Source organism: Capricornis sumatraensis, chromosome 23 (genome assembly GCF_032405125.1).
Source record: "Capricornis sumatraensis isolate serow.1 chromosome 23, serow.2, whole genome shotgun sequence".
NCBI classification, from domain to species: Eukaryota; Metazoa; Chordata; class Mammalia; order Artiodactyla; family Bovidae; genus Capricornis; species Capricornis sumatraensis.
The window spans coordinates 32,789,293-32,861,381 of NC_091091.1; the positions used below are offsets into that span (position 1 = coordinate 32,789,293).

Genomic DNA, 72,089 nt, shown 5'->3' on the forward strand with positions numbered 1-72,089 from the left:
ATGAATACTGGAATGGCTGAATAAAAAGGTCCAGTGCCATAGGAGAGATGCAATCAGGGTTCAGAAGAAGGAACAATCAGCTCCAGGTGGCCCAAGGGGAAGAAAATAAGATTTAAATATGCAGAAGGGATGACAAAGAAACTCAGAAGCAAAGGCGTGGAGGAGGGAAAGCAGTGGTGGGGTTTGACTGCACGGAAGCGTGAGGGCAAAGGAGAGGTGGACCTGACGGGCTCTGAAGGTCTTCACAGAGGAGCAGAAAGGCGAACGGAAGATGCACCGCAAGGCAGAGGTGGGCAGGGGACCGGAGAGAGTGACAAAGTGCCCAGAGCCTGGCCTAGCACAGCGCAAGCTGCAGGAACGAGCCCACAGACAATCCAACCCGGGGCTGCAGGAACCACTCCCGCTGCAGCCCCCAATACCTTTCTTTCCCTTTCCTCCACTTAGGGGATTCAACCCGGAGCCTCATCTGTGACAATCGGTGAGACGCCCTATCGCTGAGGCGCACCCAAAGGCCCACCAGGAAGCACAAACTCCAGGCCCAGAGTCTGCGTGGCTGCGCCCTCCTTTCAGTCCCACATTAGATGCCCGAGATGAAGTTCCAGCGCCACCGCGTGGACCAAGCTGGAACCGCGGCCACATCCTGCATCCCGGTGGGGCCGGATTCAAGCAAAGTGCAAGTCGCTCAGTCGTGTCCGATTTTGCGACCCCACGGACGCATGGATTTCTCCAGGCAAGAACACTGGAGTGGGTAGCCTTTCCCTTCGCCAGGGGATCTTCCCAACCCAACCCAGGGACTGAACCCAGGTCTCCCGCATTGCAGGCAGATTCTTTACCAGATGAGCCACAAGGGAAGCAGATACAAGCAAAGTTGCCCCTGAAACTCCACAGCCTCAGGAAGGCTGAGGAGGTGGGGGAAGCACAAAGCTCTAGGGTTAGGACCAGGCGGTGACGTGCCCAGCGTCTTACCAGAATATTCTGGGAACTGCTGCCTGAGAGAGCGAGAGGGTAGGTGGAAGTAGAAAAAGCAGAGGGTCCCAAGGAAAATTTTCTGAGTCATCAAAAAAGGGAAGACCTTTAACAGAGCTAACAGTTATGAAGCATTTACTACGTATGTGCCAGGCTTGGTATTAAATGATTCGTGAACATTCAGTACTTCCGCGTACACTGGATTAAGCGGAGGCAATTTATCAGGAAACAGGCTCCAGCCACAATTACTAAGCCGGTGCTCTAGAGCCGGGGAGCTGGCAACTCCTGAAGCCCCTGCACTACAGAGCCGGAGCTCCGCAACAAGAAAAGCCGCTGCAAGTGAGAAGTCCGCGCACCACAGCTGGAGAGTAGCCTCCGCTCGCCACAGCTGGAGAAAATCCTGTGCAGCAGTGAGGACATAGCAGAGCCAAGAAATTAAGAAGAAAGGAGAGAGGCACCAGGATGGGGCTGGTGAGCGCATAACTGGGATTCGAACCCACCGAGCTTTAGCCAGATCCTGGACACAGAATCACAAAGCGATAAACGCTTTGGCTACAGTCACATCACAAAGATAACCCGGAAGCCCCCAGAGTACCACATGGGACGTTACCTGTTCAATACTAGTTTGGTGATAGATGGGGGCTCTGTACCCCCAAGAAAGCTGAAAGATGGACTCCCCTGTGACTTCTGTTCATCACCCAGATGGTCCACACCTGGGACTGCCCCATCACGCTCAATGCCAGCCCTCCCCGCCGCTCCTGGAACACCTGTGGCCTCTTTGTCCTTGATTGGGCGGGTTTAATGCTGGAGGAATATGAGGACGATGTGTTTGTCCTAGGAGGCAGGCTTTATACTATGGGGGGGAATCATAAAGCCCCACATCATCACTCTTTTCCTTCCCACCCTCATCCCTATCCCACCCCTACATGTGGTCACAAAGGGGACCTAACCACACCCAGATCTAGAAATCCAAACAGTAAGAAGTTCAAGATCAAGGAAACTCCAGGGTGCCATAGAAAGAACAGGGGTTTGTGCAGCAGGCTGGCCAATGTTCCCTTAAGAAACCTGAAGCGCTTCCCAAGACTTCTCAAGGCTCCACCTCCCAGTCAGTAAAATGGGGAGAAGCTAGTCATACCTGCAAAGCTGTTGGCGCAGAGACTGGCAGATGGTTTCATGCTCAATAGGTATTACTTTTTTCTCCTCAACTGCATGCTCAAAGGTCTTTCTCCACTTAAAATAAACATGTGTATTTAGAGACATTGTTGTTTGCTTTGGAAAAATAAAACTGTGTAAACCCATTGACTCAATGACCCTTGACCTCTGTCTAGCAGACAATCCTGCAGGCAGAAATGTAACAAACTGAAATGCGCATGCCTCTTGTAAATAACCTTGCCCCATTGTTAATCCATTGTTCCAAGTTGAGGGCAGACCCAGTGCTTCCAGATCCAAGTTTTAACCAAAGTTACAATTTAGCTACAATTCTAGACCAGAAAAATCAGCTGTCTTGAACTTTGACTCCATTCATTTATTTCTGAATTACCAAATGAGGTTAAGTCTGCAGGCTGAATTACACCCATGTACACCGGTCTTGCACATGAGCCTTAGTATTATTAGGTGAGATTTTGAAAGAATTCTTTTTCACACTGTCTGGGTCTTTCCCTTCCTTCCAGGCCCAATTAAAGACGGACTCTGCCAAGTGCCCCCTCAGTCACCACCCTCAGCAGGTTCTATATTTTCCTGGACCAACTACAATATTATTAAGTAACCTTTCTTGGGTAACATCCTGGTCCCCTAGGAGACAGGCACTGCTCCGAGGTGAGCACGTGCTTTACACTTGGCATCCTGTCCGCTGCCTACCTCTCATGCTGGTGCATGCTCATTTGCACAGTCTTGTCCGACTCTCTGCCACCCCATGAGCCGTGGCCCACCAGACTCCCTGTCCATGGGATTCCCCAGGCAAGAATACTGGAGTGGGTTGCCATTTCCTCCTCCAGGGGATCTTCCTGACCCAGGGATTGAACCTGCATCTCCTGCATTGGCAGGTGGATTCTTTACCACTGAGCCACCTGGGAAGCCCCCTGCCTACCTCTAGACTCTGTCATTCTTGGTTACTGATAACAGTCACACTCCCCGAATCTTTACCACCCTGAGTTCTAATCCCTCTAACCACCATGTGGATCTTTCTCACTGGCAATCAGCAAAGGGGGCAGGACGGTGTTTACAGATCCAGTCCTCATCACCATCTCCAAACATAGATGTCACCTTGGGAATCAGAGGTGTCATGTTCTCTCTGTCTCTACTTATTCTGTGTCGACAATGCATTGGTGAGTCCAGCTTAACAGTCTTTGAACAGTCTTTGGAAGCACTAGCTCTCGATATCTCTTTGTGCTCAGCATCCAGTGAAAAGTCATGAGGACTGTCTCAGTCTGAATTCCCCCCAAAAGAGCTCCTGAGACCACGTCCGCTCCAAATGCTTGATGTGTGAGCTGAGGTCAGGGAGCACAGGAAAGGGACAGGCAAGGTTAGACATGGGAGGGGAAGAAGGATTATTATACACCAAGAAAAGGAATAATGAATGGATCACCGCTGTGGCCAACTGGACTTTAACCCCACTGGGGACCCTCTGAATTGTTCCCGTGGGGGGCTTTTTATCTTGTAGTTACCAACCCTATCTGGTTGAGGGTCACTCCCGGGGTGTTGACCCCCACCGGCAACTACAGCAGGCTCTGTGTGCTCCCCATGCCCCCAAATCAGGGGCTGCCCTCAGCAGGGAGATCCAGGCAGACAAGGTGCAGGAATGTGCAGGTGACCTCTAGGTGGCCACAGGCACACGGGCAGTCTCCTACAGAAGCCTCTGCCAGAACTCCACCTCAGGAAAACCCAGCACCTCCCAGAAGCCTGTCTTTACATTTAGAGAATAAAGACACTTTCCAAGCACCATCCACTGGCTCAGATGGCTTTTCAACTCTCCTGTGATAGACGTGGTACAGTGGGATGCTAATCTTTGCCCTCATTTACAGCTGGGAGAAAGTCACATAACCAGTTATAACTCTAATTTGCAGACCTGATGAACTTCATATAACTAAAGATCTTTAAGTTGTATGTTCAGTTTACCGTTATGATTGGAAAAAGAATATTTTAAGCAGAATTTTTTTTTGCTTTCAGTGAGTGATGTTTTCTATAATATTTAGAGCAATAAATATTTGTGGGATGCAGTAAAGCTTAGACAGGGGTTAGAGAAACACTGAGCTTCCCTGGTAGCTCAACTGCTAAAGAATCCGCCTGAAAATCCACAAGCATGAGACTCGGGTTCCATTCCTGGGTCGGGAAGATCCCCTGGAGAAGGGCTAGGCTACCCACACTCCAGTATTCTTGGACTTCCCTGGTGGCTCAGATGGTAAAGAATCCGCCTGCAATGCAGAAGACCTAAGTTCAATCCCTGGGTTTGGATGATCCCCTGGAGGAGGGCATGGCAACCCACTCTAGTATTCTTGCCTGGAGAATCCCCATGGACCAAGGAGCCTGGTGAGCAAAGAGTCAGACACAACTGAATGACTAAGCATAGCACAGCACATTACTTTAAATAGCAAAGCATGTAATACTTCAAAATTATTTTGTAATTTTTAAAACTGATTTCCTAACAGCTTTTTGGAAATTCATCTGGTTCTTGGCATCGTCTGTCTTGGTGTGCTCGTGTGGTGGGCTTTGCTGCAGTGACACCCACGTAGAGGGTCTGCCACTTTCTGGCCCCTCACAGGATCCTAAGACCCAAATGCCATCTCTGACAATTACTTTTCCAACCTCTGTACTTTACCTTTATTTATGTAAAATTATTTTCTGGGCCCTGACAAGATTTTGTTGTTAATAAAATTGACTTAAAACAGGAACCAGGGATATACCATGCCAACCTACCCTCTTGGTTCAACAGATTAGAGAAACAATTTTCATCAAGAAGGACCTAAATGCAGGTTGCTGGCAATGAAAATTAAGTTTTATCCTGATCAGAGACAATGACTGCGTTTCATCACCCATTTTAGACACACTTCTCAAATTAATTTGATTGCTTTATGCCTGCATTGTGCCAACAAAAGAATGTTACCATCTGGCTTTATAAGGATTAGGTCACTAGCCACTGCCACTGCTGACCTTTAACACATTCTGAAAGGTGATCAGGCCAAAGATCAGAAATGAGGCACTCTGGGAAAACAGACAGAACAGGCCTACAGAGAGTTAGGTATTCCCAGGAGAAAATTTTATGAACGTAATTTCTTGCACCTTCTCATACTTAGACAAGCACTAAAATCATTAAGTGAGATGCCCATTTTCTTACAACTAGCAGCAACCTTCTACGGTGATTTGTGCCTGGTTGCACGCACCCCTTCTCCAAAATCACACTCAGGCCAACCTCCTCCCTGCTTCTTTGGGGCAGTTCCTCACAGTTACCCAAGAGACCGTCTCCCAAGATATCATCATTAGGAAGTCCCCAAATAAACTGAAATTCACCGCTCTCACACTGTGTGTTGTCATTTCAGTCGACTATTGGGAGGAAAGTTTTCCATGGGGGAGGGTGAATGAGGCTGCAAGGCTCCAACAAAAGAGATTTTGTAAAAATTCCCAGTTCAGAGATGGAAGCAAACTTTATATAAAACCTGACTTGCAGTTTAGAGCCTTACAACATTACAAACGTGTGGGCCTGCCACCACCATTACTGTCTCAGGATTGCAGATTTAGCAGTGATTCATGCAGTGTCCTGGAGGGAGGGGACACCTCCTGACTCCAGGTGGAGGGGCCAGGACTGAGTCTGCAATGAGCGAGGCCAGGCTGGAACTGCCTCTTCCTCTTTCTGCACAACAGGCAGAGATTTTCCAACTCAGCGAACATAGTTGAAGACTTCAGAGCAAGCCCAGCCAGTCTGTCCTTCGTTCGAAACCCCTGTCAAAGAAACGCCATCTCCAGATCCTGTTCCAATATTATTTATTCTCTCTTCTGGACAAGGACCCTCAGAGAAGCCTGAGTGCCTCTACACTTGTACAACACAGTTTTGAAGATCAAGTTTGGAAACCAGCCCCACAGCCTGCCAGCAACACGACCTCGAGAAACTGCTTACATTCACTTCCCTCTTAGGGTCTCTAGGATCCCTCCTACATGATCAGCATGGTACCCAGCCCACATGATCATAAAAATACTATCACACTGTTGGTTTGCAAACTGGCCCCCGTACACAGAGAGCAAGGAGAGAACAGGGGAAGGAGCAGACCGCCAATCCGGTAGGCGGCAGGCTCAGCAAGCAAGAGAACTTATCTATGAAGATTGTCACGGGCAGCACAAGATGAGTGGATCTCCACCCCCATGGGCCAGAATCTTAAGTTACATTAGAGGCTTTAACTGGGTTCAGTCACGTATTCACTCAGTTCAGTTGGTCTTGACAGCATCTTACTCTCTGGAGGTCACATCCTTGTCACAGCTGCCAGCATGGGAATAGTAAGCAGCATGGACATTCCAAGGAAAAGGAGGGGGTGAGGAATCTCCTATTGCTGAGATATAGCTCTGCAATCAACCAACGATCTCCTCTCCGTGATCCCCTCGGAACCATTGCTGAACTTTGGCTCTGCACCGTGACAAATTCACAGCAAATGGTCACAAATTCTAGCCATCTTTTCAACCTCAGAAACTCTCCTCCTGCTTAACTCTGGGCAAATGAGAGCTTCTGAGAAATCCTTTGAGCTGGACACATCACCCGAGTGATGTGGTTGCTCTCTGAACTGTACAGGGACACCCTCACGATGGACTTTTAAAGATGAAATTAGGTGGGATGAAGGAAGAGAATCCTTACATTCTTTCCCCCCAGCCCGGGTGAGACATACTGCTTTCTGCCTTATTCCTCTGAGCCTGTCATTTGTTCCAGGACAAGGGCAGAATTTACAAACCCAGGAAAACCTGTGTCACTATGATGGAGAGCAAATCTGAACTCTGCCTTGGCAGAAGCCTTCAGCAAATTGCCTTACCCTGAGCCTCAGTTTCATCTGTGGTAAGATGGAGCTAATTAATGGTACCAACCCTAGAGGATCGAGATGATACATAGAAAGTGCTGAGCACAGGCCCAACTCTGTACTCACAAGTAAGTCCCAGGTACCAGCATGCCCAACACATTGTTTTGCTGGAGCCAATTAACTTCCTTCCATTTTCACGTCCTTATGTAATTTGCCAAGTTCCACACCAAACACAAGGATTGTCCTGCTTCACTGGATGGGACTTGATCATTTTATTTTCTTGTGCTTTTTCATTTGGTTGGTGGTTATAGGACTGAAGTGTCAAACAATGTTGCTTCTGTTCTAAATTCTGTCGTCACTTACTACGTGAGCACCAGTGGTATTCTCTTCTGTAAAACATGAGTGGCGAATACTAGGTGACTTCCAAGTTCCCTTTCAGAGCTAAATTTTCTTTCCTAAATATGAAATGAAAATGAAGGTGAAAGTGTTAGTCACTTAGTCTTGGCTGACTGTTTGCGACCCCATGGACTGTAGCCTGCCAGGCTCCTCTGTCCGTGGGATTCTCCAGGCAGGAACACTGGAGTGGGTTGCCATGCCCTCCTCCAGGGGATGTTCCCCACCCAGGGATTGAATCCAGGTCTCCTGCTTTGCAGATCAATTCTTCACCATCTGACCCACCAGGGAAACCCTAAATACGAACAGGAGAAAACAAATACCACACAGTTGCAACACTTTTAAGTTTACAAAACACTTCTGCATTCATCCCACCTCACTTCATCAAAATCCAGGTGTCCCCATACAACACAGAGGACACCCAAATTCACTGGGGCGAGGTGACTAGCTCAGAGGCTTCCAGCATGTGCCAAGAGAGCTAGACTCAATCCTTTAAGTTCTGTTCCCCAGGCCCCATGCTTTTTCTGCTGTACTCCTTTTCTTTAAAAAGAATAAAAACTGATCTGAAAGGCCATCTAAAATCCACACACAGAACACAACTTTGACAAGTCTTCCTTTTCCTAGATTGAGGGCTGAGAACCATCCAGATGCCAAGCTTTCTGGTACAAGTCACAAAGTGCAGGAGCTATGCTGGCATCTACAGAGATGGCTAATAATGGCCATCCTGTGGACATCACAGGTGCTGTGGACAACATAATGCTTTGTAGTTGGAGGTTAGAATTTTACTAGCTGTGTGTGTACCAGACAGACTGTAAGGTGTTTAAAAAGGGAATAAACAGGACTAAAATCAGTGAATACAGGACTAAACATGAAAAGACCAGGCTTCAAAATTAATATCCAGTTAAAGACAACAAGTGGCTGTAAAAGGAGGCATTTTGCTTTGATCAAGTGAAGGCCATATTTGGCAGCAAAAAGAAAGGTGCTAATGCAAAGGAAAGAACAAGTACACCCAAGGGTGAGGGCAAAGTCATGGCAACAACACCCCAGAGGAGACCAAAGGGGCCAAAGTTCAGACGGAGGGGCTGGCACAGAACAGATGGGATGGCCCTGGGTGTTGCTCGGGTTCACAGCTCCATCATGTGCTGTCGTGCACCCCAAGGGCATGGATGGTGTCGCCAGGCACCCACTGAACACCCTTTCCAGGAGGCACACTGTCGACAGAAGGCTGCATCTGAGCAATCCAAAGCATCCACTGAAAACAGCGCTCCAATCAAGAACTTGTCCTATTTGTCAAAAAAGCAAACTATTTTGAGCAACTATTATGGACTAGTGGGAAAAACCCAAGACTTCCATTCATACTTTCATAAACTTAAACATATTAGAAGGACAGAAGCACCATGTTTAAAGGAATAGTCACAGAAACCCAAAGAATATTTCTGTGATGCGAATATTTACTGAGAAGGGCAGTAGCTATGCTGTAGATATCTACAAACCCAAATGCTTGATCAAATTTGAAGAGCTCTGGCTCAATAATAAACTCATGCACTGCAGGTTCACAAATTTACTTAAGATTGTCTCCTATAAGCATTTTAATCATGGTCTATGTGAAGTGAAACAAGAAGTGTTTGTATAGCGAATTATGTAGGGAACTTTTAAGGACAGATACAAAACATCAAGAATATATTCACTTTTCGGTTTATTAAAACAAAGCTACACCTCTGTGCTTCTTACAATATATTAACAGGCGTAAAATTCAATCCACATTTCCAAATCAGTTCATTCACAACATCACACCATGCTATTTTATGGTACTGTATAATCAACCTTTTTACAACAATCTAACATTTCTTTGTACAACAGGCAAACAGTCTAACACCTTCCATCAAGGCATCTCAGAACTTTAGATGTTTAGAAATAAAGTCAAAAGTTTCTTTCAAATGCCATCATTTTTGTATTAAACTGAAATGCCAGATGCCAAGTCTCAAGTTCCTAAAAAGAGTGGTTTAAAAAACATTTACATCCAAATTAAGTCTTATAAACCTCAGTGGTAGGTCCTATCATTTCTAAACACTAGAACTATTTGTGGATAAAAAGCTGCATTTGATTGTGCAAAATCTCCTGCTAGGTCTGACTTAAAATCTTAAATTTTTTTACCCCAATTAATCCTAGTGTTAATTTTGCTCCTTTCAGTTAAAAACCCAGACACATTGAGGGCTGATCTTTCATCGAAGAGCTCTGACCACCTATACGATAGTTTTCTGTGCTTATTGTCTCCAGGGAAGGAAGTATACATCCATTCAACACAATGTTTGAGCATACGAAATCCATGCAGACATGCCTCTGTGCCACCAGGCAATTACTGCCTTGTCCTCTTACAGAAATACGTAACATAGCGTTTCCCAAAATGTTCTCTGTGAACCTCAGGAGAGGTCCATAGGGGTGTTCCAAAGGGGAAAAAGGCTCTGGGGTCGCACAGATTGGGAAATGCTGGGTTAATACAGGCTTGGTACCGGCGGGCCCTGAGCCCTTACTGTGCTAAAGCGCACTGTGAGTTTCTAGGAATGAGGCTTCATGTGCAAATTAATTTTACCAGCAACACTTTTTCTACAAAACACCTAAGAACATCTCACAGAGCACTCATACACACGCAGAACTCTGGGAAATGGTTTGCTCCTCAGACTGGAAATTCCACAATCCGAGTTTACATTCACTGTGGTCCCTGATGCGTTTTCCCCACTCGCCCTGTGACTTCATGAGGCTGCGCAGACTCGTAGTCCTTTCTCTGTCACGAGTTCTACACACCTCACGCTACTTCCTTCCTTTTCTCTTAGGAGCGAAAGTGCCTTCTTCTCTTTTGAATTTCTTAGGACTTTCTCATTTTGAAAGAGTGTAGCTCCATATTGCTTATTATTGGGGCTTTTGGTTTGCTTTTAAACTCAACTCACAGTCTGTCTTCCCCTGGAGGGCATGCATTTCAGTATTACAGAAATGCAGTAAACGGTAATAAATTATTTACAAGCACCTAGTTCGTTTAATCTTACGTGAAAGCCATTCACTTTTGGAAAACAAGGAGAATAAATCTTTTAGCAAAACAGTGGTATCTGGAAGCCTTATCGGGATGATGGATATTTGTTCAGTAACGAGGCACGAAAGAATGAGCTGTGCTAAAATTAACGCGAGGGTGAGCTTGTCTGGATGAGCAGAACTTTGGTTGAGATTTGTCTTCCTTAAAAAAGGTTTTCAAAGCACCAGTTAATTACAGAAAGCATGCATATTTATTCTCACAGTGAGTTAAGTGGTGAGAGAGCTAGCAAATCATACATTGCATTCCCCAAAGCATCTGAGTAGATTTCTAGAAAACAAACCAACTGAAAGGGCAAATAGAGCCAGAGAAGCCATTGCTCCCTGCTCAGGCTGGCGAAGCAGCAGCTCTTAGCGCAAGTCACAGGCGGGGCAGCAGAGTCCACAGAGAGGTCAGTCCCAACCTTGACTTAGACAGTCTGAGTGACCCTTGGTCTATAATTTCATGGACGAGCAGAAAAGACTAGTGAAACATTTGCTTACCTAGACAAGGAACACACAAGGGGATAAATAAGCTTCCCTGGCTGTTCCCCAAAACACAGAGCTCAGTCCTACTTAGGACGTAAAATGGAATGTTAACACAGTGAAGACGCCACTCCACATCAGAGCCGCTGCAACACTGACAACGGCTTAATGGGATGTGAGCTCCTATAAAGAAAACGTGTTTTAAATGCGGAATTTGAGAAGAATGGATGAAAATCACAACAGCATGGCATTATTGCTCCGAGTTTCAAAAATTTCATACAATGTGAAATACCAATCAGTATTTTTCCCTCTCCCAACACACACAGAATACTCACAAGACATTATTAGTGTTTAAAATCCAAGCTGATAAAAGTACAGACTTTAATTCTCAGTACCTTACTATTAAATTCAAAGGTTACCTGCAGTATTTGTCAGGAAAAATTCCTAATTCCATAAAACAACAGAGAGAAGAAGAAACAGCTGTTAGAAAACGTTTTCTATCACATGATCTTTAAGAAATCACCATCATTACCACAATTAGCGAACAATTATGATCCCTGCTCACAAAAAAGGCACCTACCTGTTATCAACAATTTTTCATAATTATTTGCCACTATATGGCATCAGGGTTTAGGAAAATAACCCACGTTTATTTTTAAAGAACCATGGTTTTCTTTTTCTCAAAGCTAAAAAAAATCTACAAATGCCAGTCTGCAGGGCCATCACATATGTGATGTACAACCCACTCTGCCCAACTTGAGTGGGTACCAGCCACTCAAAAGTGTACAACCAGTCTACAGGATGTAAGAGGGCTGGGCCATGAGGCTGCAGCCAGGGCGCTTCACACTAACACAGACGATCAGGCCAAGCTAATAGGTTAGGACAGTTGCTACCTCCAAGACACAACCGTACCTGAGAGGCAGGTGCTGCCTGAGGCAGGAGGTCGGGGGAGGGGTGGCAGGGAAGGGACACAGACATAAAACAGGAGTTGCTCCTAAATACTTGCCCGTCATTTAAAACTCAATGGCACTTTTTCACACGAGCAAACATTTTCAAAGTCAATTTTCCGGCCTAGTTTATCTTGAATTTCACCAGCCAAATTTATTTCCTGGTATGAGCTGATTGGTCAGATTCTCTCTATTCCTGACCTAAATTAAGATTGTGTTTTCATTTAGCTCTTAAAACACTTTCTATACCTGACTACAACAGACAGCACAGTGACACCTGTGTGTGAACAGCCCATTCATTTGTAAAGCACTTGTGAGGAAAAAAATGTTCCCATTTAACAGTTAGCTACAATGGACATAGATAACACCAGAGGAAAAAATAAATGAAAAAAAAAAAAAAAAACAGTGAATGGATGACTCAGTTATTTTTCAAGGAAGCATTAATCTGAACATATACCAACAAATTACCTGACGGCATTAAGTGTACTACACAAGATTCAGTTTCAGAATTAACTACATTTGTGTGTCCATCACAGTAATAAGCCCCTAACTGTTATATTTAAAATGTAAATCTTTAATAAACTCCAAAATTTCATTTTGCAATCTACTGATCATGAACTGCAAATGGAGGCTGGGGCCCCCATGGTGTGATCTGTAAGCGGCTGTGTCACGCCAGTGTCCAGCGATCACAGATCACGGAGGAGAGAAGGCACTTGTCTTCCAGGAGGTCGCGTCAGGACGGGTCAGGCCCCACCACACGACGGCACCATCCACTCTCGTGCCACAGGCAGAGGCTACGAGGAACTGGTCCCACGCCTGTCACTTGCCAGAGGTGCCAGAAGTTCCCTACAGCACCACAAAATGCAGAATATATTCCTGGAGCTTTTGCCGGTTGCATTGAGGTAGAAAAGTGCTGCTGAGTTCTAGAACAGACACTCTCTTTTGTTTGGTCTCTTTGAAAACCTAGAGAGAAAGTTTAGATTAAACGAAAGACAAACGAAAAAGGGTAAGGGGGCGGGGAGACATTTCTGTCACCAACCCTTACTTGATGGGCAGTAAGGTACATAAAGCCATATCCAGGCTTTAAGAAAATGTATGTGTAGGGTGTGTGTGAGCACGGGGAAGGAAGGTTACGGGGGTGGGAGATTATGGGGGCAGGTGTGGGGTTTACTAGTGTACTAGATTTTAAATTTTATGTTAGAATAAAGTCACAGAAGAGTTCCTCACAAAAACCACTAGTACCTCCATGGAACTCATGTCCCAAGTAATTTGTGAAGATAAAGGATAGCTTAGGATACTTTTAGCAATACTGGTAAAAACACAAGAAAATAACTGAAAATCATATGGCATAATTAACATCCCCACCAAAACTGCAGTAGAATCTTGAAACACATGGACACCTTCATTTAGGATGAAGAGGAAAAAGAGGACAATTTTGGAACATGCAAATAAATCTGTACGGAGGGGCCTCACCTTCAACATGCCCCTCCTCCTCCCAATCCCCAGAAATGCCTGCATGATTAATCCTGCAGAAACTGCTTTCTCTCAGGGTCCAGCCCAACACAAAGGTGACTCAGACAGATTAGATCTAAACAAAAAGGACAGACATGAACACGTGCTCTTGTACCATAAGTGGTGGACACTCACCCCGATATCCTTAAACATTTTCACAGCATTCTTCACAAGACAGTAAGTGGCACTCTCAGCTGTGGAGAAAGAATCAGGCCCTGTCAAATGTTTAGGCCCAGGGACAATGAAAACCCCAGTATTCACGGGAAGAGAGGGTAGAAGGCTGGGAAGAGGTCAGAGCAAGTCCGGGGACCGCGCCAAGCTCCTTCTTCTACCAGTCACTTGTGAGGTCGCGAAGGGTCTGCTCTTTCTTCAAATTTACGGTCACCTTTTGGGGGTGCGTGGGGGAGATGATGGAGACAGGGGTAGGGAGAGAAAGAGAAAAAGGGAGGGAGGAAGGGGAGGAGGCAGGGAAGGACAGAGAGAAGAGGAAGGGAAAGAGAAATACCCAAAATATCCATCTTGAAGGGTTTTTGTGAGACTCAAATGAGCCAGAATGTAGTTCTTTTAAACTGTGCAGGAATGCATAGATGACTCCTACTGCAGTGGAACCAGAAAAAGCACAAGCCCAGAGGTCAGAAAAAAGGAATTCTAATCCCAGGTTGCCCTTTAGCTAGCTGCACGATCTGGAATAGTGTCTTCACCTCTAAAGTGAGGTGATTCTAGGTCTTGATCTCAATCTAGAGATACAGCTATAGACGCAGCTATACATCTCTCTACATGCCACTCTGTAGAGCTCTAGCTTTCTCCGGAGAAGGCAATGGCACCCCGCTCCAGGACTCTCGCCTGGAAAATCCCACGGACGGAGGAGCCTGGTGGGCTGCAGTCCATGGGGTCGCTATGAGTCGGAAGAGACTGAGTGACTTCACTTTCACTTTTCACTTTCACGCAATGGAGAAGGAAATGGCAACCCACTCCAGTGTTCTTGCCTGGAGAATCTCAGTGATGGCAGAGCCTGGTGGGCTGCCATCTATGGGGTCACACAGAGTCGGACACGACTGAAGCAACTTAGCAGCAGCAGCAGCAGCAGCTATCTCTAGATAAATATCTAGTGATCGATTATCTCGAGATCCGTCATGGCTTTAAAAATGATTGAGTCAAAGTAGCTGCAGTCCTAAAGCATAACTGTAGAGAATGCTACTCCCATCCCAATCACACCTTTTCCATAAGAGACAGAACCAGGTGCCGGGCGGGGGCGGGGGGCAACAGCGGTTCACACTGCTGCTGGGAGTTCCTGGGTTTAGCACTCGGGAACTGTTGGACCACACCTACTAACTCCAAACACACCACACCCTGCGAACAGGCAATTCTCCTATACAAGCCTACAAAAATAAGTCCATTTGTTTACCCAAGGACACACTCAAACATGTTCACGGCAGCACTATTCAGAGGAGTGCTGAACTGCAAAGCCCAAATATCCATCAGTGATGGACAGGAATCAATGAAATGTAAATATTTATACAGTGGAATACTATAACACAAGAATAAACTACATGCAACAGCATGTATGAATCTCGCTTACAATGTTAGGAGAAAACTGCCAGACATGAGTGTATCATCTGTGTAGTTCAATTTATACAACACACCCAAAGAAGTAGTAGGAGCAATCCATGGAGTGAGAGGTCAGGATGATTTTGCTTTCTTTTTTTCCAACTATCTGCAATGTGCAGATTCCTGTAATCAAAAACGACATAGCTTTCAAAAGAAGCCAAGAGAGGGGCACACATACCATACACGGCAACCCTCCTCTCCGTTCTCGTGATCAGGTATTTGTGCAGCTTCTGCAGGAATTCAGGCTCGGGAACGGGACCGCCGAAGTTGTGAATGAAGATAGCGGCAGAGCTGTAGGCCTCCAGCAGAGGCCCGAGGAGCCTCTGTAGGAAGGTGATGAACTGCTGGTGCTCCTTGGACTGGCTCACCTGGGAGGGCGAGAGTGGAGACCCAGTCGTGGCGGGGACAGAGGCACCGCCTCGGAGCACCAGCAGCTCAAGAAGGCGGCCCCTCGCTGCCCCACACAGAAGCAGCCTACCGCTCCGTGGGCTCAGAATCGCCCCTGGAGATGACTGCAGGTTTTGAAATGTGTTCTTTATTGTCATCAGTGACTTTCATGGTATTTGAGGTTTACATTCATTGAACAGCTAGCTGCCTAGAAAAAATGGTTGTACTTGAATGACATAATTATGACATACTGTCATCACTGAAAATGGCTGGTACCCAGGCTGGACCCTCCAGGCTTTGAAGCCTGGCTCAGCAGTCCCTCAAGTGCACAGAAGGCCACATGCCTCGACCCCTGACGTCATCTCAGTCCCTCCCGGCCCTCATGGCCAACACGCCCACGTGGTCTCTGGCCCAGCCCAGTACCACAGGAAAAGGTGGTGGTGGTGATGGGGTGCTCTGCGCAGTGGGGGCTCGCAGTGGCCCCCCAGAAACGTGCACGTTCAGATAAGCCTCCCTGGGGCAAGATTACTGCCCCATTTTGAAACTAGTAATACCTAAAAGGAAAAAACCCCAAAAGTCACTTGGACTCTGAGTCTATATGCCTGTGTATGTCTGTGTATGCCTGTGCACGCACACATGCGTGTGTGTGTGTGTGTGTGTGTGTGTGTGTGTGTTACCCCACTGCAAAGAAAGCAATCCACTTAGGGTATTCAGAAAAGTAGGGTCATTCTTACTGATTGCTAAAATTACAAATTAGACAAAATCGCTTTTTCTAAAGCAAGGACCATCAATCTTTCAAAAATCAAATCTTCTGACAGGATTTGTTCAAATGAAGGCAAAGAGCCTGATGCATGAAATTCTGGGAGCGATGGCAAGACGGAACACGACTCAAGCAGAGCAACTGGGCCAGCGGCAGCGGAGCGTGAACTCCTCCTCTCCCTCAGCTGGCACAGCGCCGCCTTCTTCAGTGATGCCTGAACAGAACCTCTGCCTCTTCAGCAGTGAGTGCAGGGAGGGCTACCGCTCTGCACCTGTGCATTCTGGAGAGAGGGTCACGAAAGGTATCATCTATGACGTTCATCTTCCTGAGAGCTGAGACTCTTGTCTCTTCTTCCATTTATCTATACCCCAGACTGAATCGTTTCAGGGATTAATTCAATTCAGTTTCAGTGTCTTAACTGGGCAGAAAGTGCCACGGCCAGTTTGTGAGTGCTTTGAGTACATCACCGGAGTCCCAGTTTTTAAGCACCCTGTCAATCTGTGGCAACATGAGCCTCAACTCCACACTGTGGTGTCCACCCAGATTCTTCACCCAAGTACCTTCAGGTAGCAATCTCGTTGCTCCTCACCAAAATCGCTGTCTTCATCTTCTTCATCACTTCTCCAAGACAAAGGTTCCGGAAGCTTCTTGTCCCACTGCTGCTCGGCAAGACCAGGACTGATATCTTCCTGATCATCTTGCTATGCCAGGGAGATGACCAACAGTTGATAAATGTGCTCAGGCACACAAACGCCCGCCCGGCTGGACCCCAAAGTCGCCCTCTCTCATGCCCTCCCCTCCTCTTTCTGTCCAGCCAGGCATGAGATCAGTCCACCACCCTCTCCAAACCCAAAATCACTCAGGAGACAGCAGGGGAGGAAAGAAGAAAAGAAAGAGTGAGGGTAAAAGCTACCAGCCACGTCAATTAAAGTACCATCAGCTCTGCTAAACTGGCATCTACTTTCCCACGCCACACCCTTTATACAGAAGCTGCCAAAATTAAAACAAAACCTCAAAAAAGAAAAATGTACACATGAAAGCTACAAGCACATGGATATACAGAAGATCTGGTCTTGGAACACAGGCTTCTGGATGCCATGGAACCAAGTCAAGACATGCTTTATGCAACACCAGTTACATAAAAGGAACCAAAATAATATTAAACCATTCCGAAAGACACTTACTCTCTCCATTCCTATTTTTCTCATCTCATCTTGGACATGACTCTCTCTCTACACATACACACACACACACACACACACACACACACACACACACACACACATCAAATGGAATCACTGGTAAAGCGGGTGGTAGAAAAGATAATAAAGAACAAGAAACTAAAGGCAAACAAAAGCAAGCTAGCCTTCTTACCTCCGCCACTATAAGAATGCCATACTGGATAAACCTGCCCACTGTTTCATGGCAAGTCTGGTAAAAGGTCTGGCAGGGCTGCAAAGAAAAGGCATTTCAGCGTAAATCACATGGTCTTCCACTTAGTTTTTTTAAAGACAGAAGACAGTGTACAAAGTGGCTGCCAAATACTTCCATGGTATCACCTGCCTCACTCCACTAGTCAAGCACTAAGCTTTCTGACGCCACCCTCTTGACAAGCTCACACTGTGGACAAAGTCCGAGAAGAGGCCTTGTCACCTGACTGGTAGAGCGCCCAGTGAGGCACCACCTGCAGACGGAGCTCCTGAGCCGAGTTCCCCCAGCCCCACCCCTCCAGTAGAGTGCGGCCTCAGAAGGGCTACGTGACCGGCCCCTACACCTATTTTTTTCCTTTATAAGACAATTTCCCTGCAAAATCTATCTTACAGTAAATGCTGTACACAAGGTGGTGGATGAGGAAATGCAATATGTATTCAAGTAATTAAAAAAAAAACCCAAGTGAAAGACAATGTCAACCTTGAGAGCCTTATCTACCCTTTTCTCTCCCATCCTGCCCCCCAGATTCATGCGAAACAGATTCCACAACAGGACACAAATATAACATACACAGACAATGCTGTGGAGGAGGGCTGTACTCCCAACACCTGTACTCAGAAATGTCCCAGGACACATTCCCATAAGTGGAAAACAACAGACTTTAAAATAAGAATTTTATTCATTGATGACTTTGAGGAGAAAAAAAAAACTCTCTACTGCTTAATATGTATGCCTCATTATAAATGTCTAGAAGTGTTCAAATATAACATAAATGCTCGTTAGTTCTGCTGGGCCTTAGTTCCCCCACTTGGAGGAGGGGCTGAGCAGATGAGTTTTAAGACTGTTTCTGACTCTCATCGTCTAGGTTTCTCTCATCCATGCGCGGGCATGTTAATCATTTACAAACCCCTGACCCAGTGGCTTATGCCTGATAAGAGGTTCTGTGCCTCTGGATCTGAGTGATGGAGAACGCTGAGCCCTTGCAGCCATCAGAGCACAGGACGGGTTCTCTGGAGCAGCGACCCTGAGAGCAAACCGAGACAGTAACAACGCAATGGTCTGGCGGTCACTGAGACCCAGGGGGAGGATGTAAAGCTTCAGTAATAGACCAAAAATTCTCTAAGAGCAAAGCATTTTATGTTTTCATTAAGATGCTCAAGAACAAGAGAAGAGGAGACACTAAAGAGTCTTCACTTACGAGAGAGATGGTGCCTTCATTGGAGAGCAGATAGCACAGGCTGGCGGCCTTGCGTACCAGCTGCTCCTGGCTGACCAAGCTGGGAGACACGGGCCCTCCTGGGCCCCTCTTCTTCAGAACTGCGTAAAGGCTGCAGGCTGAGAAAGTAAAAGCATCAGCGAAGCTGCAGCCTTAGATCTCCAAGAAAAACCTTGGAGAGGCTCAGACTGGCTGGACTACCACAAAAGATCGTTGATACATCCAAAATAATTATCTGCGTTCACGGAAATTCAAGTAAATCCCTTCAGAATTTACTTCTGATTCCATGTGCTCCCAACCCTGTCAGACCTTCTTCAGAGGCTTCCATCCCCTCTGCCCTCCGTCTCCTCTGTTCCCCCGACTCACTCCACTGCCACAAGTATGTCTCATCTCAACTAGACTTCCAGATCCTGGGCAGCAAGACATCTGACCTCTCCTCCTTGGTAAATCATGTGGTACTATGTATACAGCAGCTCAGTTACTCCTCATCGAATAGCAAATATAAAAATAAGCTATAATCAGTGAAACAGCAGATGACACTTTTATTTCAAAACTAAAACTATAGCAACACATTCCCTGAAACCAGGGACTGTCATCCAAACTGAAGTAGATACCATCACGTGCTTTTGGCCACTTGATTTGCCATGAAAATCCTTCAGGGCCTGACATACCTATGATGGCCTCCATGATAAAGACGTGGAGCACCCCATTGCTGTAGAAGTTGAGTTCAAAGACTGATGGGATAGTTGTGCTAGGAGTAATAAAAAACTCATCGTTCTTGCTGGTGTGGGTGATTGTGATACAATTTCCCAGCAGCTGTATGGCATGCATGACTAAATCTTCTGAATTTCCTGAGAAACCCAAGTCAAAATCACGAGCCAGGACTTCCTCCTTCATCACAAAGAAGTCTTCCACCAATGTGGAGAGGTCAATTCCCTATAAAAACAGACAGAAGTGGTCTCATGAGAACACAAAACCCACTTCTCAAAAGATGGAGAGACTGCTCCAAGGATTTTTTTTTTCCCCCTTGCCTTGGCTTTCCTGAAGTTTGCTGTCAGAAAAAAAAAGCCAGAACACCAGTGTAAAGAAAGTCAGAAAACTGGTTAAAAAGCTGTCCAGCAGGAATGTCAAGATATTTCATGTCCAGAGCATATTCTAGCCACAAAACATGATGTAGCATGTAAGGTCTCAAAAGGAAAAAGCCACCTTCTGGAAAGAAGCAGTGCTTATTTTTTAGCAAGAATTTCTCAAATTTCTGGGCTGGTATTTATATATTGGCACTACATTTGATGTTCAGAACATGACTGCGACAGAGACAGACAGACAGTCTTTCCCATTACAGGACTTAGACAAGTGTATTGTAGGAAAGCAGAGTGCAAGTCCTAAATACAAGTCAAACAGCTTGGAAACCATTACAATTAGAATACTTTCTATCTGTCAAAAGACATGCCTTATTTCCATTAACTGTATTCTTCAAAGAATGCCTTACTGTCAGATAAAACAGTCCCTGAGGCTTTTTTCATATAGATGTCTTCCTCCATTGGGTTGAAAGCCCCTGTGGGCAGAGTCCTCAGATTATTTTACTGTTCACCTCACAGGACTGTGCTTCCCTGGTGGCTCAGATGGTAAAGAAACTGCTTGCAATGCGGGGTTCGATCCCTGGGTTGGGAAGATTCCCCTGGAGAAAGGAACAGCTACCCACTCCAGTATTCTTGCCTAGAGAATTCCATGGACAGAGAAGCCTGGCAGTCCACGGGGTCGCAAAGAGTCGGACATGACTGAGTGACTTTCACTCACAGGACTAGCTGGAAGGGAGCCAAATCTATCAGTGGACAAGCATCTGAAAAGCTGACAAAGCATTTCCCTGCTTTCTGCTGAACTCCAGTGAGACTGCAGACGTACCTGCCTGTGTCTGTAGAGGAGCAGACAGGCCACGATGTGTGTCGACATAATAGCGCAGGACTTGCTAGCAGCTGGAAGGCAAACACACACCTTTTAGTTGTGCTTTTTTTAATATAGCTGAAACTTTTTACAAAGTACCTAAATCTTAAAAAAAAAAAAAGTATCTTAATTAGGAACATTGAAAACTATAAAAGTCTTCTACTGTATTTATTATACCTGATTCACCAAAGGGAAGTCACAATTTGCTCTGGACCAGTGGAAGCTCATTAGAGATCAATGCTCATATAATAGCATTCAGTCTAAGATAGGTCTACCCTCAACCCAGAAATCGATTTTAACTTCCTCTTTTCAACCTGGACCAGAGGCAGGTCAGAGGTAGGAAGAAAGGGGTCAGACAGACATCTGAGAATGGCTATAGTCCATAACTCAATATTCCAAATTTGTAGAAATTTATAATCACACAAATCAAATATGAAAACATCTATGGAATAATCTAAGATAACAACACCATTTGTGGGTTTTCTGAGATGATAATGAATTCACGAATACTTCATTCATAATTAATGTTACCCCAAGTGTTTAAGGAACAAAAAAGTTCCCAGTACCACATATATTTGGCCTTTAAAAAGTATACTTAAAAACCTTTCATAATACTTGTTTTATAAATGGAAAATAGCACAAAACTGCAAAAAAAAAATTTTTTTATAGACTAGACAGCAACCCATCTGGTCATCTGGGTAGTGGGTTTTATCTTTACTTTCCAGTTTTTCAACATTTAAGGATGTATTATTTTCAGCATCCAGGATTTAAGCAGAGACTCCATCAGACATCCTCAGAAAAGAGGATCTTGGTCCAGCGTAAAGCAATGGCAGCAGCGGCTAGGCAGAAAGGAGCAAGATGAGGTGAGGATGCCTCCACATGGACAGCAAGCGCGGAGGGCCTAACCTGATGGGGAGGAGGCATAGGGAAGGGCGAAGAAATCCCAAGCTATTGCTGCTTCCGACCTTAAAGCAGCCTCTACAGCGTCATACAATGCTGCCACTTGCAACTTAAGGATGGCTAATTCTGCACGTGACTCGCTCCACTCTGATCCACTCCCACAGCATTATTAGTGTACAACCATCCCACTGAGAAGAGCAGAACCTCTTTGGGTACAGAGTCAATGACTCAATGTGTAGTCCCCACAGCTAGAATAAAGCTTTACATGCAAAAGACACACAATATTTACCAAATAAAAAGGATCACGAGGTCACAGGGGAAAGGGACGTGCAACCATAAACCTAGAAGCTGTACCACAAATGGGTTCAAAGAGACTAATTCATGAGCACCTACTAATTATCTGGCACTGTGTGAGATGTTTCATCCAGTTATCTCAAATCCTCTCAGCATGATCTTCCTTCTAATAACTTACTTAGTACCCCCTGCATGTTAGTCCTAGAGCCAGAAGTAGAATCTAACGTTGGCAGATTCCAAAACCTGTATGGTTCACGCTGCATCACACTGAATCTGAATTATGGAATGAAAGAGTGGAATTCTACTTACTGAAGAGAACGTGCTCAGCCAGATGTGCAATTAGTCTTCTTCGGCGGGATTCATCTGTTGCATTTCTAGACTCATTAATGGACGTGTCTGTACCTTCATCAGCAGCATCACTGGGTCTAAAATGTTTTTTGGTTTTTTTTAGACCTCTATAACCCCAATCTTTCCCAAAGCAAATGACATGAGATACAAATGTATTAGATACTTCACTACATATTCTAAATTTAAACCACAAATAGATTATTTCTATGAGTTGTTTTCCTCCAAAATATACTTCATTATAGGCTTCCCTGGTGGCTCAGATGGTAAAGATTCTGCCTGCAACGCAGGAGATGTGGGTTCGATCCCTGGGTCAGGAAGATCCCCTGGAGAAGGGAATGGCTACCCACTCCAGTATTCTTGCCTGGAGAATTTCATGGACAGAGGAGCCTGGTGGGCTACAGCCCATGGGGTCGCAAAGAGTTGGACACAACTGAGTAACTAACACATACCTATTTCATTATATTTAAGACACTCTCCTGAACACAACATGTTATTTATTCATGACTAAGTAATCTGTTGGTACATCACTTTCAGAACTCACTGGCAGAAAAAATGCATAAAACAAGATGCTCCATTTTAAAACAGTTTCAAAAATTCTATATTTAAACATATTTTTAAAAAAGCTTAATATTTCTCTCAGTGACCATTTGATTTGAATTCTGGAAAATTCACATAAGAAACTCTTTTACATGTTACATGAATGTGCAATATGCATAAGCTACTACTACCACAAAGAACATTTCAAGTATTCAAAAAAAAATCAAATAAGAATTCATATATGATTCACAAAATCAAAAGGATTTTAAGATCCAAATAATCAAAAACCTTCAAACTAATACACAAAAACATTACTTCAAGACCCTTTACTAGACCAAATTACTAGAAAAATTACTCAAGTGAGGAAGTAAAAACGAGAATATAAACATCCTTAACAAAGGTAACCAATTTTTCCATGCAATGTAAGAAATCTGTGTGTGCTGAGTCACTCCAGTCATGTCCGACCTCTTTGCAACCCTATGGACTTTGTAGCCTGCCAGGCTCCTCTGTCCATGGGATTCTCCAGGCAAGAATACAGGAGTGGGTCACCGTGCCCTTTTCCAGGGGATTTTCCTGACCCAGGGATTGAACCAGTATCTCTTATGTCTCCTGCATTGGCAGGCAGTCCTTACTACTGGCACCACCTGGGAAGTCCAATATAAGACATAACAGATATTCAGTATAAAGAACTTCCATAAATCTTCAGTTCAGTTCAATTCAGTCGGTAAGTCACGTCTGATTCTTTGCGACCCCATGGACTGCAGTGTGCCAGGCCTCCCTGTCCATCACCAACTCAGGGAGTTTACTCAAACTCATGTCCATTGAGTCGGTGATGCCATCCAACCATCTCATCCTCTGTCGTCCCCTTCTCCTCCCACCTTCAATCTTTCCCAGCATCAGGGTCTTTTCAAATGAGTCAGTTCTTCACATCAGGTGGCCAAAGCAATGGAATTTCAGCTTCAACATCAGTCCTTCCAATGACTGATCTCCTTTAGGATGGACTGGTTGGATCTCTTTGCAGTCCAAGGGACTCTCAAGAGTCTTCTCCAACACCACAGTTCAAAAGCATCAATTCTTCAGCGTTCAGCTTTCTTTATAGTCCAACTCTCATATCCACTGGAAAAACCATAGTCTTGACTAGATGGACCTTTCCTGGCAAAGTAATGTCTCTGCTTTTGAATATGCTATCTAGGTTGGTCATAACTTTTCTTCCAAGGAATAAGCATCTTTTCATTTCATGGCTGCAATCACCATCTGCAGTGATTTTGGAGCCCAAAAAAATAAAATCTGCCACTGTTTCCACTGTTTACCCATCTATTTGCCATGAAGTGATGGAACCAAATGCGATGATCTTAGTTTTCTGAATGCTGAGTTTCAGCCAACTTTTTCACTCTCCTCTTTCACTTTCATCAAGAGGCTCTTTAGTTCTTCACTTTCTGCCATAAGGGTGGTGTCATCTGCATATTTGAGCTTATTGATATTTCTCACGGCAATCTTAATTCCAGCTTGTGTTTCTTCCAGTCCAGTGTTTCTCATGATGTACTCTGCATATAAGTTAAATAAGAAGGGGGACAATATACAGCCTTGACATACTCCTTTTCCTATTTGGAACCAGTCTGTTTTTCCATGTCCAGTTCTAACTGGTGCTTCCTCACCTGCATACAGATTGCTCAAGAGGCAGGTCAGGTGGCCTGGTATTCCCATCTCTTTCAGAATTTTCCACAGTTTGGGGTGATCTACAGAGTCAAAGGCTTTGGCATAGTCAATAAAGCAGGAATAGATGTTTTTCTGGAACTCTCTTGCTTTTTCGATGATCCAGCGGATGTTGGTAATTTGATCTCTGGTTCCTCTGCCTTTTCCAAATCCAGCTTGTACATCTGGAAGTTCACAGTTTATGTACTGTTGAAGCCTGGCTTGGAGAATTTTGAGCATTACTTTACTAGCATGTGAGATGAGTGCAATTGTGCGGCAGTTTGAGCATTCTTTGACACTGCCTTTCTTTGGGATTGGAATGAAAACTGACCTTTTCCAGTCCTGTGGCCACTACTGAGTTTTCCAAATTTGCTGGCATATAGATGCAGCACTTTCACAGCATCATCTTTTAGGATTTGAAATAGCTCAACTGGAATTCCATCACCTCCAGTATCTTTGTTCATAGTGATGCTTCCTAAGGCCCACTTGACATCACATTCCAGAATATCTGGCTCTAGGTGAGTGATCACACCATCGTGATTATCTAGGTCATGAAGACCTTTTTTGTATAGTTCTTCTGTGTATTCTTGCCACTTTTTCTTAATATCTTCTGCTTCTGTTAGGTCCATACCACTTCTGTCCTTTACTGTGCCAACCTTTGCATGAAATGTTCCCTTGGTATCTCTAATTTTCTTGAAGAGATCTTTAGTCTTTCACATTCTGTTGTTTTCCTCTATTTCTTTGCATTGATCACTGAGGAAGGCTTTCTTATCTCTCCTTGCTATTCTTCGGAACTCTGCATTCAAATGGGTATATCTTTCCTTTTCTCCTTTGCTTTTCACTTCTCTTCTTTGCACAGCTATTTGTAAGCCCTCCTCAGACAGCCATTTTGCTTTTTTGCACTTCTCTTTCTTAGGAATGGTCTTGATCCTTGTCTCCTCTACACTTTCATGAACCTCCGTCCATAGTTTATCAGGCACTCTGTCTATCAGATCTAATCCCTTGAATCTATTTCTCACTTCCACTTTATCATCGTAAGGGATTTGATTTAGGTCATACCTGAATGGTCTAGTGGTTTTCCCTACTTTCTTTAAGTCTGAATTTGGCAATAAGGAATTCATGATCTGAGCCACAATCAGTTCCCAGTCTTGTTTTTGCTGACTGTATAGAGCTTCTCCATCTTTAGCTGCAAAGAATATAATTAATCTGATTTTGGTATTGACCATCTGGTGATAAATCTTACCTTGAGGGAAGTATAGCTGGCAACAATGCTTGCTCCAAAGAAAGTGGAGCAGAAACAGGTTTCTGACTTTGGCTTTCTACATATTCCTGGAAAAATAAAACACAATCATTTACTCCCACTGTCTGACTTCCATAAACATATATAAAATATAATTTCATCTTCAAAAAGTTAAAAGTGAGTTGTTAATAAAATGAGCCACACTATTGATATATAACATGAGAAATACTTCCTATTAGCCTAAACTATCCTCAGAAGTGCAGAATGACTCATAGAATGTTGTTAAGCATGAAATCAAAGAACTGAAGCTCCAAAGTCAGGGTGATGCTTAAGCAAAATCATTTAAAAATTAAGGGCAAAATTTAATTTTTCTCACATCTTCATGAAATTAGTTGGCATTCCCAATATTATTAACAGTGATAATTGACCAACCATACCCTTTTAAAGGAAATCTGACAACCCGAAGGTCATATTATATTCAAAAGAATCTCAATTCAAAAGCAAAAACAAGAGAAGCTCTGCAGCATTAAAAAAAAAAAAAGTGGTAAGAAATGACAAGGTCCTTAACCAAAAAGAATATAGCATAGCAGTTAGACTTCCTTAAAATAAAACCAAGAAGCGGAACAGAAGGAGAGGCAGGACCTCTGTGCCTTATCTTTGGGTTCCCAACTCCCCATCCTTCTTTCTCCTTTACCAATTTGAAAATCTTAAGAATTTAAAACTGCAGGACCTCAGAGATTCACCAGCCCCAGGCTTCTCCATGAGGATGGCACTCTTCCTCGGAATATGTGGGTATAGACTCCACTGAGTAGAACAGAGTATCACCCTGGACCATCCTTGTTACCCAGCTGTGAGACATGTTTTTAAAAATGTCTCCTAAAGGCAATTTTAAAACATAACATATAAAATATTGACTTATGTAAAGCAATATGCATAATTCTCATGAATTATAAAAGACAGCAAAAAACTATGAAACTGGTGTTTCCCAAAGACAGACATTTAGTCTCCTTTGTCAACAGGCATATCGGTGGAAAAATTCAGGAAATACTACTCTTGTCAGAGTCTTGTTCTACAAGAGAAGAAACTGAGGCCCTAACTCACATGGAGAAAAGGCATCAGAGGCTGGTCTGGTGCCCAGATCTTCCGACACTGAGCTAGACCGATGCTTCCACACAGCTTCAGCTCAACAGACACTCACCTTTAAGGAAAATGGTTGTGCAAAATCCACTCTGACACATCCGTAGTTTTTTCGTAACATTCTGATAACACCTCTTGCTATGCTCCAGAGGCTCTCATTCTTCTTGGGTTTTCCCTAGTTTGCAATTTTGAAAGAATAGTATGGTAAGCAACAAAGCTAACAAATATGCAAATATTATTATCCAAAGATAAAGTTTATGAATTTTTTTTATGGAAACTGAAGGTTTATCTGGAAAAATAATGAATGAAGGAGGAAAATACCTATCCGTTTGCTGAGACCGGTCAGAAAATGGTGAGCACTCAAAGATGCTAAAAGATGTAATGATATCACTGGGAAGGTAATTTGGCCAACGAAAAAGGAAACATTTAACACAACTTCTTTTAATGCATTGTTTACATCATTCACAAAAATACAACTGCAAACTGCTGAAGGATAAAGATGACACACTAGCCTGAAAATCTGTTCTGTGGCTCTCAGATAAAATCAAAGAGACCACCTTATTGTGAGCTGATGATTATGATGGTCCAAATTCACAACATTAAGCAACCAAACACCAAATTCAGCCCCAGAGTGGCCTGTAAGCCAACTGTTCATCCAGTGAGTGTTTCCTGAATATTTAACAAGCGTAAGGCACAGTGACAGCTGTAGAAAGGACACAGGACTCAGATATGACATCATGAGACCCCATCAGGGTGAGGGAGCATACGTTCAGGCTGCACACAAGGAGCGGGTCTCACAAGAGAGAGACAGATAACCATCCAGGTCTATCACTTTATTCTTTATTAGGAGTCCTTGAGTTTTTAGTATGTTTTGAGCAATAAGCTTGACATAAGTACCATGACCAGGACTTTCACACTAAATAAGAACAAAACTTAATCCCTCTGGAACTTGCAAACTGCTGGGAGGAACAGTAAGTTGATAAAACCATTCTGGAAAACTGTTTGGCAGCATCTACAAAACTGAATGTACCTATGCTTTATGAGCTATCAATTCCACTCCTAGGTACATACTCCACAAAATGCATACATATGGTCATCAAGAGAAAGGTTTAAGAATGATCACAGCCCAAACCAGGAAGCCAAACTTGTTTTTCAACAGTAGAATAGACAAACTGTATATTCATACACTGTAATATTACACAGCTATGACAATGAACAAATTCTAACTATCTGTAATAAGTTGTTGCTTAAGCAAAAGAAACCAGAGACAAAAAGTCCACACACTATATAATTCCATTTATATAATGATCAAAAACAGGCAAGTCAATCTATTCTGTAAGAAGTAAAGATAACTGGCTACCCATGAGGGGACAGCAATGAGAGAAGGGATAAGGGGGGTATCTAGAGTCCTCAATCTCAGTGCGATTATGTAGGTGTGTTCACGTTGTGCTAATTCAAGCTACACGCATATGATGGATGCATTCTTTCATAACTGTTCAATAGAAAGTTCATGAAAAAATTGCTGCCACTTTTCAAATTAACTTGTAGCTGCTTTGCCAACATGATCCCACCAACTCTTCAGGTTTAACTTAAAACTCTACACGCAAGCAATAAGCTCTGACTAGACCAAGCCACACATACCCTTCCCAGGGCAAAGATGGTAACTCAGTATCAAGTATTCTTTCATTTCCCAACTCTATGACTAAGGCTGGTGTTGATTAATCTAATCATGGCAATTCCTCCAAATGCAGGAAGACATGTTAGCACTACCAATCAGGCTGTGATAGGAGATGAAAGCCCAGCCTACCATGTGTTATAAAATTAGAGAGTACCAAGAATATTCTCAACTAATTCTAAAAGCACTTATCTAAAAGCAAAAGGCTAAAGAAGCAAAGATGATTTTTGTGCAGGCGGTCTTCTTACCAGTTGTTCGCCATTGTAATGACCCTCAATAATACGATCGTAGGAGATCCCAACAGGTATTATCAAGATATCTGGGATGGTATTGGTAGACAGAGTATCTACCACAACTGACAAAAGTCCTGCCCGAGCACAGGAGATTTTTCCACTTCTTGAGCGTGTGCCTTCCAGAAAAATCTCTAAGAACTGCTGCTGTCGAAGTAGTTCAACTATATGCTAGCATATAAGAAGAAAGGAAAAGATGAACTCGTGAACTCAGAACAAGCTCAGCAAAGTTAAATCTTAAAAACAAAAACCCTTAAAACTTCACTACAGACAAAATATTTTACATAAATAATAGCAAAAGAGCATCTCCAATGTTATATTTTTATGATAACAAAAAGTAATCAGCAAACTCATACCCAAGCAATAATCATTGAAATAATTACTCAGACAACTGTTTTTTTAAAAATCTCAATCAAGTTTCTCTTTCTTCTACTCTAATTGCTACCATAACAACTTTAAGGGTAATTAGAGATCACACATACCCCATGGAGTAAAGCTCTGTAGAGAATATCTTTCCGTCCATCTGGCGTCTCATCTAGCCTCCGTCGTATGAAAAAGCCTCCAAGCTTATGGATCAAAGTACTATAAATTTAAGAATGCATTAATTTTTTAAAAATGTAAAAAGAAGACTCAAATTCCAGTGTGGATATAAGCCACAGGTGTTGTTTGAGCTGCTGATTATGAAAATCTGGACATTACCCATACAGTTGACACATTTCTATCATTTACATTATGCATTAGCCTTCAGAATGTCACTGTGTATAATGAAGCTCTGTTACATCTGTTATACACCAAAAGGAGTTTCCATGATACATTACCCTGCAAAGGTGCTGGTACAGATTTTAAGAAGGTTATAAAACAGTGCTCAATTTTAAAACCCTGTCCAGGGTCTCAAGACACTGATCTTTAGACATCCCCAAATTTTCCTATGGCACATTTACTTCAAGATAAAAGTGATATTTAGAAAGCTCCTTTGGGGAAATTTTCTCAAATAAGTTATTTCTTGGAGAGTATTCCAGTGAGAAAAGGATAAGTTTATCAAACTGGAATCAAGCATAACCATCCTCCCAAAGCATGAAATAAAAATTTGCTTCATTTATGCACACATAGAACAAACAATTCTCACAACCCCATGTCTCTGCCTACAAAACTGATGAATTATTTTGATAGGAGGCAGAAATTTTCCAATACTTGTCAATGTTTCCAATCTCGGCACCTCCTCCTCTGTTCAAACAGTGTGATATTAATATAAATATTAATACACAGTTTTGGCACCTTCTATAGTCACCATAAGGAGGACAGTAAGATATCCCTGGAACTTAATGTCTTTGAAAGTTAACTTAACTCTCTGAAAGTTAAACTTTGCAGAACAAATTCTTAAGGAGATGCTGCTGCTGCTGCTGCTGCTGCTGCTGCTAAGTCGCTTCAGTCATGTCCGACTCTGTGTGACCCCAGAGACGGCAGCCCACCAGGCTCCCCCGTCCCTGGGATTCTCCAGGCAAGAACACTGGAGTGGGTTGCCATTTAAACATCCACAAAAATAACCCATCCTGAAAAGTGGTTTGTGACTTGTACAGACTGACATGTAACAAAAGAACACTGCAAATAAATAGGTCAGATTATTTAGAATCTGTCATAGCTGAAGGAATGATAAGCTACCTGGCATAGAGGTCATGAAAAGGGAAGAAATTATCAGTGCCTATTAGGCAATTTCCAGAGATTCACCTCAAGAACCAATCCAACATAGAGGGAATGAGTACATAAATTGTTCTGACTATAGAGGAGGCAAACTGTTATGGGCAAGGCTTCTCTAGAGCCCAGGTGAAACAGCCCTCTTCACGCTCAGTCTATGTCTAAACACTGTTTCGAAAAAGTGAAAGTCGCTCAATCATGTCCAGCTCTTTGTAATCCCATGGACTACACAGTCCATGAAATTTTCTAGGCCAGAATACTGGAGTGGGTAGCCTTTCCTTTCTCCAGGAGATCTTCCCAACCCAGGGATCGAACCCAGGTCTCCTGCATTGCAGGCGGATTCTTGACCAGCTGAGCCACAAGGCAAGACCAAGAATACCAGAGTGGGTAGTCCATCCACTCTCCAGCGGATTTTCCCAACCCAGGAATCGAACTGGGGTCTCCTGCATTGCAAGCGGATTCTTTACCAACTGAGTTATCAGGGAAGCTCCCTTTCGAAAAAGAAACTTTTTTTTTTTTTTGATGAGTTTCTAATTCAACTTTCCAGGTTCCTTGATACTGGGAAGAGGTACCCATGAGAAAAAGCATAGACATTCTGATCCTTGAAAAAGCATGATACTTGGAAAAGTCTGTAGCATCATATCACAGTGGATTAGAGTTAGCTGTTTGTCTATATCCCCCACTGTTTTATATCAACTATTTGAAAGCAAGGACTAGTGTCTTGTTCACCCTTGCCTGGAGCACATGTGGGCAAGTATCAGCTGACTGCATGTATGAAAGGCTTCTCTTCACTCACATGAGCCAGATCAGCAACAGAACTCTGAACCGAGGGATCAGGAAGGAACTCCTAGGACTGACGCTGAGGATCAGACTCCCTGGCATGCAAAGCAGTGACCGCCCCCTTATGAGGCCCTGCCTGCACGACCCGCCAGCCTGCTCCCCTCGGGTCACTATCCACACTTATCCTTCTCTCGCTCTCTATTCCTCACACAGCTGACCTGAGCGATGATTTGTGCTCCGAAGTTTGAGACTAAACACTTCTCAAATCTATGACCACTTCTCTGAGAGAACTATTATACCTTTTTTTAAGCCTTCATCACCTTTTGTCTGAACTAACACAGTCAGAATTGATCTGTGAGTTGCTCAGTCTTTTTTGTACTTTCCAAATTTTCCACAATAAACATGCATTCTTTTAAAACAAAGCTAAAAATCCTAATGAACTCATTACAATAAAATGTATCTAAAGTTATAATAGAAAAATAAAAACTCAAAACACAATCTTCATACCTTAACTTTCAAAATAAGGTGATCTTACCTGAAGATGGGGATGTTGAGATTATTGCCTGAAGCAATGTACGGCGCTTTGATGTTATGGCAGAAGAGAATGAAAGTGAGCAGGAGATAGTCAATGTGTGATCTATGAACTGGCAGAAATATAAGCGGCAGATTCATCTAGCGAAAGGAAAAATGCCAAATTTGAAATTCAAACGGAAAGTTGAATTACAGTTCAAACATTTGGTTAGAATCATTCAAATACTAGCTAAATAGTGACTCATTCTGTAAAAACATTTTTCAGTAAATAAGAATGGCAATTAATATTCCAATTATATATTATCTAGCTAAAAACAACTGCAGCAATGAAAAATAATCAGGGAAGGAAGAAAGCAATCAAGAATTCAAGGTGACTCCATCATTTATCTTCTGAGAAGAAGCCCTAATTATATAAAAAGAATGTAGGTTTTGGATACAAGGTTGGTTTGGTTTGAAATTCTAGAGAAATGACTTATTGGCCATAACTTGGGACAGTTTCTTAATCTGTAGGTGCCTTTATTTCCTCATTCATAAAATAAGGATCATTCTATCTGATTTTCAGAATTATTGCAAGGTAACTTACAGAAGGAATCCTGCATATTGCTGATAGGTCCTTCTTTACACCACTTCCCCCCTCCAAATACAAAGCTACTGTAGTTATCTCACATGGGGGAAAATCTGCAAATATGTGGGACTGCACAAGAGTATACAAAAAAAATTCCCCCAAAATTCCAAAATCACTCTGCAAAATGTGGAGAAAAAAGAATGATAGATTCACATAATTCTTGCCTCAGTTGCAGCTTTAACCATTTCAAGTTGACCCTTGTGAATCTGAATATTCCAAAAGAAGCTGTTGAACAGTTTCAGCAGCACCCATCCAGTCAGTCTGAAAGGAAGTTTAAAAAGTTTTTAAATGTATACACATATTTATATATATACACATACATAGTTTGACAGCTATCTACCTAAACTTCTGAACCTAAAACCTAAGAGTGATTGTAACTGACTTCATGTTATGAGCACATGTGTGTGTATACATGTGAAAGTGTACATTTGAATTGTGGACTTAAAGAACTGATTTTACATATGTACTACTCATAGAAGCATCCATCTATCATGTACTACAATCTTATATTTTACTCTACTTGCATACTTTATACTTCAGAAGCTATAGTCAAGCAAACAGTTAAGTGAGCAGAGTGATCCCATTACTGAATACAAATCACTCCCTTTAAGACATAAGCATGTGCAGATTCACCAAGAAAAAAAGAGGGTGGGCTCAAATAAATAAAATTAGAAATGAAAAAGGAGAAGTTACAATCAACACTACAGAAATACAAAGGTCATATGAGATCACTACAAACAATTATATCCAAATACTAATAAAATGGACAACCTAGAAGAAATGGACAAACTCCTAGAAATGTACAATCTCCCAAGACTGAACCAGGCAGAATAGAAAATATGAACAGACCAATTACCAGTAATGAAACATACACAGTAATAAAAAAAAAAATTCCAGCAAACCAAAGTCCAGGACCCGGTGGCTTCACAGGTGAACTCTGCCAAACATTTGTAGAAGTGTTAACACAAATCTTTCTTAAACCATGCCAAAAAATTGCAGAGGAAGGAACACTTCTGATTCTACCCATCCTAAGAGGACAGCATCACCCTGATAGCAACACCAAAGACATCACAGAAAAAGAAAATCACAGGCCAGTATCACTGATGAACTAGACGCAAAAATCCACCACAAAATATTAGCAAACCAATTCAACAATATAGTACATTAAAAGCATCATACACCATGAAGAACAGAATTTACCCCCAGATGCAAGAATGATTCAACATCTGTAAAATTAATGTGATACATCACATTAACAAATTGAAAAATTCAAAAAAAATATGATCATCTAAACAGATGCAGAAAAAGCTCCTGACAAAATCCAACATGCATTTATAATTAAAAACTTTCAACAAAGTGAATACAGAGGGAACATACCTAAACATAAGAAAGGCCATGAATGACAAGCCCACGGCTTACATCAGACTCAGTGGTGAAAAGCTGAAAGCATTTTCTCTAAGGTCAGGAACATAACAAGAATGCACTTTCCCGCCACTTTAATTCAACACAGTATTGAAAGTCCTGGCCATAGCGACCAGAAAAGAGAAAGGTCTGAAAGAAATCCAAAGTGATGAGAGACTCTTGATGAAGGCGGAAAAAGAGAGTGAAAAAGCTGGCTTAAAACTCAACAATCAAAAAACGAAGATCACAGCATCGGGTCCCATCACTTTATGGCAAATAGATGGGAAAACAATCAAAACAGTGACAGACTTAATTTTCTTGGGCTCCAAAATCACTGCAGATGGTGACTGCAGCCATGAAATTAAAAGATGCTTGCTCCTTGGAAGAAAAGCTATGACCAGCATAGACAACATATTAAAAAGAAGAAACATCACTTTGCTGACAAAGGTCCATCTAGTCAATGAACAGTATCAAAAGGCAAAAAGATATGACACTGAAAGATGAATTCCCCAGCTAAGTAGGTGCCCAATATGCTACAGGAGAAGAGTGGAGAAATAGCTGCAGAAAGAATGAAGAGGCTGAGCCAAGGCAAAACAACACCCACCTGTGCATGTGACTGGTGGTGGAAGTAAAGTCTGATGCTGTAAAGAAAACACTTCATAGGAACCTGGAATGTTAGGTCCATGAGTCGAGGTAAATAGGAAGAGGTCAAACAGGAGATGGCAAGAGTGAACATCGACGTTTTAGTAATCAGTTAACTAGACCAGGAGCTGACTGTGGCTCAGATCATGAACTCCTTATTGCTAAATTCAGACTTAAATTGAAGAAAGCAGGAAAACTACTAGACCATTCAGGTATCAAATCCCTTACGATCATACAGTGGAAGTGAGATATAGATTTAAGGGATTAAATCTGATAGACAAGACTGTCTGAAGAACTAAGGGTGGACGCTCATGACATCGTGCAGGAGTTAGTGATCAAGACCATCCTCAAGAAAAAGAAATGCAAAAAGGCAAAATGGTTGTCTGATGAGCCCTTACAAATAGCTGTGAAAAGAAGAGAAGCTAAAGGCAAGGGAGAAAAGGAAAGATATACTCATCTGAATGCAGGGTTCAAAATAGCAAGGAGAGATGAGAAAGCCTTCCTAAGTGATCAATGCAAAGAAAGAAATAGAGGAAAACAACAGAATGGGAAAGACTATAGATCTCTTCAAGAAAATTAGAGATACCAAGGGAACATTTCATGCAAAGATGGGCTCAATAAAGGACAGAAATGGTATGGACCTAACGGAAGCAGAAGATATTAAGAAGTGGTGGCAAGAATACACAGAAGAACTATACAAAAAAGATCTTCATGACCCAGATAACCACAATGGTGTGATCTCTCACCTAGAGCCAGACATCCTGGAATGCAAAGTCAAGTGGGCCTTAGGAAGCACCACTATGAACAAAGCTAGTGGAGGTGATGGAATTCCAGCTGAGCTATTTCAAATCCTAAAAGATGATGCTGTGAAATTGCTGAATCCAATATGCCAGCAAATTTGGAAAACTCAGCATTGGCCCCAGGACTGGAAAAGGTCAGTTTTCATTCCAATCCCAAACAAAGGCAATGCCAAAGAATGCTCAAACTACCACACAATTGCACTCATCTCACACGCTAGTAAAGTAATTCTCAAAATCCTCCAAGCCAGGCTTCAACAGTATGTGAACCGAGAACTTTCAGATGTTCAAGCTGGATGTAGAAAAGGCAGAGGAAAGTGAAAGTCACTCAGTCATGTCTGACTCTTTGTGACCCCATGGACTGTAGCCCGACAAAGACCTCTGTCCATGGAATTCTCGAGGCAAAAATACTGGAGTGGATGGCCATTCCCTTCTCCCGGTGATCTTCCTGACCCAGGGATTGTACCTCAGTCTCCTGCATTGCAGGTGGATTCTTTACCATCTGAGCTACCAGGGAAGCCCAGAGGCAGAGGAAACAGAGATCAAATTGCCAACATCCACTGTATCACAGAAAAAGTAGAGAATTCCAGAAAAATATCTACTTATGCTTCATTGACTACATTAACCCTCTGACTGTGTGGATCACAATAAACTGTGGAATATTCTTAAAGAGATGGGAATACCAGACCACCTTACCTACCTCCTGAGAAATCTGTATGCAGGTGAAGAAGCAACAGTTAGAAACGGACATGGAACAACTGACTGATTCCAAATTGGGAAAGGATTACATCAAGGCTGTATACTGTCACCTTGCTTATTTAATTTATATGCAGAGTACATCGTGTGAAATGTCAGGCTGGATGAAGCACAAGCTGGAATCAAGATTGCCAGGAGAAATATCAATAACCTCAAGATATGCAGAAGATACCATCCTTATGGAACAAAGTGAAGAGGAATTAAAGAGCCTCTTGATGATGGTGAAAGAAAGAGTGAAAAAGCTGGATTAAAACTCAACAATCAAGCAACAAAGCTCATGGCATCTGGTCCCAACACTTCATGGCAAACAAATGGGAAAACAATGGAAACAGTGACAGACTTAATTTTCTTGGGCTCCAGAATCACTGCAGATGGTGACTACAGCCACGAAATTAAAAGATGCTTGCTCCTTGGAAGAAAGGCTATGACCAATCTAGACATCATATTAAAAAGCAGAGACATTACTTTGCCGACAAATATTCATATAGTCAAAGATATGGTTTTTCCAGTAGTCATGTATGGATGTGAGAGTTGGACCATAAAGAAGGCTGACCACTAAACAACTGATGCTTTCTAATTGTGATGCTGGAGAAGATTTTTGAGAGTCCCTTGGACTGCAAGGAGATCAAACCTGTCAATCCTAAAGGAAATCAACCCTGAATATTCATTGGAAGGACTGATGCTGAAGCTGAAGCTCCAATACTTTGGCCACCTGATGTGAAGAGCCAACTCTATGGTAAAAGCCCTGATGGTGGGAAAGATCGAGTGCAGAAGCAGAAGGGGTGAGAGAGGATGAGATGGTTGCATGGCATCATGGGCTCAACAGACAGCTTGAACAAACTCTGGGAGATAGTGAAGGACAGGGAAGCCTGCGTGCTCTAGTCCACGGGGTCACGAAAAGTCAAGTAAGACTGAGCAAGTGAATAACAACAAAAAGTGAAAAGGAAGAAGTGAAACCATCACTGTATGCAGATGACAAGACACTAGGGAAATCCTAAAGCCATCCAAAAACTACCAGAACTCTTCGATGAATTTGGTAAAGCTGCAGAATACAAAATTAATATACAGAAATCAGGTGCATTTCTATACACTAACAACAGACTATCTGAATGGAAATTAAGAAAACAATCTCATTCACAAATGCATCAGAAAGAATAAAATACCTAGAAATAAATCTAACTAAACAAGTAAACTACCATACTTGGAAATATGTAAGACACTCATGAAAAAACTGAATATGACACAAGTAGATGGAAAGATTATACTGTGTTCATGGATTGAAAGAACTATATTGTTAAAATGACCCTATATCCAAGGCAATCTAGAGATTCAATGCAATCCTTATCAAAATGCCAAAGGCATTTTTCACAGAACTAGAAAAAATAATTCTAAAATTTGTATGGAAACACATCTGAAATAGCCAAAACAATCTTAGGAAAAACGAAAGTGGAAGCATCACACTCCTTGATTTCAAACTATCCCCCAAAGTTACGGTAATCAAGACAGACAGTATGTTCTGGCACAAAAACAGATACACAGATCAATGGAACAGAGAACCCAGAAACAGACTCACACTTATATGGGCAACCAATCTGTGACAATGGAGGCAAGCATGTACAATGGGGAAGAGTCTCTATAGTGAATGGTGTTGGGAAAACTGGACAACTACATGCAAAAAATCAAACTGGACTACTCTCTCACACCACGCTCAAAAATAAATTCCAAATGGATTAAAGACTGAAATGTAAGACCTGAAACCATAAAACTTCTAGAAGAAAATATAAGCAATATTCACTTTGCAATCAGTCTTAGTAATATTTTTTTTGGATACATCTCTTCAGGCAAGGGAAACAAAAGCAAAAATAAAGAACTAGGATTACATCAAATTAAAAAGCTTTTTCAGAGTGAGAAAACTCTCAGCAAAACAAAAAGGCCACCTATTAATGGGAGAAGATAATTGCAAAAGATATATCTGATAAGGGGTTAATACCTAAATATACAAAAAACTCAAACAAGACAATAACAACAAAAAAACAATACAATTAAAAAACGGGCAGAGGATCTGAATAGACATTTTCCCAAAGATACACAGATGGCCAACAGGCAGATGAAAAGAAGCTCAACAGCACAAATCATTGGGAGTACACAAATCAAAACTATAATGAGTTATCACCTCGCCCATCAGAATGGCTGTTATCAAAAAGACAATAAATAACAAGTGTTGGAGAGAATGTAGAGAAAAAGGAACCCCTGTATGTAGCTGGTGGGAATTTAAATTGGGGCAGCCACTATGGAAGACAATATGGAGATTTCTCAAAAAATGAAAAACAGAACTATCATAATCCAGCAATCCCACTACTGGATATTTATCTGAAGAAAATGAAAAACACTAATTAGAAGCCATATATACACCCTTATACTCCCTGCAGCACTATTTATAATAGCCAAGATGTGGAAGCAACCCGAGTGCCCATCAATAGATGAATGGATAAAACAGATGTGGTATGTACACACACGCAAAAACGCACAATGGATTACCACTCAGCCATAAAAAAGAATGAAATTTTGCTGTTTGTGACAATATGGCTGGACTTATGCTAAGTGAAAAAAGTCAGACAGAGAAAGACAAATACTGTATGATTTCACTTACATGTGGAAACTAAAAATCAAGACAAAACTATAAACATAACAAGACAGATACAGAAAAAAACAGGTGGTTGCTAAAGGAGAGGCAGGTGGGGATGTAAGAAATAGGTGAGGGAGATTAAGAGGTACACGCTTCAGCTGTATAATAAATGTGTCACAAGTATGAAATGTACAGTGTGGGGAGTTTAGTCAATAACTATGTAGTACCTTTGTATGTTGGCAAATCGTAACCAAACTTATAGCGGTATCATTTTGAAATGTACAGAAATACTGAACTACTAATGTTGTGTAACAGGAACTAGTATGGTGTGGGAGATCAATTATACTTCCAAGCACACTCAGAAAAAGAGATCAGGTTTGTAGTTACCAAAAGGTGGCAGTGGAGGTGGGGGGTAGGAATTGGATGAAGGCAGTCAAAAGATACAAAACTTCCAGCTATATGATAAATAAGTACTAGGGATATAATATATAACACAATAATATTAATTAACACTGCTGTGTGTTATATATGAAAATTGTTGAGAGTAAATCCTAAAAGTTCTCATCACTTGAAAAAGAAATTTCATTCTATCTCTTTAATTTCGTATCAATAGGAGATGATAAATGTTCAGTAAACTCGTTGTGGTTTTCATAGTGGATGTGAGTCAAATCATTATGCTGTATACTTTCAAGTTACACAGTGCTGTGTTTCAGTTATATCTCAATGAAACTACAAGAAAATAAAAAGACATGAGCATGTGAAACCTAACTCACAACTCGTATAGAAGGCAGCGGCAGTAATACAATGGCTGCTATCAACTGACAGAGACTGAGGTACCTTGAAGAATCCCAAGCGCTACTTCTCCTGAGAGTTAAATAAGAATATAAGGAGGAGTCAGTTTTTAACATCAGAATATGTTAAAAAACCTCTTTTGGACCAAGAGCATTATATTAGGAAAGTCCAGTGGTTCAGTCCTGTCTGCTCAAAACCAGATGACCCCTGATTAAAGTTTTTTGCTTTGCCTTTTAATACCTGATCATTGCCGGTGAAACGGTGGCAACCATTTCTTGAAGGATCTTTCTGGCTTTCTTTTTCACTTTATTCACAGCTTTTGATTGCTGCTGAGCAGAACCATCAGGGTTTAACTCACCAGCCACTTCTGCAATTGCCTCTTGTACTCTGATTTCAAAATGGAAAGACAGACAACATAACTGGCTCTGTGCTACAGTCTGTATTATTTTCTAAACTACAGATACAAATCACAAAGCAAAATACACTTTCTCTTTTAAATGTGATAACACAGAAGAATAAACTCAAGTTAGAAGTGCTTTCTTTGGCTGTTTATTAAACATTAAGTATATTATATTCCTAAATCAGTGACTCCCTGAGGAAGCTGTAAGGCAGATTTAAAATTTTAATTCAAATTCGCTGGGTACCAACTATGTGAATTTGAATGTTCCAGTTATGTTGTAAGGGACGCAAAGTTACACTCTGGCAGAAGGGAAGAACAGAAAGATTATCCTTCTAGATACGTAATTCAGAGGTACCCCAAACCCACTGCCACAGTAATATGATTTTTTTCTTTCACTTATTATTCATTTACATTGTGACTATGAGTGGGATATCTGTAAAACTCTCTAGGAGGGATGGAAGGTGGACATAAACAGTCACAAGCGTTTTCCAAATCACGTCAGTAATTTTAAAAGGCACAGCTTTAGATTTAAACAGCACAGACCAGTAAGCTATAAGGTAAAAGGGAAGATTTAACCCAGTCTTGTAAATCTCCCACATAACTTAGGGAAGAATGCATGAGGTTCAAACCTCCTAAAAATAACTTCTAACATCCTAGTTACAAGTCAAAATATCTGGATGAAAGGACACACACTTGATGGGCATTACCTAGAAAACAGAATATAGAATTATCCAAAGGAGTTTCTCAAACAATTGTTTTTTTCCTCTCACTGTTGCTGATTTTCGAATAATATACAGCAAAACTCCCCATCATTCATTACTACAAAAAGACCAATTCCACAGGACGCTGAAACACCATCCCTAAGCCCATCCTTGAACAGCATTTATATCAGTACGGCATTTATATCAGAATTTCACAAGTAATTCACGTAGTTATTACACCACCATGATCAACTATTCACTTATTCATTCAGTAAATATGTACATGCCACTACTGCTCAGCCCTTAACAACTGTACCACTGGGCTTGCATTTCTAAGCATTTTTCAATCCACTCTGGTCTCCAGCTCCCCAAATCCAGATAGGTGTCTAACATGGGCCACAACAATGCGGTGGAATAGAGATCAACCTTCACCCAAACTCCCACAGTTTAATGGCTTAACTTTGTAATGATTTCCCCACTCCATCAGAGTTCAAGTAGGTCTCTCCAACTTTTAATCAAGATCCTTTGAGGGCAAGGACAATTACTTTATTCTCTTAAAATCTCTAATAATGACTTTCTAATAAAAGAATTTGTGCCTAGGTGCTTAACAATTATTTGACAGAAATATGAAATGAGCTTCTCTTCTGGCTGTAAAGTAGGAAATGCATTGTCTCCAATATTCACATTACAAAACACTTAACAGAGAATTCTGGAAATATTTGCCTATCTGAACTCCAGCTCGCCTTTCATATTAGAACCCCATTCCATTATTCATCCATAAAATAAGGCTGCTCTTCCCACATGGCACCAAAACCATCTGTTCTCTTCCCTTTCCTCGCTTTCTTCTGGAGCTTGAACATTTAATGGTTGGAAACACAAACTCCTCTTGGGACAGAGTCCCAGAGAAACTAAAGGCTAATAAAGGAAATTACTTCCCCACTCCCACCACCCATCCCTGCCTTTCCCCTTTACAACAGTATCCCACCCTTACCGACTGCTGTTCAGGACGTTTTCAGTTACGTTGGTGGCAAACATGCCTTTATGGACATCTCGCTCTTGAATGAAAAGCATGTAAGAAAGACGTCTTGCCAGCCACCCTCGGTGCCTGCAACACGAAAACGATTTAGCAGAGAAGCACTCTAGGAATACCTATTATTCAGAGGCTTCTCGTAAAAACAAATCCTCATTTCACCTGTTCCAGAGATTTAGGGTTTTCCTGTAGCAAATTCTCCTTAGTAAGTAGTTCAGGATGCTATGAAGACAGTTTTATTTCTTTTCTTTCATGTACTCTCAGCTAAAATTTAAACTTGGAATTTGTGTATCAATGCTTGAATAGCATTGCTCTGCAAACTAATAATCCAAATATAAAAACAAAAGAAATGTAAGCATCTTACTTTATTAATACCACTTAAAAAAACAAATATGTTGAATGCTTTATATACAAGCTTATATAGCTTATAGCTACAGCTACAGGCTATAGAAAGTAATCCGGGAATCTTTTCCTACCACAAAGGGCTAATTTTCTTTTAGTTGTCATTACAGTAATTCCTCTAAGGTGACCACTGACTCTCAAATTGAATTGATAAGGCTGATCAGCTGACAGAATTCAAGGCTAACTAGACAAGAGTCTGAATACTTGTACTCTGGATTTATGAAGCCAGAAGCTCTTACCGAGTTTTCTTGCTATGTTTTTGTTTTTGGCTTTTTTATAAAACACATTCAACATACATAAGAAACAGGACAAACTTCCAGCAGTGACAATGACTATGTGTTTATCTGAATGGGGGTTAAAGACATGGATCTCAGAACAAGAATGCTATAAGATTTCATTATGCAATGATTTGAAACTATTTGTAATGATTACATAATGCCTCATTATCATTTCCTCCATAAAGATATCCAGAGAGACAGGAGAAGATTTCAATTACAAATTAATTCTGAAAATATACAAAAAGTCTTTGATCAAGAAAAAGTAATTTGGGGGAGAACTGTTTATGAATCACATGTTCCTTCAACTCTCCTTCCTGGCATTCTTTTTCTTCCTCCTTTCCTTTCTCTCAGTTCTCTGAACAACTTGGCCCAATATGTTAAGTGTTTAATTCTAAAATCTTTCAGTGAACAGTTATTACTGGAATGTACAAAGTCCACACTCTTGAGGAAATCCCTTTGCCACAGACTGAAAGCAGTGTGTGTGTGTGTGTGTGTGTGCATAAAACTGTTCAGGCTTTGCTCCCTGCAACACAGAGAAGGGCTAAATAGCCAAGTCACCTGCACAGGAAGCTAATTACACTGAATAGTTTCATTGCCTAGTCAATATAACATGCTAAAAAGTGTGTGTTTATCTCACATGTTTTTTTTTTTCTTAACTGCCTCCAAGTGAAGACAACAAATGAACTCCTCAGTTTTGTATGTAAAATATCTACTTACATAAGGAAGAGAAAGAATGGGATTCTTTTGCTTAGGATTTTAATCATGTCAACCAGAGGGGGGAAAAATTGCTCTTTCCTTTTAACTTAAGAAAACAAGAGAGAGAGGAAAGGAAGGGTAGCATAGAAATTAGCAAAACCACATCTCTTGATTTTAGTTCTATTAAAAAAAAAAACAAAAAATTTAGCTAACATATATGCAAGTATATGCTCATTTATAAAAAAAAACATCATTTAAAATATGAGCAGTAACATCAGAAACCCTTAAAATTTAAGTATCTGACTTCTTGGACCAGTTTTTTCATGAGATTTCATGTATTTCTCATCTCCTGGGCCTCCAGGCATTTACTCTTGGAACTACAAGGACTGGTAGTGGTTTTGGCTCCCGTTCTGCTCTTGTGTTACAGACATTCACCCTCCTTCCTCATCCCCCAGCCTAAATCCACTGAGAAGAAAGCCTCTTTTTCTCTCACTCTGATGCCTGGAATTTGGAAGTAAGAATTCTAAGAAAAGACTTAAGCCAGTAATAAATCAAAGAATATTCACTCTATAGATCAGGCAGATTTCAGAAAGTTATACTTTTTTAAGTATAAAATAATAATATATCATAAGACATTCAAACCTACACCACTCCTCCGAAAAATTTCTGTCACATTCTGGCACATTTCAGCAGCAACATCAATATATGAATAAGTTAAAGAAACCTATAAGTAATATCTACAGTCTCATGAAAATATTATATAATACAGCAGTAGAATAGTAATAGGTCTCTCAGGTTCCAATTTTTAGATAAAGTATATGTTAGAAGTTAATACCCTATTAACTCTTCAAAAAAACCATAAAGAGATTCATCTTAAAGTGCATTGGTTGGTTATTATGTAGTCTTTCTCTTGACATGCATTAGAAATATAAGAAATTTATTTTTACCTTGTGTGTGTTTCATTGATATAAATAACATTCCGCAAACCCAAAGATGGGATACTGGGGTTGAAAAATTTATCCTATATAAAACAAAATAAATATAGACATAAATATACAACTGGATTGTTGATGAACGACTCAAATTACTAGTTCTTGAGGACTTTCAAAAATCTGAGATGAAGAAAAATGTTTTATTGAAAAGTAACTTTTTAGCTTTCAAAGGTCACAAACTCAAAACGACTCCTCAGCATCTTGCAAAGGAAGTATCACCTCCTCCTTGGCCGAGCCCCCCACCCTCAATCAGAAAGAGTTAAAGTCACGATGGCTTGTCACTGAAAGGAATACTGGAAATTTCATTGTTTTCAAAATACAAAAATACTATGCTAAGTAGTAGTAGTAGTGAAAGTCACTCAGTCTATGCTAAGTACCATGTATTATTTTGAGATTACTAAATCTTCCAATAATCCTCACACATAAGAATTATTATCCTCATTTTATTTTTTATTTTTTTGCCTTTCTCAGTTTAATGGTATTTTAATATTAAGAGACATTAGAAGTCTCTTTTTAGGAACTGTCTTTGCAGCCAATTTTGGTTTTAATTCACTCACTTTACGAGCTGTGTGGATAATAATGTATTCTAAATCAACATCTTATCTGTGGCCATCAGAGAAATGACTTCTGCTCATAATTGCTAACATATTCTTAAGTTTATTTAGAGATTAAGAGGAGCATGATTTTGAAACTTTTCTTAACATAGTAAATGGCTTTATGAAGTACATGAAAAAGTACAATTGGAAGAATGGAAAAATCATAAGTAAATATCTTCACATTCCATCATAATCAGACTAGCAGTAGAGAAGGGAGACGAATCCCAACTATGCCACTGATCAGCTATATGACTTTGAGCAAGCTTTTCCTCAATTCTCTCATCTGAATAAGGAGAATTATAATAAGAGGACTTCTGTGAATATAAGAACAGTTTTTATTTTTAATATTACTTGTCTGTTTTTATATATTTTATATGTTTCTTTGGGCTTCCGGGTGGTTCTAGTGGTAAAAAGTCCACCTGTCAACACAGGAGATGTAAGAGATACAGGCTCGATCTCTGGGTCAGGAAGATCCCCTGGAGCGGGCATGGCAGCCCACTCCAGTATTCCTGCTGAGAGAGTCTCGTGCACAGGGGAGCCTGGCAGGCTACAGTCCATGAGGCCGCCAACGGTTGGACAGGAGTGAAGCAACTCAGCATGCACTCACATATATTTCTTTTAGATATTAAATGACTTGGCAAGGACAAATTGTTCACTCTAATAACAGTAATTCTTGAGGACTATAACATACATTATCTCATTTATCCTCAGGGTAACCCATATCCCCATTTTATAGGAGGAAAATTGAGGCTGGCAGAAGCTTAGTAGTCAACCCCAGATCTTGCTTCAAAGTATGGGGTCTTTCTAGTTCCCAAAATGATTGTCTACTTAATGAGAAAATGTACGACTAAAGGTCACCCTTTTTGTGAGTAATCTTGGAAGATAATCTAGAAATAGTTCTGCTAAAAAGATAAAGTCCATAACTTTAACAATGTAGGCAAAAAAGGTAAACCTTCCACAAAAATGCTGAGAAAGCATAATGTACCCACAAAAGAAGATATCAAAATACTTAAGTGCTATCTCTTTAGAGAAATGGACTTCAGAGAAAAGGTAGCAGAAAATCACTGTAAAAATACTGTTAAAAATTATTTTATATAAACAGGCCATGGAAGAACTTAAGATCAGATTCAGCACCATCAGGTACTACATTTAAACAAAAATCACTTATCTATTATGGTCCTCATCTCTCCCCACCTCAAACCATTACCTCCACCAAGTAATTTCTGACTAAAGAACACATTAAAGTATTGTCTTGATCTTTTAACCATTCAAAATTAGAATTAGATGAGACGCCTGACCTAAAAAGAAAAGCCACATGACCATCTACTTAAATCTTTATTTCTACTGGCCTATTAATCACAACTGGCCTCACTCCTAGACTAGAAATTTCCATGATCCTTCACGTCCACCAAACTATTTCAACAAGATATGTGTGATTTAAGAGGAACACTATTTCTATCGTGATGTTCTTGAGCAGACCTGAATATTTAACATAAACTGCCTGTTAAATAAATCTCTCCCAGATTAATAAACTCCTTATGCTAGGCTAGAAATTCTACTTCCTGCCCAGCCAACCCTGAGTGGAAAACTCACACAGCACCAGTAGTTATTCACACAGGTTATAAGCAACCTCAATAAACGGCAGGGTTAATAAACAGCACTTAAACATTCTAATAACTAGCCCATCCCAGAGAGAGTTTACCATCCAGGTGACTACTGCCTGAGATCACAGCCATATTAGAGTCCTCATTCCTGTACTAGCTCATACTTCTTGGCAAAATGCCCTCAGATGCATACTTATCCAATCAACTCAGATACTATACTGTAATGTGGAAGATTTTGCATGACTTTTTTCCACCAAAAGACAAACAACAAACCCATCACACCCTTTCTTAAATCTTCATGCTAACATTTTAGTGACCATCCTTCACTATCCCAGAGTCAAAAGAAACCCCCTCGCACTCCCCTCCACTGAGGGAACAGACACTTAGCAAAAGGGTAAGGCCACAGTTTTACTTTCTTTTTCTGTCCCACTCACACTCACGTGTGTGTGCATATGCGTACGCACACTCTCTTTCTTTCTCTCTTTCTCGTTCATCTTGCTAGCATTTGAAAGTTCAGTGCTAAATTTCAATGTCTTGAAGTTACATGAAGGATCCCACTAACGCTTTGGAAGAGTTATCTGAAAGTAAGACCTACTCTCCCACTAAAGTCATACTAAGACAAAAACAAAACAAAACAAAATATTGCCTGGCACCAACTATTAGACCAATACTCATTGAATAAATGAATGGAAAGAAAAATTAAATCAACATTTTTACTTGGGATATTTGGTTCATAAATGTGGACCTAAGTTCTAAAAATGCATTAAGTCCATTAAGACTAAGCAAAAATAAAGTTTACACAAAGTTGGAAATCCATGTCACATATTTCACTCTGTTTTTTGGGGCTTCCCTGGTGGCTCAGATGGTAAAGAATCTGCCTCCAGTGCATCCCTGGGTTGGGAAGATACCTTGGAGAAGGGAACGGCAACCCACTTCAGTATTCTCGCCTGGAGAATTCCATGGACAGACTCTGTTTATTAAAGGTCAACAAAGGTATTAAAGGTAACATTCTTACCCAGCTCTGAGGAGTGCAGGAATAACAACACCTTCCCACAAAGGGCCTCTTCCGGCTCATTAGGCTTTCTTTCCACTTCAAGGTTGCAGATCTGAAGACAGTAGGCCTGAAACCACACTCACCCTAATAAATATTAAGGAAAAATAGTGTATGAATGGCAAGAAAATTCTACTTGTCTACTTGATCTCAAAACTCTAAAATCTCTTAAAACTAAGCTGTTTGAGACAGAAGAGAAATTTCTGACACATTTCCTTTTGGGAGCCCACGTTTCCGTCCATGACCGACACCTGGGACAGAGCCTGGACCATAAGCAAAGGCTGAGCACCTAAGAATAGCAATAGCTGGCTCAAAGCAGCATTCAAAGGCTTAAACATTAAGTTGTGAAAGGTCAGACAGCCTTTTGACAGTAGCAAGAGGAATAAAGTCGGACCCCTGGAGCCCTATGCTAACAGTTCATCTCCCTCCCTCTTAAATCACACACTCCTACAAAAGAACTACAAAGCCCTTACTTAAGAGTAAGCAAGTTGTTATACTATAGCTTAAAATAATTCACTTTAAATGAAAAACAAGGTCAACTTATATAACATTCCTTTATCCTAACAAGTGAGTTTAAAGTCTAGAATTGAAATTATAGCCATACTATCCAATTAGGGTCAAATTATGCCTTTCTGTCTAAATAATTTTCTCTTAACTTTGAATTCATCAGTTGCTCAAATCTCAGTGATATAACATTCTCAAAAAGAAACCCAAAGACCACCCAAAACTCCAACGCCCCCCAAAAAAGTTTTGTTTGGTTTCTAATCTAAAGCAGACTGAAGAAATATTGAAAACATGCCATGTTATGCTGACATAGAAAAAACAATACAAGAACAACAACAACAAAAAACCGCCAAAAAGATGCCTTTTGGATTGGGATTCATACTAAAATTTCCTATTTTCAGTTATTTAAATAAACTTTATTTCCACTACAAAATTCACACTTCTGAAGTGTAATTACGGAAAACAGATACAGAATTAAAAAAAAAAAAAATTCTGGTTAAATTACACCACCCAAAAGAACAAACAGGCTTTTTTTCCCCCTCTGCAAAAGTATTTTGCTTTTTAACATAATCACCATTCTTACACTTCTTATCCATTTTTTTTCTTCCCAATAACATAATACCATAAGAATTTTAAATATTAGACTTCATAAACTAACCTTCAAACAGCTGGAGGCAGTTTCTGTAGCTATTAATGTCTATTTGAATTTATGCTTCCAGTACATCCACCTTCATTAACACTGAGAAGAACATCTTTAGGCTGAATGCTTTTAACCTGTATCTTAAACTTACCCATTCCTCGGTGGCATGCTTACACCGACCAATGCTGTATTCAGAAGAATTTGGCAAATAAGATACATCTATCGTGCCAAGGGTCAATGCAGATTCATCCATGTCACACAGCGTAACTCCCGAATCATGAGCTGTAAAAAATGTATACTGTTAAAGTTAATGAGGGATCCAGAGAGTAAATAGTATAACTCAAAAAAAAATCTGATTTCTATGTTATTTTGCTTCAGGGTAGGATGTCAACTGAACTAAGGAGGACTTCTTAGTCATCATATAAAACTGGACTTTGATGTATATATATGAACTCAGTTAGGTCATCCGGATTTAAAAAAACATTTGTATCTTTAGACTTCATGAACAAAACAGCTATGAATTCACGAGGGTAATTACTACCCTATTTCAGGTATGTGACAGATAATTATTTTATTTGTGTTAAGTGAATAGTTCCTGGAAGGATGGAAATATGCATTTATTAACTTAAAGTTACATGTATGCACACAAGTAGATAATTTTTGAAAAATTATGTGCTGGGAATTTTTGGTCATACATACCATGCAAAGTAAAATGGACAGAGGTAATGAGTGCACCTCTAACGTTTCCCACTTAAACTGAATTAAGCTTCTGATTTTCTCGTGCTGCCTTAAATGAAATGGTATTTGCACTTTTAATACTTCTACAAAGCTCTAAAACAAAAAAACACTGTTCTAAAATACCGATTTATAAGTTTTCATATCTTTGCAATAAGCCTTTTCCCACCCTCAGAAAAAACGTTCACTAACAGTGAAATGCTAAAAATAAAATAAAATATAAGAATTTTCTAACCTAATCCTCAAATTATTTCAGCTTTTGATTATTTCTCATCTGGCCTTAAATCACTCCTAAAACTCATGTTCAGGTTAACAGAGTTCCTTGGAGGGCAGATTCCCATTTCTCTACAATCCCCATATGGATTTATAGCAGTAACTGTAATTCTCAGGATAGCTATACACATTCTTAACAATTTTACCTAAGTAACAATCTAACAAATAGGCTAGGGGAAGGAAGAGTAAACCAACGCACTTGGCATGAACGCTCTTCTGTATTATAAAATAAAACTCAGCTATCAGTTTCAGGTGCAGAATGTAGCTACGACAGGGGGAGCCGGTGGCTGCCTGGGAAAATGAAGACCTGGCTGGCCCCAGTGATGAGGGGAGGAAGAGAGGGGGAAACAATCCTGTGCCAATAAGAAGCCCACGCTTCGCTCCTCCCTCCACACGTTTGTCCAAGGTTGAAAAGTGCCCCGACCCTACCCCACCCAAAAAGAAAAGCCAGCCTATGCGCTGAGGGGAGCCAACCGTGGGTTTTGAAAGCGAGAGAGGCACGAGGGCCGACTCTGAAGCCAAATACATTCGAGTTCGAATCCCCCTCTGTTTACCATCTGCGGTCACCAACCAAGATGGGTTAACAACAACTTAGACAAGCTGGTTAATTCCCATGCCTTGGTTTCCCCATCTGGCAAATGGGCATGATCTGATAAATCTTACCTCCTGGGTTGCGGGAGTTCTGCATAATACCCCTAGGGCGCCTGGCACTGTGTCTGACGCCCAGTGAGTGCTCAGCTCAATCAGTGGTCATCTGTCATGGGGCTGTCCCCTGCACCAGCTGCTTTCAGCGTACCCCTGCAGCCTCAAAGCCAAAGTCAGTGCCTCCACGTCCCCTTCGGGTGTGCGCGGGGACTGAGCCCAGAGGGACTTCACTCCCGCCCGGGGGAAGCCCTGCCGCAACCCGGAGTCCCTGGGAGAGAATGAGCTCGATCCCCACGCCGGCACGAGCCGGGCCCACAGCTCAGGGGGAAAACCGGAGGGAGCTCGAGAGAGAGAGCGAGCGCCGAGGCGAGCGAACCGCCGGGCAGCTGGCGGGAGCTGCGCTGGGTCCGGCGAGCGGGCGACCACGCACCTGTCCCGGCGCTCCCGGCCCCAGCAGCCTCCCGCAGCCCGTTCCCGCCCCGGCCGCTCGCACCCGCAGCTCCGCCGGCTATAGCTCTGCAGCTGCCAGCATTTCAAGCCTCAGCCGGCGCTGCTGCGGCGTCGCGCCCTGATGACGCAACGGGGGGGGGGGGCGAGAGTGACAGGCGCAGCCCACAGCCGGCCAGTTCCGGGCGGGCAAGGGCTGGGGACCCACGCTGCGGGTGACTCGGGCGTCGTGCACCGCAGGGGGTGGAATCTGAGGGTAGCAGGTGTGCTCTCAAGTGTGTCCGTGTGGTGTGTGGCCAGGCGTGTGCTGCCTAGTCGCGCGGCGATTCTGCCTGGGCGCGGAGTCACGTGAGTGTGTGTGCTCCTGTCTACGTCGTGTGAACGCTGCCCTTCTGAAAGTTTGCACCTCCGCCCGGCTCTCCCGAGAGCACGCACGTGGGCCGTCTGAGTTTACTTGTATAGGTGTGGGACGTCTTTTTTGTGAGATGTGTAAGACTGCAGAACTTACTGGGCATGAGAGAGGTGGGGACTGGAATGGCCCTGTTGTGTAATTTTCCGAACAGGGACTTAGTGCCTTTTCCCTGAAGAAAGAAAATGAGGAATTCAAATAGAAACAAATAAGGCTTGGAAGAACCTGAGTCCAAATTTCCCGGCCTTGAGTCCTTGAAACAAAATAGCAAGGAGCATGAAGAGTTTTTTTTCCACAATATTTGTCTTGCCATTGACAAGGCCAGTGGTTATAAAGAGATTAATAATTTATTGATAGAAGGTAAAAGATAACCTTTTACCTGCACTTCAGCAACAGGCCTGAAGTATAAACTAGCAGATGGGGAGGGGTGATGGGCTTCCCTGGTGGCCCACACGTAAAGAATCCACCTCCAATGCAGGACACATGGGTTCAATCCCTGGGTCAGGAAGATCCCCTGGATTAGGGAATAGAAACCCACTCCGGTATTCTTGCCTGGAAAAATCCCATGAACAGAGGAGCCTGGTGGGCGATGTAGCAAAAGAGTGGGACTGAACTGAGTACCCACATAGACAGCAGATGGAGATACAAAGATGATTAAGGCATAATCCCTGTCCTGGCGCCTCTGCCACCAGTCCTTACCTCCTCTGCACACATGAACGCTGTCTGCCAGGCAATCTCTGTCTCTCTCCACCCATCGAAAACCATCCAGAGCTCCCCACAGTCCAAATGCCTAAGCCTAGCATCTAAGACTTTCACAGAGAAGCCTCTTTTTTCCCCACCATTCTCCATCAGGAGCCCCTTCCTTTAGCCTCTCTGATTTTCCCTCATCAAGCCCTGGGCACTGGTACTCCTAACTGTGCTCACGCCACTCTCCCCTGAATTTGACAGTTCTTTGCTAAACTAGGTCTCCAAGCCTTCCCTCATCTTGTCCACCCTCTGTACTCACACTGTCAAGTGAAATCTCACAGATTTCCCGTGGTACCACACCTTGGGTCTTTATCAGTTTGTGTCATTCCTCCACTAGATTATGAACTCATCATCAGTGCCTGTTTCTCGGGTAACATACAATGTATTCTTAGAGGAAACACTCAGTAAATACTTGTTGAAGCTGAGGAACAAGAAGTGAAAGTAGCATTACTTACCTTGCACTTTCTACTGTTTATAAATCCATCCCAAAACAATTCAAAACAGCAGGAGTGCTTATTCATTTTTTAAAAGATTTTGAGCTTCTTGAAGTCAAGGACCCTGTTTTTATTCAACCCCTCTCCACATAAACACACACACACACATACACACACACCTTCGCCCCAAGCACACACCTAGGTATTCAAGGCCAGTGTTAACTAGAATAAGATGAATTCTCATCCCCAAATATCGTGAAATTTGTGTACAGATTATTGGCCCCTGACATGAAAGAAAGAAAAGGAGGGAAGGAAATAGAGGAAAGTCACAGGATTTGAAGTCACTGTTAAAGAGAACGTAATGAGAAATGAAGTAGAGCATCACAGGAATGAAAATGTAAGCTAGAGGGGAAAATTCGTTGTCTTACGTAGACTTCATTTGTATGCAACTCTTCTGTAACACCCGTTACACAAGAGTTTACTGCACCCAAAGGAGATGTGGATTGTGAAACACAGATTACTTAATGAGGATTGCTTTGGGAACAACAAGTGACAACCTTGGCAGTCTCTCATCAACAGAACAGCAATAATTTGTAGTAATCCAGATCCAGTCTAGCCAGCCATGGCAGAGCAACAAGAACTAAATCCGCTCTCCTGCTAACACAACAGCAGAAGCGAAACCAGCAAAATATATTTAAAAGGCAGCTGTGCAGGACATAAGGGAAGCTGTGCTCCATAAGGGAAGGGAAATGAGCAAGGCTGAGCACTATGATTGCCTCAGCTACCTGCCTAGAAAGAGTTGCCAGGCTATAGTGCAAACAGAGTAATCCAGGAAGAGCTAGGCAGACTTTCTGAGTTGAGGAGTTAGAACCAGGAGACCAGGAAGACCAAAACAGCTGGAGTTGGGAGAAGAGTACCAGAGAGATGTTCTTGTTCCCACAACGCAGAGGGAAAAGATGCCCAGTGAACCTACAGGACCAGGAATATAGGGCTTGATCCTGGCCCCTAGACTGGAAAATCTCATAATTTGCAACTCAGAAAGTGCCTCAGTGCTCAGTTGCATCTGACTCTTTGTGACCCCATGGACTGTAGCCCACCAGGCTCCTCTGTCCATGGAATTTTCCAGGCAAGAATACTAGAGTGGGTTGCCATGCCCTCCTCGACCCAGGGATCAAACCCATGTCTCCTGCATCTCTTACATTGGCAGGCGGATTCTTTACCACTGAGCCACCTGGGAAACCCCTTGCCTCAGTAGTGGGGTAAAATTAATCCTAGAATAAACACTGCTGTGGTCCTACCTAACAAATAAAAGGCAGTCCCCAGAGGATCAAACTTTCCAAAGACAGGATGTCCCAAAACAAAGCACAAGAATACTTATAGGAAGTCAGAAATATTTAGCATCCAACAAGGTAAAATTCACAATGTTGTCCTTCCAATCAAAAGTCATCAGGCATGCAAAATGAAGCAGGAAGCAATGAACCACAGTGAGCAGAAAAGTTAATTAATTGAAAGAATCCCAGAAATGACAGAGGTGATAGAATTGGTAAATATAGACACTAAAAAAATACTTATGACTATATTCTGTAAGTCCAAAAAAGTAGAGGAAATATTAAGCATATTAAGTAGATCTGGAAAACCTAAAAAGACCCAAGCGAACTTTGTGGCCAACCCAACTCTTGAAGGTAAACTGTGGTAAGTTAAAGATGTATACTACAACTGCCATAAAAGCAAAATAAAGAGTTGTAGCTAGTATATCAATGAAGAAAACAAAGCAGAGTCATTTTTAACAAGTCACTCAATGAATCCAAAAGAAGGCAGTAAGAGAGTAGAAAGGGGGGAAAATGGATTGATAAAGAGAAAACACATAGCAAGATGGCAGATTTAAATTCATGCATATAAGTAATCACCTCAGTCAAAAGGCAAAGATTGTCAGACTGGAGAAGAAAGAACCAGCTATATGTCATCTGTTAAAATCACTTTAGATGTAAAGAAAACTTGGTTAAACAATTGAAAAATAAGCCTCCAATTAAAATAAATAAAATTATATTCAAAAAGAAAAATAATGACCATGCTAATGCTAATCAAAAGAAATATGGGTGGCTACATTCAGTTCAATTCAGCCGCTCAGTCGTGTCCGACTCTTTGCGACCCCATGAATCACAGCACGCCAGGCCTCCCTGTCCATCATCAACTCCCGGAGTTCACTCAGACTCATGTCCATCGAGTCCATGATGCCATCCAGCCATCTCATCCTCTGTCGTCCCCTTCTCCTCCTGCCCCCAATCCCTCCCAGCATCAGAGTCTTTTCCATTGAGTCAACTCTTTGCATGAGGTGTCCAAAGTACTGGAGCTTCAGCTTTAGCATCATTGCTTCCAAAGAAATCCCAAGGTTGATCTCCTTCAGAATGGACTGGTTGGATCTCCTTGCAGTCCAAGGGACTCTCAAGAGTCTTCTCCAACACCACAGTTCAAAAGCATCAATTCTTCGGTGCTCAGCCTTCTTCACAGTCCAACTCTCACATCCATATGTGACCACAGGAAAAACCATAGCCTTCACTAGACGGACCTTAGTCGGCAAAGTAATGTCTCTGCTTTTGAATGTGCTATCTAGGTTGGTCATAACTTTTCTTCCAAGGAGTAAGTGTCATTTAATTTCATGGCTGCAGTAACCATCTGCACTGATTTTGGAGCCCAAAAAAATAAAGTCTGACACTGTTTCTACTGTTTCCCCATCTATTTCCCATGAAGTGATGGGACCAGATGCCATGATCTTCGTTTTCTGAATGTTGAGCTTTAAGCTAACTTTTTCACTGTGCTCTTTTACTTTCATCAAGAGGCTTTTTAGCTCCTCTTCACTTTCTGCCATAAGGGTGGTGTCATCTGCATTTCTGAGGTTATTGACATTTCTCCCAGCAATCTTGATTCCAGCTTGTGTTTCTTCCAGTCCAGAATTTCTCATGATGTACTCTGCATATAAGTTAAATAAGCAGGGTGACAATATACAGCCTTGACGTACTCCTTTTCCTATTTGGAATCAGTCTGTTGTTCCATGTCCAGTTCTAACTGTTGCTTCCTGACCTACATACAGATTTCTCAAGAGGCAGGTCAGATGGTCTGATATTCCCATCTCTTGAAGAATTTTCCACAGTTTATTGTGATCCACACAGTCAAAGGCTTTGGCATAGTCAATAAAGCAGAAATAGATGTTTTTCTGGAACTCTCTTGCTTTTTCCATGATCCAGCAGATGTTGGCAATTTGATCTCTGGTTCCTCTGCCTTTTCTAAAACCAGCTTGAACATCAGGGAGTTAACTATCATAAAAAATACATTTCAATACAAAGAATATTACCAGAAATAAAGAGGATCATTTCATAATGATAAAGGAATCAATCCAACAAGGGAGAAAATGATTTTAAATATTTATGCATCTAATACAGAGCTTCCAAATATATGAATCAAAAACTGATAGTCTTGCAAGGAGAAATAGAAAAATCCATGACTATAAACAGCAGTTCAATCTCTCTCTCCGTGACCGAGCAAGTAGGCAGAAAATCAGTAAAGATGTTCAAACCTTGTACAATACCATCGACCAACTTGGCCTAGTTGACTTTTATAGAACACTACATCCATCAACAGAATACCATTTTTTAAAGTGAATACAGAACGTGTTTTAGTAAAACTTGTCATAAAACAAGACTCAATAGATTTAAGGTTTCAAATCACATGAAACATATTCTGACCACAATGGAAATTAGAAATCATTAATTTAGACGTACCTGGAAAATTCCCAAATATTTGGAAACTAACATGTTAAAAAAAAAAAAAAAAGACCAAAAAACACCCTATGGTTTGAACAAATAAGAATGAAAATTAGAAACTTGTCTGAACCGAATGGTGGTGAGAACACCCCTTATAAAGGCTGGGACTCTTAACACCTTGAAATACCACCTTGAAATCAGTGATTGGAGTTGAGAACTGTCTTTTCTTTTAATACAGATATTCTACTGCTATAAACGTCTCACTAAGTATGGCTTCAGTTACATCTGTCAAATTATGACACGTGCTTTTTTTCCTCTGCAAGAGTATTATGAGCAACAATGCCAACTGACTTGCCAAACTTCAGTGATAAAATATCTATGACACTCCATGATCTCAGATATAACAATTACTCTATCAGAAACTTTTATAGGAAATAAAGTTTGTCCTGTCTTACTCTTACTGAATCCATGCTGTTCTCATCATCTGCTTTCCTCTAGATTCATTTTCTTGTTTTATAAATATGTATAGAACTCCTACTGCCTGCCAGGCGGCATAGAATGAGACCCTCTAGAAGACAAACTCCTGTTTGATCACTGTGTCCCAAAAGATTCAAAAATCAGCATCAAGTTCAGTAGACTGTGGCCTCTAGAACTCTGTTGATTTGGGACAAACACTGAGACCTCTGTCTGCTATCCATTCCTCGCAGGTTCCTGGCTATCAGAAGCCTGATTTTATTCAGGGTGATCTTTTGTCCAGCGCTGAGAAAATAGTGAATCAAAGTATCTGAGTTAATGATGATAATCTTGCTTTTTACTATTCTAACTGTTCCTGCAGCTAAGATGGTCTTATGATCCAGTTCTGGGCAATGACACCTAAGAGAAAATCAAACTTGAGGATTTCTGGAAAAGGGTTTCTTTCCTGGTAAAAGGTAACCGATACATTTGGCATGTTTCTTTTTCAATCTTTTCCCTATATGCTCTGCAACTTACTATCCAAACCCCATACTACCAATCACACAAGACTGGTTTTTAAGCCACTTAAATCTTGTTTTCTGTTTCTTGCATGTCCTGTCACTCAGTCATGTCTTAACTCTTTGTGACCCCATGGACTGTCACCCACCAGGCTCCTCTGTCCCTGGGATTTTCCAGGCAAGAATACCAGAGTGGGTTGCCATTTCCTACTCCAGGGTATCTTCCCAACAAATTGCATTCCTGACTCATCTTTAATTTTTAAGCACAGTCCTGGCTGCTAGAATAACTCAGGTGTATGGAGGGAAAAGAGTGTTGAGAAATAGTCCCTGCTAGTGTATCACCCTGGGGAATGGCAATGGATGTGACCTTGGAGCCTGCCATTTAGAAAGTAACTTAGGCCAGGAGAGAATGGGACCTCCCCCCGCTTCCCTGATTCACATTTACCACATTTATGACAGAACCGGCACTTCAATTTGACTGAAAATGGCTTCACAATAGACTAATCTAAAAATTTCAAATAAGCCAGGCAGGAGGCAGTCTAGCTTCTGGGAGAGTTGCCTTGGCATCTTCGTTCAAGCTTGGGAGAAGCCTTCAAGCTTCTGCTTGACAGAGCTGATAGCCCACCCCGACCCCAGGAAGGAAGGTGGGCAGCAGGCTTTTGGTCACTAGCAAGGCCTCAGGCCCTGATGGCTCAGCAGGTAAAGAATCTTCCTGCAATGCAGGAGACACAGGAGATGCAGGTTGGATCTTTGGGTTGAGAAGATCTCCTGCAGTGCAGGAGACACAGGAGATGCGAGTGGGATCCCTGGGTTGGGAAGATCTCCTGGAGTAGGAAATGGCTACGCACTCCAGTATTCTTGCCTGAAAAATCCTATGGACAGAGGAGACCAGTGGGCTACAGTCCAAAGGGTTGCAAAGAGTCAGACATGACTAAGTAACAGGACATGCCTCAGGGCAGGACACCGGCTCAAGAGTTGGAAGTGGGACACTGGATCAGTAACTGCTAGAGCTGGGTAATTAAGGAATTAGCTCCCCAGTGAGTTGTTGGGTTTTTCTCCCCAGTTTATAACTGTTAGCTCATTCTTAAGAAAGGAAAATTATTTCTCCTTCTTCTAGGGGTGTAGCCAGGTTCTGTGGTTTAAGTCCCAGGGTTCTGTTGAAGGAGCCTAAGTCAGTGCCATTAGCAGTCTTTTTGTTCCTGAAAGAAGACAAAATCTGAAGGGACCTTTGCTTTCCCTGTGCAATCAAGCTAGATTGGGTGAGAGGGAGAGGTTATCTTGAGTAGGAGGGGTGGGGTGGGGAGAGTCCATGAGGCATGGACACCGCAATGAAACTCCAACAGCACCTGGTCACCTGTGACTAATATTAGATAAAGTAATGGGAAGGGCCTCTCCAAGTGAGGAGCAGCTATGCTGAGGTGAGGATGTGAGAAGGATGAGAAAGAAGACCAGAAAAGATCTTTCCAAGAAGAGGGGACTATACTTGCCAAAGCCCCGAAGGAAGACAGAGCTTGGCAGAGGGAACTGGACAAAAGCCAGTGCGGGTTGGAGGGAGTGAGGGGGAAGGTGGTGGAAGGAGGGATTGGGAAGACAGAAGGGGCCAGATAGAGCAGGGCTTTTTAAGCTGTAGTAAGAAGTTTGGAAAATTAGAAAGAAAGTGATGACGTGTCACAAATGTTGAGGAGGAATCCACATGTCCTTTACCCTATAAAGATTAGAGAAGAATGCATCAAAACAAACCCAGGTCTCTGGACTCAGACAGCCTGGAGAGAGAAATGAGCCTTGATTCAGCAGCTTTGGGGTAAGCAGAGGCCTGCCTGGTGCAAATTGGCCTCAGAGCATCTAGGTAAGAGGTAAGTCAGTACATTTTGTAAGCTGCCACTCACTAGGCAATTATTACATGCCAAGCACAGTTCTTAGTACTTCATAGGCATGATCACAAGCAATTCTTTGTATTAGTCACAGTGCAGTATGGAAAAGAGCCCGTGCCAGACAGCCACTGAAAGTGAAAATGAAGTCACTCAGTCGTGTCCGACTCTTTGTGACGCCATGGACTGTAGCCTACCAAGCTCCTCTGTCCATGGGATTTTCCATGCAGTACTACTGGAGTGGATTACCATTTCCTTCTCCAGGGGATCTTCCCAACCCAGGGATCGAACCCAGGTCTCCCTCATAGTAGACAGACACTTTACCATCTGAGCCACCAGGGAAGTCTCTAGCGAACTTGAATAGAGTTCTACTCAGGAAGTTCTTAGAAGAACTGAAAGGACCAAAGGGGACAGTGAGGCAGCCCTTAGTAATAGAAGATCGCTACCTGCCCTGGGGCTGGAGTCACAAAGTCAGGTGCTAACAGAGCCAGGAACCAGAACCAACTAGGCAACAGCTGGGACCAAGGAGAGACAGGCCACCTAAGAGGAGCCGAAATTGCACCGGAGATGTCCCTAGAGAAAGAGGGGGCCGCCCTGCCTGGCTTTTACCCATTTCTGGCCTCCCATCACCTGCCAGTCCTCCTACTGGCTTAAGTAAACTGCAAGGGGGTCCAAGGAATGGAGATGCAGGGGCCACCTCCCCCACTCACCCCCCAGCCCCTCCCCAGACAAGGAGTGGAGTCGAGAAGGGTGGCAACTGGATCTGAAAGCAAACAGGCAAATAAGGTGCCTGTCCTCCAGGCAGCCCCGTGAGCTAGGAACTATAAATCCCCACTTTCAGGCCAAAGAACTAAACAGACATTTCTCCAAAGAAGGCACACAGATGGCTAACAAACACATGAAAAGATGCTCAACATCACTCATTATCAGAGAAATGCAAATCAAAACCACAATGAGGTACCATTTCACACCAGTCAGAATGGCTGCTATCCAACAGTCTATAAGTAATAAATGCTGGAGAGGGTGTGGAGAAAAGGGAACACTCTTAGACTGTTGGTGGGAATGCAAACTAGTACAGCCACTATGGAGAACAGTGTGGAGATTCCTTAAGAAACTGGAAATAGAACTGCCTTATGACCCAGCAATCCCACTGCTGGGCATACACACCAAGGAAACCAGAAATGAAAGAGACACGTGTACCCCAATATTCATCACAGCACCGTTTATAATAGCCAGGACATGGAAGCAACCTAGATGTCCATCAGCAGATGAATGGATAAGAAAGCTGTGATACATATACACAATGGCCATTAAAAAGAATACATTTGAATCAGCTCTAATGAGGTGGATGAAACTGGAGCCGATTATACAGAGTGAAGTAAGCCAGAAAGAAAAACACCAATACAGTATACTAATGCATATATATGGGATTTAAAAAGATGGTAACAATAACCCTGTATGCGAAACAGCAAAAGAGACACAGATGTATAGAACAGTCTTTTGGACTCTGTGGGAGAGGGTGAGGGTGGGATGATTTGGGAGAATGGCATTGAAACATGTATAATATCATATATGAAATGAATCGCCAGTCCAGGTTCGAGGCAGGATACAGGATGCTTGGGGCTGGTGCACTGGGATGACCCAGAGGGATAGTTTGGGGAGGAAGGAGGGAGCGGGTTCAGGATGGGGAACACACGTACACCCGTGGCGGATTCATGTTGATGTATGGCAAAACCAATACAATATTGTAAAGTAATTAGCCTCCAATTAAATAAATTTAAATTTTTTTAATTTAAAAAATGAATAAATCCCCATTTTCCATATAGGATAACTGAGGTATGGGGAGAGATAAATCTGGTATGTGGAAGAACCCCAATTTGAAATCAGATCCCTCCAATTCTAGAGCTCAAATGTATGACTGATATGTTATTTAGTCAGTGTAGATGAGAGCTTGAGAGTTAGGACTGGGCCACCAGATCCCAGGTCTGAAAAGCATATCTTCATGTTAAACCCCACTCCATGAAGGAGCTGAGGATAGTGATACTCAGAGAGGGTTGGCTTAAAAACTGAGCTGCTGCCAGTCGGGATATCAGTGGACTAACCCCGAGTCCTTCCAGCAGAATGTCTGAGAGTCATGCCAGGAATTTGAAGACAGACCACCTAGGTTCCAGTCATGAAAGTGAAGTGAAAGTCACTCAGTCAAGTCCAGCTGTTTGTGACCCCATGGACTATACAGTCCCTGGAATTCTCCAGGCCAGAATACTGGAATGGATAGCCTTTCCCTTCTCCAGAGGATCTTCCCAACCCAGGGATCGAACCCAGGTCTCCCACACTGCAGGCTGATTCTTTACCAGCTAAGCCACAAGGGAAGCCCAAGAATACTGGAATGGGTAGCCTATCCCTTCTTCAGCAGATCTTCCCCACCCAGGAATCAAACCAGGGTCTCCTGCATTGCAGGTGGATTCTTTACCAACTGAGCTACTAGGTTCCAGTCAGAATTCTGCCATCTACCAGCTGCGTGACCCTGGGAAAGTTATTTAACCCCTCTGAGTCCCTATTCTCTCATTTAAAAAGGGGATTTACTACATACGTACACCTATGGCTAATTCATGTTGATCCATGGCAGAAATGAGACCAATATTGTAAAGCAATTATCCTTCAATTCAAAATAAATTTTTAAAAAAAATTTAAGTGGATTTGCTAACATTCCCTTACTCACTGGGTTACTTTGAGGTAAAATGAAATAATGTATACAGATAATTAGCATATTGCCTGCCAAGTGGTGAGATTTACTAGATAGATAGTAACTATTATTATGATTGTTGTTGGTCTCCTCCTGCATAGACTCCAGAGGCAAAAGAGATATCCTATTCCTTTGAGCCAAAATCCTGGCAAAGTATTTGTCCTGAAACCTTCCAAACTCATTTGAGCCATTAAGGTTACTTTGTTCTGGGGAGAATGTCATGGTATTGGTCAGGATGGGCTAGGTTGCAATTCAGTAACAAATGTCTCAGAGTCTTGCCACAAAGATTATCTGCCTATGCTACATGGAAACTGTGGGTTATTACAGGGGCTTATAAGGTCACTGAGGGAGGCTCCAACTTGACACGCGCTTCCTCAGTTGCTGAGGCTGGGACCAGAGAGTGTAGTGAACCATGCACTAGGTCTTAAGTCACATCACTTCTGTTCCCATTTCATCAGATAAAGCATCATATGCAAGCAAGACAGCGAAGAAGTGTAATCCCACCATGTGCCCAAAACAAGTTAACTAAACATTTATGACAAACCCTAGTGACTATCAGAACAACCTCAGTGAATCTTTCGATTGGGCTGGATAAAGCAAAGGCCCCAGTCTGGAATGAAAAGATTCAGGAGCCTCTAACAGGCCAGAACTACCCTATATGACATTATAAAATTTTGTCTTTTTTGAGAAATGTTTTTATTGTGGTAAAAGTCACACAACATAAAACTATTTTAACCATATTTAACACTACATTTCAGTGGCACTGAGTACATTCACAGTGTTGTACAACTCTCACCATCATCCATCTCCCAAATTTTTCACCTTCCTAAACTGAAACTCTGTCCCCATTAAACACAAAGTCCCCTTTCCGCCTTCCCATCCCCACTCCCCCACGCCAGTCCCTGGCATCTACCAATGTACTTTCTGACTTCATGAATTTGACTAGTCTAGGTACCTCATATAAGTGGAATCAAACAATATTTGTCTGTACCTATTGTGTATTAGAATGCAGTTTTTAGGTTGACTTAATGTATGCCCTATAATTCCCCGCCTCTGCTACACAGTAGGTTCTCATTAGAAATCTATTTTATGCATAGCCATGTGTACATGTTTATCCCAACCTCCCAGTTTATCCCCCTTCTTTTCCCTGTTGGTATCCATACATTCTTTCTCTACATCTGTGTCTCTATTTCTGCTTTGCAAATAAGCTCACCTCTACTATTTTTTCTAAAAGTCTGTCTTTGTTGTGCCTAGAATTGCACCTCTGAAGACATTATGTCTTTTATGAAAACCTTTTCTTCCTAAATATTGCTTAAGTCCACTTCTCTGAAAACCACTGTCGGTTGTTGGAACATATGATCCAAGATGGTTTGTGGAGCTGAGTTGCTGACTGAAAACAAAGCATCTTGTCTTCTGAAAGAGGGATCCTAATGTGGGCTAAATTGTGCTTGCCCAGACTTATCCAGGACCTTTCTACTGTTGCATAACCTGCTGCCAGATTATTGAATAGTGATGGCTTGTTGAGCAAACTCAGGCTCTGGGTGTAAGACTTTTCTCAGCTTTCACAATCAACCCCATGTCCTGCTGGATTGCTTTCTACCTACCTGAATATTTTTTCTTGGCATCTTTTGCTAGCTCAAGGCCCTCCTTCATTCTCATTCCACACTCTGTCCTTAGCAGACCAGGAACCTAGGAACCTAGTTGTTCTTAACTTCTTCCCACATTTGATCCAATACTAACGTCTGACAATTTTACCTCAGCTATCAAACTCATCTCCTTTTATCGTCCTCTCTACCTGAACTGTGTTATTTGAGGACCTCACCATCTTCCCTGGAAGCATAACAGCTAACAACTAGAACGCCTCATGTCTGCTTCCTACCCATCACCCTCCCAAACATGGCACACATCAGCCAGGATGAACATTTGAAAGTACAGCATAGACAATGTCAAACACCTCCATTTCTCTGCCTGACCCCCACTCCAACTGATGAAAAATCTTTTCAATTATTCCTTTAGAACTGCCAGTGCCTGGCACATTCCATCCTTGTTAATCTCACCACCCTCATCTCCTTCCACTTGCCCTCTTTTTCTCTGACTTCAGTCACCGCGACTTTCTTTCAGTTCCTAAGAAAAGGGTACTCTGCTCCCCCTTTGCACAAGCTACCCTCTCTGCCAGCAGTGGTCTCCCCCACAGCCCTCTTTTTCCGCCCACTCATGCTTCATAACATAGTTCAAATCTCACCTCCTCATGAAAAGCTTTTTGACCCTCAGACTAAGGCAGGTCCCCTGTCATACGCTTCTTCTCCAGGGAATGTATCACAATTATAATGAACTTTAATTAATTGTAGAATTAGCCATATGTAATTAGCCATCATCTCTCCCTCTTAAATGTCTATCTTAACATCTCCCATCCCCTTCCTTTGTATCCCTAGCACCTAATAGTGCCTTGTGCAAAACAGATGCTTAAGATCTATTTGTTAAATGTCTAAATACAAGACACAATTAATTAATACTTAATAAAGGAGGCAGAAACATTGCTTTGCCAACAAAGCTCCGTCTAGTTAAGGCTATGGTTTTTCCAGTGGTCGTGTATGGATGAGAGAGTTGGACTGTGAAGAAAGCTGAGTGCCAAAGAATTGATGCTTCTGAACTGTGGTGTTGGAGAAGACTCTTGAGAGTCCCTTGGCTTGCAAGGAGATCCAACCAGTCCATTCTAAAAGAGATCAACCCTGGGTGTTCTTTGGAAGGAATGATGCTAAAGCTGAAACTCCAGTACTTTGGCCACCTCATGTGAAGAGTTGACTCACTGGAAAAGACTGTGATGCTGGGAGGGATTGGGGGCAGGAGGAGAAGGGGACGACCGAGGACGAGATGGCTAGATGGCATCACCAACTCGATGGACATGAGTTTGAGTGAACTCCGGGAGTTGGTAATGGACAGAGAGGCCTGGCGTGCTGTGATTCATGGGGTTGCAAAGAGTCAGACACGACGGAGCGACTGAACTGAACTGAACTGAAAGGAGGTGTGAATGGTGTTATACCTGTCAAGAGTCCTGGACACAGATAGCTCCAGGGACAGAAATATTCAAGGAGAGACATATGAACCTAGAGTTTTGGGGGCTCAGGACTCACATGTCTTGGGGAAGGCATGTACCCAATCTGATAGGAAGGTAGGAAGCAGATTTCCATTCCTCTCCCACACCCACTTCCTGAGCCATAGTAGTGGGAGCAACATAATGCAAGGGAGAACAGGGGCCTAGCTCCTCAGTGGTAACCAGCAACACAGTGGGAAGTGGTCCACCATGGATAAGAACGCTGCAATCAAGAGCGAGGCAAAGCGCACAAGGGCCCAATACACTTGAAGGAAGGAATTGGAAAACACTTGAAAGGGAAAGCTAGACATGGCTGGAGACAGACATATTTTTATTTTTCTTCTCCTAGAATCAGTCTTTGTCAAAAAGGAAAAAAAAAATTCGTGAAGAGGACAAGGAGAAACAAAGCTACTCTACATTTATTCTTTTTTCCTAATGAGTTCAAAGTCAGCTAGAAACTTACTTATTAAGTCTAATTAGAGGAAAGATCAATCGCAGTTCAACTAAGGCTCATTTTTAGAACACTTTTAAATAAATTTACTTTCATTACTTTTGGGGACATAAACGTTCTAAGATTTTCTTTTGGGAAAGTTATTCTGCTGGGTATTCTAAACACACTCCTTAAAACTGTCTCTTTTAACTTACAGTTTTCCCAAAAGAAAATCTGTCCAAAGTAAAGAGTGTTATCAACCCAGTTTCCAGTGATCTAAATTACCCGATATAAAGTGAAACCCCAGTAAGCGTATTACAATTGACTGTTGCTGCTGCTGCTGCTAAGTCGCTTCAGTCTTGCCCGACTCTGTGTGACCCCATAGACAGCAGCCCACCAGGCTCCCCCATCCCTGGGATTCTCCAGGCAAGAACATTGGAATGGGACTGTGGCTTTAACCAAATATTTTCTGCTGGTCATCATCATATTCCTCCATAAAATATTTGAAATTTGTTGCAAGGATGACCTTCAACATGAAGTAAGGTATTAAATGACAGGCTTTCCGTAATTGAGGGTCATGGGTTGAAATCCTATCTCCTAGGCCCACTTTGTCATTCTGCTGGCTTGGTGTGGGATTAAGTCTGACCCTTCACTCAATTAAGATAATTTATACATCACCTGTTCCTGTTGCATATTCAATTTTGCTTAGAAGATGGCAAAACATTTCCCTCTTTATGAAATTATGTCAAGTGTTTTTTTTTTCCCAGAGGGTCTCTGTTCTAGCCCTGTGTTCCTATTTTACCTCTGTATATAAATTTAGCCCACATACATGAATTGTAGAATTCCTAGTAGCCACTAGAGGATACAGGTGGGATTAAACAAACCTTAATATCCACAATGTTGGTTTTCCTATAGATTATTTATAAGTGATTTTCTTAGTGAACTGGCCATCTAAATTTCTAGGTCACTTGCTCATTAATTGTTGAATAAATATAATCTAGGCAAAGGGTGAATTATATCTAAAGTCCCATCAACTAATCAACTCCTGGAATGAAAGAACTTTAGCCTCCCAAAGATAAGGTTTAGCTATCTTTAAGCTCTACAGGGCGATAGTATACCTTATGTACACAGCAGAAATTTCTCAGTGATAATAATAGCTACAATAATAAAATTATCTACTTGGTCAGTCACCACACTTTATAAACCATTGTGATTCAGCTAAATTCAAATTAAGTAGTCAGCTGGCTCTCCTCTTCACATGACCTGCAATCTGCTTTTATTTATGAAACCAGAGCTGCCACCTTTAAACATCCTGTCATTAATGAATTCTGGGCTTCATGGTTACAACATGACCACTATTCGGACACATCCAAAATGATAATTATTCTGAACTATTAATTACAGCTGGACAAACTATATTATCCAGAACAATGAAGGGTCTTGGATGCTGAATATAAAACTTAATGTATGGTTTTAATCTGTGCGTGCTCCACTTCCCTCATCCGTAAAACGAGACTAATAATTGTGCAGACTCTCTAAGTTACTCTGAGGAATAAGAGTTAAAATCCATAAGGCTCTAGGATGATGTCTGTGAGAACTATATAATGTTTGCAGTCATGGTAAGAATTCCCAGGAAAATGTGCAGGTCCTCTAAAAGGAAGGCTGCATTTGATCCAATTATCAATCCCACTTGCTTTCACAGATCATGCTTGATAAATGTGATTTTGAGAATCACCGGCTTCCCCAGCTTCAACTCAACAAATTTTCCTTTTCCACTTAGAAAAGTTCTAGAATTTTCCTTTGAAACTCACACTACAGATTGAGTCAGTAAAGTCTTTAAAGCAATAGTTTGTAACTTCTAGGAATCAGGGAACACTCTGAGAGTCTAATGAAACTCTAGACTTTCTCCTTTTAAGAAAATGTATATGTAAATGGTTTCTATTCCATTTCAGGGGGCTCATGACCCCCATCCGTGATCATTTATGGGCCCCAGATTTTAAGAATCAGTGTTTGAAAGCATGGCTTGGAAGAGAGCCACCTTCATATCTTGCTCTTTTAACAATGTCTGAAACAAAATGAGACAGAAACACATACTTGCACATTGTAAAGTAAGTATTAATTACTGTTAGCCAGGAGAGAAGGGGGTCAATAAATAAAGGGTTTTGATGAGGATAAAAATGATGAAGGAGGAGAATGAAGAAGAGAACACAAGAGGGAGGAGGAGTCACCCCAAGTGAATCAAGGTTGACAACTAAATGCACATTTTTACGTGTAAGTGAGCCACATATGTAGCAGGGCTTTGAACTGGCAAATACTGTATGACTGTTATTATTGGCAACTCAAAGCAGTTTATCTGATTGTATCACAGCTTTCTTTTCAACCTCAAAGAGGTACAATATTATCACTAGGGTTCTTCACCCCTGTTCCTTGGCTCACATACAAAAGAAATGCTAATTATGGGAACTGAGCTATGAATTTTGAGTGACCCTAGGGACCAAATGATTATCTGGTTGTCTTAAGTTGTGGGAAATTTGTTAGGGGGTTTTAAAATTACATTACCTGTTTTTTTACCTTAAGTGCTCCCCCTGGAGAAGCATTCAAGTCTCCTGATAAAGAATGATTTCCAAGAGGTAAAAGCTTCGACCAGAAGACCTTTGGGGTGAGTCAAAGGTACTGTAAGGAGAAAAGCCCAAGCAAGGTGGGTGTGCCCAGCTGGGGTGGTGTGATGGGTTTGCCACTCCGATTCCAGCTCACTAGGGCCCCTACTCTCCTCCTGTTTCTAACAGTGATGAATGCCAGAAGCCAAAAAGGAAGAATAATATATTTACAACAAAGGTCACCGAACGAGGCCAAGGACTCAGTTACATTTCTGCCCCATTACAATCTTAGATTGCATCTATGCCTCTAAAAGCCGTCTTCCCAGGGTCTCCAAGCAATGACATATTCTTACCTGTGCTGACCTCTGCTCCTTCATCTGCTACCATCATCGCCCCCTGCTTACTGTGCCCCAGTCCCCAAGGCCATCACTTTGTTCTTGGACCATCTCAAGCTCACCTCTGGCTCAGGGCTTCTGTATTTATTGTCTCAGCCAGGAACATTCCTTCTCTAGCTATTTGCACGGCTGACTCATTCTTATGTTTAAGTCTCAGCTCAGGTAGCAACTGAGCTGACTCTGTCCCCTGCCTTGTCACCTTCCTTCCTACTATCCTGTTTTATTTATAGCACTCGTCACCAGCTGGAAATAACCTCTTGATTTGTTTTCTTCATATTGTCTGTCTTCCCCATTAGAATGTAAGCTCCATGAGAGTGGGGATCATCTATGCCTCGGTCACAGCTGCAAAGCACTAAGACATGTATTTGTTAGCTAAAGGAATGAATGATCATCATAATAGCTACATTTATTGAGCTCTTTCTCTGTGCCAGGCACAGAGTTGCAACTTTTTATAAATACGATCTCACTGAATTCTCACAGCTACTCTCCAAGGTGAGTCTTTCTTATCCCCATGGTACAGATTAGGTATCAGAGAGGTGATGAGGCTTTTCCAATATCAAAGCGAGTGAGTAACTAAGACCTGATTTGAACCAAGGTGTTTTTAACTCCAACGCAGACACTCTAAATTAGGAATCAGTAGGCTTTTTTTTTTTTTCTATAAAGGGTCAGATCATAAATATTTAAGGCTTTGCAGGGTCTCTGTCACAACTACTGGACTCTGTTGTGGAAACCAACCATGACAAGACATGAACAAAGCGATGTGGCAGTGTGCCAGCACAACTCTGTTTACAAGCGGGGGAAGGGTTTGGCCTGTAATTTACAGATCCCTCCTTTAAGTCATAATTCTAGCTATGCTTTCCTAGAAGGGGATTAAACAAAGGAGGAGGAGGGGAGTAAAAGAAAAACATCACAATGCGTGCTCATCAAATAAGAAAGACAGCAAGTGAATTAACTAAGTTTAAAAAGGCAAAATAGACAATGAAATTCTGGTGGGAGTTATGACTCTGCTAATTCAACTTTTCAACTGAATTATAACCATCACTGAAGATATCAGGAGAGTTTGATGCAGAAAGGGAAGCCTGGTGTGCTGCAGTCCGTGGGGTCGCAGAGTCAGACATGACTGAGCAACTGAACAACAAGGTATTCTGTTTGAACCACGGTCCCATTCACATTGTAATGACAGGTTATCTCACCTGCCAACATGCAAACAGACCCACATAACCTTCATCCCAGCAGGCCCAAGGTAGGCAAGATTGAAGGACAAAGTAAGCCAAGGCATTCTGATTGCTAAAACTCTTCCTCTCTCCACCACTGAGCCTGAAAACTTCAGTCTTTTCTTCCCCAGCTAATGTCTGAGTTCACTGGCAAGAGGTGAAAGACGTGAATCACAGGTCGGAGCCAACCCAGAGACATCTCTTGAAGCCTCGCTGAGGAAGTGAGCATACGGGGTGCCCAGCTGTTTAATCAGAGTGGCTCTCGAGCCTGAATATCAGCATTAAAGCAAAAGATCAGCTCTCCAGAATCTTGAGCCTGGACTGAAAGGTAAGAGCTGAACTTTGGGAAGGTGGGAGGCAAGAACAAAGGTGGTTTCTGTAGTGCTTAGCTGGTACGTGAGCAAAGGCTGGTGTGGGCTGGAGCCGTGGAGGACAAGGCCTCCTCACTGCATAGCTTTTTTCTCGGGCAGCCCTAAGGCATTAAAAACACGGTAGATAAAAATTCTTATTTCTCTCTTACCCTGAAGAAAGAATCCCTCTGGAAACAACATATGATTCTTATCTTAGACCAGTAAGTGAATTTTCCTCAGTCTGTATGTAATTTTCTAAATATGGGCTTTAAATGTTTGAAGAATGACAAAGATTCAAACCTTAGTCACAGTCCTTAACCTTCTCTTCTCCGAGGCCTGCATGTGTGATTTCTTGTAAAATCCAATTCTCATAAGAATGCTGCTGCGTCAGTTTAACCAGAGTCCCCACCTTTGACCTCTGATTAGGTTCCTCTGCCATCCCCCCCAGGTGACACCTTAGACTTTCGGCAAAGAATCCTGTGAGGTCAGTCCACCCAGAATCCCCCTCATCCATGATGTTTCCTCTTGGCAATTTTCTACCCACTGACCCCCAACCTGCTCCTTAGCTATAAATCCCCACTTGTCCAGGCTGTACTTGGAATTAGCCCCCTCTCTCTCCCCTACTGCAAAATCCCATTACAGTAGTCCCTATGTTTATCACAGTGGTCTTGAGTAAAGCCTGCTTTGCCATCTTGAACAAGTGTTGCTGAGTACTTTTTTTCCTTCTAACACAGAAAGGCAGCTCCAGCATGGTAGAACCAGCATCTGAAGGGGAATCTAGAGATGCAAGATCTGTGTTAACAAGCAATGATGTCCTGGGTACCTCTTCCTACTCTTTCTTTTTCTGAGCCTATTTTATCAGTAACGTAGCAAGTCAGTTTCATACCTCTTCATCCATCTTTTTGTTGTCTGTTTAACATCTACTATATGTATTGTTTTTAATAGTCATATTTAATTTCCTTTCTACTATTATAAAAATTGATTTCTATCGAATACTTGGTATTTACCAGAATTGTGCCATATGCTTTCCATATGTTCTTATAGTTAATTCTCACAACATCCCTATGAGGAGGAACCCTTCTGATTGCAGACTCACCAGTATGACAGCTCAGGTTCGGGAAAGTAACATAAATTGTCCAAGATCAACTGGAGAGTCAGTGGCAGAGTTGGAATTTGAGCGTGAACCTTTTCCCTTTGAGAACTGCACTGTCTCCATGAGCCCTGGCGCCCCTGGTCAGGGTCTAAATGGAGAGGAAAAATGCAGATTCAAACTCTCTTACCTAACTTTTTATTACTGCACCACCATTTCTCTCACTGGGTCCGTCTACAAAAGACCAGGGTGTTTTTCCTGGAGGACATAGTGCTGGACCTGCCAGGGATGTTCAGTGCGTGGGCTTTGCCCTTTGAGACACTTAAAACCCAGGAGAGATGATAAGACCCATGACTTTATCCATGCCCCTGGAGTCCTGATAACCCACAAAGTGAGGGTTCTCTCATCCTCAATTCCTTATAGTCATTTTTGTGCTAAACCAACAGCAAACAACGGCATCTGCAAATCTCTGGTTATTGGAGAATCTTTTCTCTTTGCTAAGGAGAGGCAGTCCCTTTATGGATGGACCAAGTCAACTTGAGTCTAGTGAGACAAGCCCTTCTTGAAACTAACAGTTAGAGATTTATTTTTTGAAATGACATATCCCTATTGGCTTGACAGGGAGGAGTTGCAGGCACGTGGTAGGATAAGAGCAGATTCCCAGAAACAGAAGAGCAAGGCTGGCAAAGTTACTGCTTTGTGCAGAGCTGGCGCTTGGGGTGGGGGAAAGAAAAGAGGAATGATTTTAATTATTGAATGTCTACTATGATCTATGTGCTTTTATATACACTAAGCATTAGGTCCTCACATACAGATGAGGCTAGCAAGATAGACAATGGGGATTTGCTGTATGACTCAGGGAACTCAAACAGGGACTGTATAACAACCTAGAGGGGAGGGATGGGGAGGGAGATAGGAGGGGGGTTCAAGAGGGAGGGGACATATGTATATCTATGGATGATTCATATTGATGTTTGGCAGAAACCAACAAAATTCTATAGAGCAATTATCTTTCACTTAAAAAATAAATACATTTTTAAAAAAGAACATCGTTTCAATAAAAACTAAAAAAACAAAAACAAAAACCCAAATAGGACTTCTGGTTTTGTTTTTTTTTTTCCCAATCTTTACCTCAGTGCCTGTGTAGACACCTTCCTACTCTAATTCAGATTTTCCTGAAGCAAATGGCACTGGAATAGCAGTATATTTAGGCTGTAAAACAGAACATACAGTCAGAGCTCAATAAAATAGGGTGAATTAACAACTCCTAATATGGCTTCAGACTTTATTTTTGGGGGGCTCCAAAATCACGGCAGATGGTGACTGCAGCCATGAAATTAAAAGATGCTTACTCCTTGGAAGAAAAGTTATGACCAACCTAGAGAACATATTGAAAAACAGAGACATTACTTTGCCAACAAAGGTCCATCTAGTCAAGGCTATGGTTTTTCCAGTGGTCATGTATGGATCTGAGAGTTGGACTGTGAAGAAAGCTGAGTGCCAAAGAATTGATGCTTTTGAACTGTGGTGTTGGAGAAGACTCTTG

General features: G+C 42.0%; 1 protein-coding gene across 1 annotated transcript; it reads right to left on the minus strand.

Annotated features, from left to right (window-relative positions):
* Window positions 1-12,593: 12,593 nt before the first annotated feature.
* GPAM (glycerol-3-phosphate acyltransferase, mitochondrial) lies at window positions 12,594-48,599 on the minus strand. The gene is made up of 20 exons (XM_068961640.1): window positions 48,498-48,599; window positions 47,167-47,289; window positions 43,907-43,980; window positions 41,545-41,658; window positions 39,693-39,839; window positions 32,603-32,699; window positions 31,818-31,954; window positions 29,293-29,392; window positions 28,769-28,981; window positions 26,907-27,020; window positions 25,712-25,797; window positions 22,201-22,316; window positions 20,659-20,729; window positions 19,428-19,692; window positions 18,739-18,875; window positions 17,484-17,561; window positions 16,670-16,810; window positions 15,141-15,330; window positions 13,490-13,548; window positions 12,594-12,805 (listed from the first exon to the last, which is right to left on the minus strand). Exons 1-20 carry the CDS (start codon window positions 48,597-48,599, stop codon window positions 12,689-12,691), a joined length of 2,481 nt encoding a protein of 826 aa, XP_068817741.1. The 3' UTR covers window positions 12,594-12,688.
* Window positions 48,600-72,089: the final 23,490 nt, after the last annotated feature.

Bases quoted from the DNA above. Each gene is read 5' to 3' on its own strand.
- GPAM (XM_068961640.1), bottom strand. From the start codon at position 48,599: ATGGATGAATCTGCATTGACCCTTGGCACGATAGATGTATCTTATTTG. The intron at 22,317-25,711 runs GTAAGATTTATC...AAAACATTTTAG, and splicing joins CCAGCTATACTTCCCTCAAG to ACCCAGTGATGCTGCTGATG. The intron at 18,876-19,427 runs GTATGTCAGGCC...TTACTTTCTCAG, and splicing joins TATCATGGAGGCCATCATAG to CCTGCAGCCTTTACGCAGTT.